Genomic DNA, 72,089 nt, shown 5'->3' with positions numbered 1-72,089 from the left:
TATCTTTATCTATCGCTAGGAATTAGATTAAGATCTAATAACATTTTAGGTTCAAAATATGTAAAATGATAAAATCCTCAGGGGGTTCACCAGGAGTTCAACCCTACACCGCATCCACGGCACAAACCACGGCTACAGTACTCGGTAACATGGGGGGTCGGCAAACCAAAAGGACAAGGAGAGCCATCTCTTATGAATTTGGTAAAAAAAACAACTCAACAATGAAAGGATCCCCATGCCATGTGAACAACGCCTCACGGAGCAATCCTTAAAGAGCCACCACACGCGGCTCCGGAGCCACAGGTTGCCGACAGCTGCTATACATCGACATCGGCCACGTAAACGGTAAAAAGAAGAAGATTGCTATGAGTTTAGAAATGTCATCTTTTTTGGGGGGGATGGGGGGGTAGGCCCAAAGAATAATCTCGACTTCAGGCCCCTCGCTCAGCACGTTTGGCTGCCGCGTTTTCGCAGGGCAGTGGACGACACACCGAGAGTGTGTGTCGAGCGAGCCCGCGATAGCTCACGCGCAGGTCATGTTGGCGCTTGTCGAGCACACAAGAAAGATACCCCGTGGTCTTCGGATGATGATGATGATATGGTCTGGAAAGTAAGACTCAAGCTTCGGGGGTTAATGTTGCTTTGAAAAATAAAATATGCTTCATCGTCGGGAGATTACGGGTGACCACGGAGAGCCATCTTTTTCCAGAAGATGATTATGCGGTAATGGCGAGGGATGTCTCCAGAAAGATTATTCTGAACAGTTAGATTAAGACACGTCTTCTGGAAGATTATGTATGTATTTATATGGAGAGCCATCTTACAGGGGGATGATTATGAACCCCACTGCGTTGTTATGGTGATAAATGTCTCCAGGAAGATTATTCTGCCCTCTGGGTGCTCGTGGAACGCTCCGATTCCAAACTGCCATTTTAAAACATGTGTTCCAAAATGTAGTCTTTAGATAACACGACCCCCACCCCCTCACACAACTTTTGCTTTAAAATATAATGTCAAAAAGTGAGCTTTACAATTTGGAGAATAGCGCAGTCACTGCCAGCTTGCAGAGAATCTGTGGCATGCTTGATTTTCTATTCAATGTGTATTTAAAGAGGGGTTTTCTTTCTCTGTAGGGTATGGTTTTGTTTGTTTATTGCGCTATCTTAGCACGGAACTGGGAGGCCATGTTTTCAGCATCCACAAACTGGATTTGAAGCTTTCGTGACTGCAAGGATTCATACTCTTAGGTTTTTTCTGTAAAGTCACGTCGGTAAAAATAAATAATAAAATAATATAAATAATAATTGAAATAAAAATAATGGAAATAAAATAATAAATCACGACGTTTCGGAGGCAACACAAGTCTCCGTCATCAGGTGGGACCATCACAGCTAAATTTACTGTATCAGTACATTTCTAGTAAATTTCTATTATTTTATTATTTTTCTTTTTATTATTATTTCTATTATTTCATTACTTATTTTTACCTACGTGACTTTACCGAAAAAACCTAAGAGTATCCACAAACTGGTTAGTGGCCTTCAAAAATGGGGTTGCATGCTTTTAGCACCACAGCAAAAGTCCACTGAAAATCTGTGCAAATCAAACGTTGAATTTTCCAAATAACCAAAATACACGTCAGGCATTCTGGGGGAATATCACTCCCACCGCACATCGAAAGCTTCAGCCCCTTGCTGAGATAAACGGGTTGGCACACTGCACACATTGGGCCCAATGGGTGGGAAAATATGGTAAGTACATGGCATGAGTATCGTATGTTTGTACTTTAAGGACAATTTCGAAATTGTTTTTGTTCGATTTTCACGTTGTTTAACTTGATGTGCTCATTTAAAATGCCCTCACGCTCATAATAGCGACATCAGCCGATGCGACGCGACCGCGTTTGGTGAGAAGAAGCACTGAAGTGATGTCATTGTTTTTCGGATAAAATCGAAACAATAAAACATTTTTTGACTGTCTGAAATGTTTGTGTCTAGGCGCACGGGTATTTCTTTTATATATTCGCATTATCCAAAATCTTGAACATTGACATTTGTGACCTACTGGGCATCTTTGAAAAAGTGCTTCGTAGCTCATCGGATTCCTCCAGCCTAATAAAGATTCTGATTCGGATATCCCGAGTAGGTACCCACCTTTTATTTTATTTTATACCTACGTGACTTTACCGAAAGAACCAAAGAGTATACTTTTGTTACGGTTGATTATTCAGGATATCTTATGTATTTATTGAGGCAATGTGTGGCCTGATACATCACCTTGTGGCGCACGTACACGCACCGTCACCATAAGCCAAACCGGTTAAGAAAAACAGGGGGATATAGAAAGATGGAGAACCGGCTCGCTGCCCCAAACCATAGTTGGGGTGGGGGGTCCCACAGAAAGGGGAACTCTTTGTTTTTAAAGCGGGAAGCGATGATAAGGGGAGAGGGAGGGATATAACTGAGACACACCTGATACAAAAAAATATATAAACATAAGAGGGGACCTAAACGAGTATTTTTTCTTTCCACCCCTCCGATTCCGGCTCGTCCCTGTCTCCCGACCCCTACATCCTGATAACTTATTTTAGGTGTTGTATGAGGTGGGGGGGAGGACCATCTGGCCTCGAATTCCCTCTCCTTTCCTTTGAGCTCATGGCTCAGGTGTTCCATTCCATGATGCGTACTCAGGCCCTTTTAAAAACGGTCACTCCCACAACCCCGCCTCACGAAGTCGGGAAACCTCTTACAAGCCACGCCGAGTGTCACGTGGCTGATAACGCCCAAATACGTCATCAAAACTCCTACGGATCGCCTCCCGTACAGTGGCACACGTGAGAACAGAGGTGACACTATTTTGTCAGTCGATTAGCCGAGTAATTGGACCGGTTAAATGGGGAGAGTCATTTATTTACTCACGTAATTTCACAGCCCAGCTGTAGTGGACAGCGGTGTAGAACGCAAGCCGAAGATACTTAGCCAACCTCACAATTGCCCTCGTAAGTACTAAATCATAATAAAGTCGTTTATTTATCAAGGAAAGTCACCCTGGGGTGAAATGAAGACTCTTCATCAAGAGGGTCCTGCATTGGGATGTTTGGCCCAATTCCACGAATGAGCTTTGACTCGTGAGAGGAGACCAGAGAACCCGGAGAATACCCCACGGGTACAGAGGAGGAGAATGCCGCCCCCACGCATGCTTCAGCCAGAAACAGTGTTGACATAAAAATACAATAGACTCTCGATTATCCGCGCTAATGACGGAGAGGACGACCAGGGATAATTAAAAGTCGCGGATAATACAAACGTATCAATTTTCTGCGAATCTTTGTGACAAAAACACATTAGCCCAAACAGAAGAGTCTGCCCACTAAGCGGAGAGCAGAGCCACGGCAATCAAAATCAAACTCCGCCCACCCTTTTCAAGATATGGCAACTACTGTACTGTAGAGGGCGATCACGTGGATTCCGGGTTAACCGTGTTCCTCTTTCCATCTCTCAATGTCATGCCAAGCATGCATCTCTCTGTGCTATTTTTGTGTGTATCTTTCAGCTTTTTGTTCAATTGCCTTTAATTCATGACAGCGTTTCTGAGCCATGGGTCACAGCAACAACAACAAACATTGACCATGAATTAAATCAACATTTGAAAGTCATACATCAATCTGTCCTCATTTATTTACCATAGCAGCTGTCATTCTGTGCACATCAGCTTTGTAAGTGGATAATAGGTACGAGCCTACAAACAAATATCCCAGAATGCATCCAGATCTCTTTAGATTATTGGAAGTGGGGCGCCTGCCGAACGGCTTCGTGGCGGCGGCATCACATAGCCCCCCGAGGTGCCAGTCCCCGTCCCGGGTTGACTGGAGCACCTTGCTTGGGCCGCGCCCACGAGGAAACGTTGTGGGGTCCGGGGGATCCGTCCGGACCTGGTGGCTGGTCTCGGGGCGGGTGGCTCCGTCCTCTGTAGCTCCTGCGGCGGCCTCCTCCTTCACTCCAGCGGCTCTCCCCGTCCTCCGGCACCTGTGGGCTGGGGCACAAACTCAGCAGCGGAAGGGTTTAGGGGCCGTCGTCCGCGCCGTCTCCGGACTGGATCGGGGCGTCTCGGGGGCTCGGCGGGGCCCATGTAGTGTGCGAGGCCCCCCAACACGAGGGGTGCGGGTACTCCGGGATTTCGGGGCCTTCGGGTGACGGGGTTCTCTCTCGCCGGGGCCGCTTTCCACGGTTTTAAGCGGCGGACGTTGACCACCGTCTCTCGACCCCTCTCCCCGCCATAAATTTGTACCGTCCAGGGGGAGATCTGCCGCACCATGGTCCAGGGTCCCCGCCAGTAGGTCGTCAGTTTCCCCACCTGCCCGGCCCCGACGCGAGGGGTGTGTAGCCACACCTTAGCGCCTGGCAGGAATAAGGGGGGTTCCATGCGGGGTCGGGTGCTCTGTTCCTGCCGCCGATGCGCGGCTTCCCCTTGCGGGTATGCTTGGCCTCGGGCTTCTTGCAGGGTCTCCAACAGGTGTTCCACGGGGCGGCTTCCCTCCTCCAGCTGGGGGGAAGGGACGCCGAATAGCAGATCTGCGGGTAAACGAGACTCACGGCCGAACATCATTAAAAACGGGGTTTGTCCCGTCGACGTGTGTACGGTGGTGGCGTAGGCGAAAAGGGCGTATGGGAGGTGTTCGTCCCAATCCCGTTGATTTGCGGCCGCCATACGTTTGAGTTTCCCCGCTAGGGTCTGATTCATGCGCTCTACCATACCGTTCGCTTGGGGGTGGTACGCTGTGGTTCGGTCCTTCTGGATTCCGAATTCTCGGCACAGTGCCTGGAACAGCTCGACCTCGAACTCGCTACCCTGGTCGGTGAGGACTCGTTCTGGGATCCCGTGCTTGAGTACGTAATGTTCCACGAATGCCCGGGCCACCACCAAGGCCGTTTTATCAGGGATGGCCACTGCCACGGGGTAGCGGGTGAAATACTCTACTGCGACTAGGATATACCGGTTGCCTCGATGGGATCGCGGGAATGGCCCCTGTAGATCGATCCCGACCAGTTGATTCGTGCGGCTGACGCGGAACGGCCTTAGGGGTACCTGGTATCGTGCCGGTTTCGGCCCGCACTGCTGACAGGCGCGGCAGCCCTGTACCCAGGCCGCCACGTCTTGTGCCAATTTGGGCCAGAGATACTGGCGACGCAGGGTCTCTCGAGTGCGTCGTTCCCCATCGTGGCCCCCGAGTGGGTGGTCATGCACCAGCCGTAGCAGCTGAGGTCGCACCTGGGCAGGAACACAGATGCACCCCGGCTGGCCGGCCTCGGTTAACTCCCGTACCACTCCGTTCTGCACACACAACCGGGCATACAAACCGCTCCAGGGTCCTGGTAGGGCGCTCTTTTCCTCCCGCAGTGCCGCCTCCACTGCCGCCAGATCGGGATCTCGCTGCTGGGTCTGTCTCAGCTGCTCGTCGTTCAGGCCTGGGAAGGCGCAGCCGACGTCCTCCTGGATCCGTCCGATCGGGTCCCGAGCCGCGGGTCCCGCGCTTGCCGGGCGGTCGACGGGATCCTCGGTGCCACCTGTGAGGGTCTCTGTGGTGCACACTGCACTCTCTCTCGCTGGGGGGGCGTCAGTGGCCGCGGCCTCTCGGGGGTCCGTTGCCTGCCGGCAGCGTCCCCCCTTGAAACACGGGCAGGCCTCCTCCGCCCTTGTCTCGGCGTACACCGTGGGCCGCCTCGACAAGGCGTCCGCGTTTGCATGCGTCCGGCCAGCCCGATACTCGATTTGCAGGTTGTACTCCTGCAACTGCGCCAACCACCGGGCCATCTGCCCCTGTGGCTCCTTGAATGTAAGAAGGAACTGCAGAGCATAATGGTCAGTGCGTACGCGACATTTCCTGCCGTACAAATACGGCCGGAACTGCTTACATGCGAAAATCACGGCGTACAACTCTTGGCGGGTCACGCAATAGTTCAGCTCGGCCCCACTCAAGGTCCGGCTGGCGTATGCGATGACTCGTTCCGTCCCATCCTGTACCTGTGACAACACCGCGCCCAGCCCGCTGCTGCAGGCGTCGGTGTCCAAAATAAAATCGGTGGTAAAATCGGGGAAAGCGAGGGTGGGGGCGTGGGTGAGGTGGTCTTTGAGAGTGGTGAAGGCCGTCTGGCAGGCCCCCGTCCACTGGTAGGGGTGCTTAGGGGAGGTGAGTTGGGTGAATCCCTTTACAAATCGACGATAATAGGTGGCGAGCCCTAAAAATGATCGGATCTCCGTCAGATTCCTTGGCCGTGGCCACTCCACTACGGCGCGTACCTTCTCCGGATCGGTGTGCACGCCTGCCTCGCTGACGCGGTGCCCGAGGTACCCCACCTCGCGTTGTGCGATGTAACACTTACGTGGCTTGAGCTTGAGATGAGCCGCTCGCAGTCGCTGGAATACCTCCCGTAACCTGGACCAATGCTCAGACAAAGATCTACTGAACACTATCACATCGTCCAAGTAAATCAGGCACTGTTCCCATTGCAAGCCCCGCATCACCAACTCCATCAGCCGCTGGAACGTCGCTGGCGCATTGGTGAGTCCGAACGGGAGTACTCGAAACTCGAATAGCCCCATCGGGGTGGTGAATGCGGTTTTCGGCCGATCCTCCTCCGCCATCTCCACCTGCCAGTACCCGGACGCGAGATCGAGGGTGGAAAAATATCGCGCTCCGACGAGGCTGTCGAAGGTGTCGTCGATGCGGGGTATGGGGAAGGCATCGCCGAGCGTGACTGCATTCAGTTTACGGTAATCGACGCAGAACCGGGTTGACCCATCCTTTTTCGTTACTAGTACCACTGGGGCTGACCAGAGGCTCGCCGAGGGCTGAATTATGTTATCGCGAAGCATGTCCCCAACTGCCTCTTTGATTTGGGCGCGTTCGGGTGCGCCCACTCGGTACGCAGGGAGTTTGATGGGTCGGGCTGCCACAGGTGCAAAGCGGGGGCGCATCGGTTCTCGTCCCAGGAACGGTATCCGCTCGCCGTTGCTCTCCATGGTGGCGCATCGCTGGCGGGGTTGCACGTTGAGTCCCTGTTCTAAGAGGTCGGTACCTGCGATACACTCGTGACACAACGCACTCGACACGTAGAACTCCTGGGTGCACACCTGGCTGCCTATGCGGACCTCTAGGGTGGCTCTCCCCAGCAGCCCCATTCCGGCTCCGCTCGCTGTGTGCAGCGCGCGGTCCGGTGCCTGCAGGTGACGCACGTCGACCCCGATCGCGCTGCAGTGCGCTGCGCTCACGAGCGAGGCCACCGCCCCCGTGTCCAGCAGGATTCGGGTATGCACTCCGTTTACCTCCCCTTCCACCAGCGACGTGGCCCCCGTGATTCCCGCCACCAGCTCCCGAATCTGTGTGGAGATCGCTCGCTCGCCATTATCATTACAGCTGGTTTGGGTCGGGTCTACGTCGATTTCATCCCCCGGTGGTCCCCTCTCTAGGGGGGCCTTAGTGTTTGACCTATGCATCTGCCTCGCACGGGCGAGCTGAGGGCAGTCCCTCCTGAGATGCCCTCGACGGTCGCACACATAACACGTCCGGGGAGGGGTGGCGGCTCCGTAGTGGGCCCCCTGCCCGCTCCCTCTCCCTGTACGCAGTTGTTCTAACTCGGACTCTAATTGGGATACCTTCCCGGCCAGCCCCCCTACTGTGGAGTGTAGTTCACCCATCTCAGACTGGATGGTCTTCACATTTTTATTCGCTTCCTCGCGTACTTGGGTTACCCTCTCACCTACGTGGGTTACCCTCTCACCTACTTGGGTTACCTTACCGTCCATTCGGTCTACCCGGCCAGCAATATCTCCCATGCCGGTCTGTAACCCGGCTACCCACCCTGGGGTCGTCTCGCGGGGTCTCTGGGGCTCTCTTGCCCGTCTCCTTATGGGGCTGGCGGGCTCCTCCTCATCCTCCTCCTCGTCAGGGATGAGGCTCGCCACGGTGCACTCCTGTCCCGACCCTCGGAGCTGCGCGTGTTCGCTGGAGAGCTCCTCACACTCCAGTGCTTGCTCGACTAGGGTATCGAAGGGGAGGCCTGCGCTACCCCTTTTGGGCTGCCACCATGCGGTGCGAGCTAGGTACCTGAGTAGCTTGTCTGCAGCTAGCGCGTCAATGACCTCCTTCGCGAACTCTGGGCGGGCGATCCGGGTTAGTGATCGCACGTCCTCGGAAGTCCTCGCCAGGTTGGCGTCGGCGCGCCTCTAAGGCCGTCTTTGCCTGTATCGCGTTGCGCGTGCCGAAACGCCGATCTAATCTACGCATTAGTTCCTCTAGTTGGGTTTGCGCGCTTTCGGGTAGTGCCTCTACAAAATCGGCTGCCCGCCCCTCCAGGTTCAACTTAAGATGTCGTAACGCCTGCGCGTCCGACCAGCCATTAAGCTCTTTAGCCCCTATGATATTGCGGGAAAACGCTTTCCATGTAGGGGTCCCCTGGCCGGTGAACACATGCCTTACCTTTGCGTGGAGTAACGCGCTACCTTCCTGTGAAGATGTGAGGGTTCGTACGACTTCTGACACCAAGTTGTTGGGGCCGCTGGTCCCCGAAGTCCCTCCCTGCTCCGTGCCTATGGCAGGGGCGCTGCTGTTCGTCGACCCCTCGCTACTCTGCGAGCATCTGCTGCCGTCGCTGGGCTCATCGCCCGACGGCTCCCCTCCCTTGTCCGTCCCTCCGCGAGCTCGTGTGTGAGGCATAGCTCGCCGCACGCTCTCGTTCACCTGCAAACGCTGCGTTTTCTCTCCATGAATCACGCGCTATTAAACGGGGGTCAGGGGTCGGAGGGCGAATGACGCTGCCCTCACACTGCGCGAGTCCCTGCGGCGATAGACAGAGCGGGGACCTGTGGACGCACCGACCCCTTCCCCCACACTACGAGCGCACACACCTGCACACACGCGACACCCACTCGTGCGCCGCTCTACGCAACGCTCCCTCGTGGTGAGCCGCCGTGTACACCGCACCACACGGCACTCGCCTCCACGTCGAATAACCACGTGACCAATGCGCACCCGTATCCGACACGTAGCGAACGTACGCGCACTCACGTACACAGCTCCCCGCGGCACTCACTCACCACTGAGCACTCACGTGGGGATCGCGCACCTGTATCATACACGTAGTGAACACACGCGCACCCACCCGCGCAGCTCCGCGCAGCGCTCACTCACGTGGCGAACCACTGTGTACACACGCGCACCAAAACGTTCACACTGCTCGACAAGATCACGCGAGGCCACGCTTCGCTATTAATGATTTATTATCTGCTACCTGGTAATTAATGTTAAATCAGTGAGTCGACGAGGCTGGCCTATTCCACTAAACCTGTACCTACTCCCTATTTATCGGTTATGACCCTACTTCACCTCCTTACTCACTGTTGGGTGCCCACGGCGGTTTGCGGCTCCCTGTGCTAACAGCGTACCTCGATGCGTCGCACGGACGTCCGGGTCGCTGGCTGGAGCCGCGTCTGGTCCTCTGGTGCTGCAGTAAGAGAGCGATTTCCCCTTTGCGCTCCCTATTTATCCTCCCTACCTCAAAGGGATGCGGCTCTGAACAATAGGCTCGTGACCCTCTGGCACGCGCACGGCGGTTCCGGGCTCTTTTGATATGCTAATTAATGCTCAACCTGCGCGGCGCAAATTCCAATTAATCCCTTTCCCTCCCTAACGATGGTGCTGCGCGCTCAAGCGTAATTATCCCAACCATCCGCGACTATGCGCAAGAGCCCCTGCGGTCCCGCTACTCATGCTGTCCCGTCCCTCCCCTGCTTGCCCCGTCGACACGTGGGTGGTGTGTGTGGGGGATGCGCTTCAACCGCGGTGGCCGAATGCCCCTCGCCGCGGCCATACCATCTTAAGGCAGGTCGCAGCGCCGCGGTGCAACGTAGCGTCGGGGGAGGCCGTCCAATTCCCGGATCGCCGGAAACCGTGAGAGTTAATCCCGATAAGGGTTTCTCGGATAAAAACCGGTCGATCAGGTGACCTTCCCTTCCAGCTCTATGGGGGGGGGGGGGAAATGCGTGCGGGTGTGTTCATGTGAGGTGAGGTGAGGGGGACGAGGGGTTGGCTCCGTCGCTTGGTGGTGGCGAGGTCGGGGATGGGGCGCCTGCCGAACGGCTTCGTGGCGGCGGCATCACAGAAGCTAAGCAGGTTTAAGTCTGGACTGCGCTTGAATGCGTGAACCACAGTGCACCAAACAAAGCACCTCAACGCATTGGTCAACAACACCGTGGCCTTAAAAATAAAACACATCATAGTAGGTGACGTTTTGGGTAATGGCCCTTCTTCAGAGCACAGAGAGAGGCCAGAGAGGTCAAGTAGCGAACACCAAAGCAGGTGTTATAGCACTGTCAGCAGGAGGCCAGTGCAGACACATCCGTTGTTGTGCTGTACTATGATCCAACGTCTACGGTCCCTGCCTTCACCCTGCACCCACCAGAATGGTAAAGTATTGTCAAAGAACTCCCCGGGAAGCCACGGGGACGTCCTCATCCGGCAGAGAATCAACAAAAAGTTGTACACGGACAAATACACAATTTGTATGTGCGTGTGTTGGTATGATTTGTCATAAATATGAATAAGGTGGAGTTTTTTCTCCATGGATTATTTTTTTATACCTTTTACCCAATAATTCCTCTAATCATCACCCATCCTGCTCCTCCACTCTGGCACCGCATGTGTAGTGACATAGAATGGTCACTACTGTGTCGGCCTGTACGAGGCCTGGGGGCCCCAAGGGGGTGCCTGGGGGGTCACGTGCTGGAGGGATCCGGACCTTCCCAGAGGTGGGGGAAGTGAGGCGTGTCCTGGGAAGGGAGGCGTGGCCTGAAGAGAGCCAGCCACGCCGGGGCGGAGCCAGCCACGCCAAACCAGATATAAGCGTGGTGTGAACGCAGAGCGAGGCTGTTGTACTGTACTCCAAAGTGAAGACATCATCAGTCGTCAAGTCCCGAGTCGTCGTCCTGGGCCAGGCAGGCCGTTGCCTACCTGGTCCAGTCTGTGTCGTGTTCCAGAGTGTTAGTGAGTTGAGGAAGGTGGTCACCACCTTATGTACAGTGTTATATTACTTACCGTTTAATAAATAGTGTTGCCTCCAAGCCGTGTGTGTGTGCACCTAATTCGGTCTTACTATATTTGGTGTCAGAAGTGGGGTCATCGAACTTTCGCTGATTAATTTGAAGAAGCTGTACCCTTCGCTGCCATGGTGTAAAAGCTGGCAGCGAAGTGCAAGACCCAACCGGAGGTGCGGATGGACGGTGTGGGTTGCACCTGGCCTCTCCCTGCGACGACCCCGGAGTCCGGGGCCCCGGTGGTGTGCCCCGGGGGATGGGCGACTGCAGCCTGCATGGGAGGAGGCTGCGGGCCCGGGCTGGTCGCCATCGACAGCAAGTTGGAGCGACGTCGCTCGTCAACTCGACCAGCTGCTGGTGGCAAGGGAGTGGCCGGGTGTTGGTGAGTGATGGCGAAATTGCAAGATGACGCAGCTGTGGCGTTCGCGCCGTTTCGGCGGTGCCGGCGTTCCTGCCATTTCACTGCGGCGTTCCCGCCAGTTTCACAGCGCCGGCGTTCCCGCCATTTGCACCATGCCGGCGGTTCCCGCCACTTCAACGTGCCGGCGTTCCCAACATTTCGACGTGTTGGCGTTCCCGCACTTCCCACAACCGCGTTCCCGCCATTTTCACCGCGGCAGTGGTTTCGCGGTGGCGGCGTTCCCGCCTTTTGCGCCTTGTGTGCTGCGCCGGCCTGGCGGCGCGCCGCTGCAGCCCTGTGATTACGGGCCTCCCTCCCCACATTAAAGTAAGAAGAGCGGGGGAGGGCATCGGTGGTGAGAGCGAGAGGGGCCCGTGATTGAAGAGAGGGTTTCGACGTTGGAGACACTGCTGGGAGGGACTTTTTCAGTTTGACTCTCTGGTTTTGTGTTCCTCGCGGACGGTTTTTCCCTCTGTTCTTTTTGCATTTTGGCTTGTGCGAGTGTTATTTGATGTTATATTGTTGTTGTGATGTTGTGGCCAGGAAGAGGTTGGCTTAGGGCTTTTGGTTTGCTATTCATAGGGATGTTAGTTGGGTGCTTGGTGTTGTGGTGTGTTGCTGTGTGGCGTTTTTGATGCTTGGCGTAGGGGTTTAGGATTGGTTTGTTGTTGCGGTTGTCTAGGATTGTTGTTGTTTATATGTGGGGACTGGATGGAGCATTGCGCCAAATGATTGACTGTACGAACTTCGTATACTGCATATACTGTATTAATCAATTCGGCGATTTTTGACGTTTGTGTCTAGTTTTTTTTGCTCTCAAAATTCGAATGCCCTGAGTCCCATGGTTAATGTTGAAGGGGATTTTGAAATGACAGGTTCGGTTTGTTTCAAACTCACTGGTTGGTTCCTGTCCGTTGTTGCACAGATGATGTCTTTTGTGCGGGAATGCTCCTTGTGTTCTACGTGGATCGGGGGTGCGTTTCCGTTAATTGCCGTCAAATTGCGTTGCTCTCTCCACTCGGTTGGTACAGCTGCATGCTGCAATGCGAGTCTCGGAGATGATGTGTACGGATACGGGATGTGAGGTGTATTGTTGTGACCATTGAATATTCGGGATCGTCACAAATTGTGCGTACCTGTTCGGCATTGGATCAGTTCTGTGGGGGATCATAATTCAAATTGTATGTGTTGTGATCGTGTTAAATTGTGATGGTGACATGCTGCCAGGGATTTGGAATTGTGCTGCTGGCTGTCACCTATCTTGGGGCGCAGGTCCTGACCAGGATGGCCCAGTGAGAGTTGCGTGTCTAACATGAACGTTGTGGTCCCGTCATGCTATGGCTGACGGCTTGACCTGACAGCCCGGAGATTGAAACACTCCGTGGTATGTCTAGCCTAGTGGGCTGTGCGCTCACAGGGCTCGGAGAGTGTGGTCCCGTCATGCAATGGCTGACGGCTTGACCTGACAGCCCGGAGATCGAGACACTCCGTGGCTTGTCTAGCCTAGTGGGCTGTGCGCTCACATGGCTCGGGGAGTGTGGTCCCGTCATGCTGTGTCTGACGGCTTGACCTGACAGCCCGGAGATCGAGACACTCTGTGGCTTGTCTAGCCTTGTGGGCTGTGCGCTCACATGGCTCGGGGAGTGTGGTCCCATCATGCTATGGCTGACAGCTTGACCTGACGGCTCGGAGGTTGAGACCCTCCGAGGCGCGTTGAAACAGTGGGCTGGAGATTCGTAAGGTTCAGGTGGAGTTGTCCTGTTACGTTGAGACTGTATCCCTCAGTTGTTAGGGTGCATGTTGTGCAGTGAGTGAACGATGGGTCGTCTCAGCTTGGTCGGTACAGCTATATGCTGCGATGCGAGTCTTGGAGAGAGACTGGGTCGTCTCAGCTCGGTCGGTACAGCTATATGCTGCGATGCGAGTCTTGGAGAGAGACTGGGTCGTCTCAGCTCGGTCGGTACAGCTATATGCTGCGATGCGAGTCTTGGAGAGAGACTGGGTTAAAATCCCACCGATATGGCCGACGCGTGCTGCTGGTTGTGACGCCGCGTCAGAAAGGCGGTGGGGTGGTAACATGGAAATTCCCCCCCCGATATGGCCGACGTGTGCTACTGGTTGTGACGCCGCGTCGGAAAGGCGGTGGGGTGGTAACATGGAAATTCCCCCCCCGATATGGCCGACGCGTGCTACTGGTTGTGACGCCACGTCGAAAAGGCGGGGGGGTGCTAACGGGTGACTGTCATTGCATGCGTGATTCTAACGGGGGGGGGGGGGGGGGGGCTGTGCTGGAGCGTAAGTGGGTTAGCCAGTTTTCATGTATATTTGTTGTTAATTCCCCGTTTTCTGTGCGGTTCCCTTTTACCCTCGTCGATTCTGTATATATTACGTGATTGTATTTCTTATCGGTCGCCGGTCATTTATTGATGTTGCTGGTTCGGAGGCACACCTTTTCGATTTTTCACAGTTGTGTTACAGCCGGGGACGGCTGTGTGTTTATACAGGGGGGGGGGGGGTGATGTAGTGACATAGAATGGTCACTACTGTGTCGGCCTGTACGAGGGCTGGGGGCCCCAAGGGGGTGCCTGGGGGGTCACGTGCTGGAGGGATCCGGACCATCCCAGAGGTGGAGGAAGTGAGGCGTGTCCTGGGAAGGGAGGCGTGGCCTGAAGAGAGCCAGCCACGCCGGGGCGGAGCCAGCCACGCCAAACCAGATATAAGCGTGGTGTGAACGCAGAGCGAGGCTGTTGTACTGTACTCCAAAGTGAAGACATCATCGGTCGTCAAGTCCCGAGTCGTCGTCCTGGGCCAGGCAGGCCGTTGCCTGCCTGGTCCAGTCTGTGTCGTGTTCCAGAGTGTTAGTGAGTTGAGGAAGGTGGTCACCACCTTATGTACAGTGTTATATTACTTACCGTTTAATAAATAGTGTTGCCTCCAAGCCGTGTGTGTGTGCACCTAATTCGGTCTTACTACACATGCAAGCCCCATTTCAACATCATCGTACAACTGTTACTCATTGAAAAAGCTCTAGATTTTCGGCAAAGAATGCCCTCTAAAAATAATCTAATGGCATTGAACCTCATCGGGTTCATCCCACAAGTTGCGCGTAGACTTTATTGGCAGTCGTAGATTTGACGAAACTTTAGAAATATCAAATTCTAGAATGACAAAAATTGTTTCCTTCCTTCGCAAAAACCCACTCACGCAGCAAGCATATGTGCACTCAAGGGTGACCGCAGACACACATAGAATAACAACTTCCTTGTTTAATTGCTCTAATTAGTGCATGGCCACTATTTTCTTGCCTTTCCTGGGTAAACAAAGATGATTAACATGTAAAAAGTAGAGCGTGAGAAATTGAGGGCGATCCATTTATAGATGCCCTGCTGATTTTTTCGAGTTGACCCCTGGGTAACTTCTAAATAGGTGATCGATTTATGAACGCAACTCTGTTAAAGATTATAATAAGTCGCATCGAGATTGGAGGCAGACGTGTAGAGGCTTTGAATTCAAATATAGTTGTCCTCTGCAAATACTCACTATTTTAGTAAGGTATCTGTACATGGATCAGCCTGAGCCATCTTAGGACATGCGATTGCCCTCCCTGTTGCTAGATTCTCAGTGAAAGTTGTTGCCACCCTCGCCGCTACCGCCTTTGGCGTCGCGGTAGCAGCGTGGCTACCGAGAGTGCAGGTGGTGCAACTGCACCGAGGCCCACGGACCTGAAGGGGCCCCAAGGACCAGGGGCTACGGAGAGGGGAGGAGATCGGACAAGGGGGCCCCCGCTTCATTCCTTGCAGCAGAGCCCATGCCAACCGTGCCAACCGTGCCAACCGTGCCAACCATGCCAACCATGCCAACCGTGCCAACCGTGCCAACCGTGCCAACCATGGCAACCGTGCCAACCGTGCCAACCGTGCCAACCGTGCCAACCGTGCCAACCATGCCAATCGTGCCAACCGTGCCAACCGTGCCAACCGTGCCAACCGTGCCAATCGTGCCAACCATGCCAACCGCGCTTCTCCACCCAAGTAACGCCCCGCTGAGTTAGGAAGTGAACACGAAACCTCACAGGCTCCCACTGGGGATCCCGGCGTAGCGTAGGGATTGCCACCTCCGAAGTACAAAATAAGCGGCACACGTCGCGGCAAGAAGAGTATCTGACAAAAGCAGAATAGGGGGAGGACTTGCATGTAGTGTAAATGCAACGCTGTGAGCGGTGCATTACTATTTTTATTACGCAACTGACAAAAAACGGGAGTTTTAATGTTCCGGGAAGACTTTCAGATATCCCGGGACAGCAGCTGTCTCAATAACAGGACGATCCTGGAAAACCCAAGAACAGGTGGCAACCCGTATATGGTGTACAGCGTCTAAGCCACGCGCAACTTGCTTCCAAGAATCGCATCTGTTCGGCTCTTGCCTGGAATCATTACTTATTCATGTCGCACGTTCTGACCTTGACACAGCTGTACAATGGTCAGCTCTCTGCACAGCACAATTGCACAATTTTCCAGCCACACCTCCCCACACGTCAACAGCGTACAGAAGAGCTGGCCGGCCGGGTGGCTACTCGGCCAGCCAGCTCTCTCATCTGTTGTTGATGTGTGGGGCAGCATGGCTGGAGAGTGGGATCTGAGCCGCGTGCTGTTTGTTTACAAGAATCCTCTCTGTTCGTATTCGCCTAGGACAGATGACTTATTCATGTTGCGCATTCTGACAATGACCCAATTTCACAATGGCCACCATCATTCTTTGAAAATACAATGGCACAAACTTCTGGCTGGCGAACCGGCTGGCTAACACCAGCTGCCCGCCATCTCGTTGTTTCTCTCCATCCAGCTGTCTCTCTGGCTGGCTGTCCTGATTGTCTCGTCTGGTTGGCTAAATTGGCTGTCCTGCGTTTAGGTTGACTGTCTTTCTGTCAGGTTTGTCTGCCAGGTTTGTCCGTGTGTTTTGCTGGCTGGCTGTCTGGCCGCGTTCGATGCTGTTGTGCCATTTGATGTTGTGCTTGTGGTAAGCGCAGAGCCTAGGGCCAGGATGAGGGATTAAACCAGTGAGGTTTGGGCCGGGCGAGTGACGCCCGACGCCGTCTCTACTCCGGGACGAGCCGCACCTATTGATGTCAGTTTCACCGCGGTGGCGACGATGCCACGCCTGTACCTGCACGCACCGAGCATATTTTGGTATTCGTTGCTGAAATTCGTTCATTCGTTCATTCATTTTCGCGACCTATGAATCATATCGCCTGGAATGTGCCCCATCTCGTCAGGTTTCAGGGGCTCAGCAAGACTCAGCTTGGCCAGTGCTCGGATGGGCGACCGACCGATCACGGACAGCTCCTCCAGCCATCGCTGGACAGCGTGGATGGCAATCCCGGACGTGCTGTCCCCTCGCGTCCCCTCCACCCCTTCTCATCAGAGGCTGCCTTGTCTACTGCGGCAGTGACAGCCAATTGTTGCTCGTGCTGACCATTAACTCCCAGGTAGGAGTCAGCATCCAAAATAACAAGAGCCATTCTTTTCGAATTCGCTAAAAAAAATCCTCTATTTCAAGAGCCACAATGCAATGTGAATACGCAACGGTGGTCCTTAATAAATGACGTCACGAAGCAGAAGTCCTTAATGAGCCGCATGCAGCCCCGAAGGCGCAGGTTGCTGGCCCCTGCTCCAAGGCAACAGCACTCCTCCCTGTTGGAGGCGCAATTCGGTCACAGCGCTCGGTCCAGTTTCTGTCTACTGCTGCAGTGACACCTAGTGCCCAAACACCGCCATGGTCCAGACCGACATCGCCGTATGAAAAGCCCCAGACGCAAATGCTCTTGTACATGTATTCTCACGCACGCTATTTTCCTGTGGAGTGGTGGCGCAGTGGTTACAGCACTGCACGGTGAACCGGGCGTCCCGAGTTCGATTCCCGGCCACAACTAACATCAGTGGCGAATGATAACTAATCGATAATTCATCGTGAGAACCTTAAAATCCCTCTTCATCCCGCGAGCGCAAAGTACAGCCAAACAAGCCCCATGACCGACACGGTATGGGGAGGTCTTCATTTATTTATCCAAGCCAAGCGAGAGCCCATTGTGATGATACATCTGTGCTGTAAGTTAGACCTGGGTAATGTTGAAAGGAATATGGACAGACCAATATAGTACTGGGTGTAGTAACGATTCATCATCATGCACTATCTGATTCACCAACGTGCACTGACCAGCATGTGGAGAAGTATGCTCAAACAACCTCGGTTGACCGCTGCAAGGGGATGACTCAAAATCGAGCAGCCATGGTCGATCCACTGCTGGATGAAGGTCTCCCGAATCCATTGCCATCTCTCATGGTCCTGTTATGCAACAATCCAGCTCCCACCTGCCCAAGAGCTTATTTCTTTATTCTCTCTGTCAGCAGAATAAAGTACGTGGTGTTATTCATTTATCCAGAAAAGCCTTACTGATATCAGCAGTCTTAAGCTAAACCAACGATGGGCATAAGAAATGTCAAACTAATACAATAAAAACGGATGAATTACAAGATGCCTATAACCAAATCGTTACCTTATCAGAAGCTAAGCACGGTTGAGCATGGACAGCGCTTGGATGGGAGACCACCATGCATAACAGATGCTATAGGATGCTGGGCTATGGTTGCTTGACAATGCCACAATATGCATGAAGTGGTGGCAATTGCATTTGGTAGATTACGCGCCAGGTCGATGTGGCTCGACCAGGTCATGGTTCGGCTCTTTAGCCCATGGGCTGGAGCAGATGTTGGTACCACCTAAGGCAGCAACATTGATAGCCATGTCAATTTTTTTTTTTTACATGGCCAATACGAGTGAATTATTGATTATATTCTATGCTATGTTGGCGTATTGCGGCAATGTGTGCCAATGTCGAGGTCTGGTGGCCACGGCGAGGGGGCTTCAGCAGGAAGTTCGTTCGTGTCGTTTTGCTAATCCGCCTCTTTCGTTGAAGGAGCCCAGACTACGGTGGCTTACTGTGTGGTCCAGAGGTTGGGTTGCATGGCGACAATTATTTGAAAATCCCACTCATGTCAAATGGTTATCACGTCATTCACTGTTAATGGCCGCAATGAAGAGATTAGAACCACTAAACCTATGCCACCCTCACGTGGCACTGACAACCGAGATGCATGGCCAGGACTCGTGGACAATTTGCGTTGCACGTTTCACACAGGTGGCATCCAGACAGGCCGGAGTCCATCGGAGGCACGTCTTACCTGCCGGCACACCTGCACGGGAGACCCATCTGGAGCGCAATAGCACGACACGCGCACGACGAGGGGGGCTGTCAGACGGCACAGCCGCGGTGAGGTATTCTCACTGTCAACACTCGAGCCAGGCCATGTCTGGAAGCTGCCATCAATCCGCACTGCCCCGTCGAGGCAGGTAGAGGCATACACGGTGGAGGCGCAGGGGGCTGGGTCGGCGTGTAAATTTGTAAATTCCGCTCTTCCAGATGGGGCCAATAATGTTAAAGCGGCTCTACAGCTGCATTTGCCCCATCTTAAATTACACGGCTTCTATTGCCTGCACCTGTAGTGGGGAATTTGAAAACCGCCCGCTCGTGAACGAGCCTGTCGCAGCACCACACGGGCCTGCGATAATGCAGCTGAGGAATTGCAGATAATTTATCCGAGGTGAGTTTGTTTGTGGAGGAGCCCTGGCGCTTTGGACTACAAACCGCGTATACCCTATTTGATTCCGAGCCACGGCTAGAGCCAGAGGTGATCGATACCTGAACCTTAACTTTTTATTTTACCAGGTAAGGTCCACTGAGCTATGTAGCTCTTTTTCAGAAGCGACCTCGCCACAAATGATAGCTCAACGAAGTGGCTTATCACGTGGAAATTTACAACAGCCAAATATTCTAAACGCACGTTGATTCTAAATGTGGGGATGGATCAGCGGAGGACCCGGAGAAAAATAAACACGACCACGGGGAGAGAGAATATACAAACTCCAAATATACAGCAGCAGGCGCAGGGTCGGGATCGAACCCACGCCCTCCTGTATACCAGGCGAGGTAGTTAACACCTTGCCGTGGTGCCCAGTCTTAGGCCTCCCCGCTTCATCAACCCGCGCTGACCAGTGTAGTGAGGTATGGCCAATCAACCCCCATTACCGCTCCATCCCCAAATATACAAGTACATACGGGGTATATTGCGCCTTTTGTTAAGTATACCTATTTGCATATTTATCCTTCATAAATATATCATCACCGCAGTGAATTCACCTCAACAAGTTTCACGTTAATTTTGTTGAACCAAGATGAGTGTCTCAGAATGATCTGAGGCAATAGTCTGCCAGTAGGGGGGCGATGATTGCCGTGTATAATCCCGGGTGAATAATTTGCAGTGTGATGTTTGAATTTGTATGTTGAACCGTGCGTAGCCAACCGTGCTCCTCTTGCGAATGATGTCAGGGGATGTTGAGCGTCCGCCGTGAGTGAAGCAGACGGCGCGTAGTGTGATTATGGTTACCGCACACCACGGTGTTGACCAGGGCAGCCGCTAGACTCGAACCGCGAACCTCTGCAACAAGCGGCAGGTCACATAACGGCCGATTATAGACATCAACACGCGTGGGTGGCCATGCATAAAGACACAGCTATACATAAACACTTTCCGACATAACATGCTTTTACACTGTAAACAAAATGCACTCGTACACACGTACTGTACATTAAAATTGTTAATCGTCTCCCAGCACATGCACGAACCCACATTCTGCATTACATACACCAATGCATACGGACATAATTACAGTGCATATAAATAATACACAATTTAAAACGTTGGCTCGTAAAATAGGGATCCACAGCAAATTTGTACTTTCGCTGCGACATTTAAAACCATTTAATTCCCAAAGCAGCCGACATTAACTCATCACAGTATGCATGAGCATAGCTCGGGGTCACGGGGTCAATAATTTTAAACGCGGGAAGAAATAAAACCAGATGTGCAGAAGTGCCTCTCTCGACGAAACCAAACTACTGAACCGTGCAATAATGTATCATTATTCCTTCTACGACAACACTTTGCTTGTTTGGCCACGAAAGCCGTACCGAGTCTCGCGACTTGTGGTCCGGGAGGGTTCCTCGGCAAGTTCGCACGGTGGGTGATGGAGGGGATGGGTGGCGATGGTCGCTGTGTAGGGTAGATTACAAGCGAGTCATTCGCAGTGGCTTTCAAATGGACCAAGTTTCACAAATTGGTCAAAGGTTGTCTGTCACGTACCCTGCAAAAGCTGGCACACACACGCTGGCCTCCTCTTGCGAACGAATGCCAGGGGATAGAGTCCACCGCGAAGCCGATGGCGCGTAGTACGATTGTTTTTATCCACTATAAATAAAAAAAAATTAAAGTAACATGTAGCTTTAATCACGAGACCGGCCAACTGCGCTTGAACCGCGAACCTCTGGAACAAAATCGCGAAGGCGCGCAACCGCAGGGGCCATGTCGCTGCCTATGTCTCGTAAATGTTACAAGTCTGGCAACAACAAAAAAAACTTGTGGATATTTTCATTGAACAAGACTAAATAAGTGTTCGGCTGCTTAAGCATGTGATTGCTCGTAATGATAATGCGATTTATAACGTGCACGATAATTCACAGACCTAGGGGTACTTGTACGAACGACTGTTGAGGCGCGGAGCCAATGTCAGTGTCTCTCTAAAGAGGTTGCGACACGACAGCTTCTTGTCTTTCCTCTTCACTTTATTTCGCGTATTTCGATCAACACTCCTCCATCCAACATCGCTCAACGTTCCTCCCGCTAACACCGATCCAATGTTCTCCTCCGCGCTCTCCGCTCGCTCGCCGCGTTCCGCCGGCCTCGCTCGCTCCCCATCACTCCTCCGTCGACTCTCCTCTCCACTCTCTCCGCCACAGTTCGACTGCTCTTTATCAGCTCCGCCGTCCCACTCCGTCGTAGCTACATCAGCTTCTCTTCCCACACTCCAGCCGCTTCCTACTCTTCGTCGTCTCACTGTTACTCTACACTTCTCCACTGCTACCCTACGCTTCTCCACTGCTACCCTACGCTTCTCCACTGCTACCCTATACTGTTATTAGCTCTGCTGTTTCGACTCTACCATCCTCTGTCTCCTCCCAGGCACGAACTCCCGTCTCCTCCAAAAAACCCTGTCTTTATCACCGAGCCAATTAATCCCCAATTAATCAGGGGCATCCCCCGCTACGCCACTCGCCCCCACCCCCACCCCCGTATGTTTTTCCAGACAATGCGGCACCACTCCGCGACAACAACACCCTCTTGGCAAATCAGCCACCTCCTACCATCTTCAGACAGCGCGGCCCCACATCCCGACAACAACAACGACCAGCCAATCAGCGCCCCGTGTCCTTATTTGCTCCCACTGTACGCCGCATGCGCGCACACCGACCTCCGCGCGTGAAGCGTACTTTCAGGCACTATACATGTGTAGTAGCTACATGTGTAGTAGTTTCATATTCTACGGGCCCCGCACTTTCAAGGGCCCCGCGCTAAATGCTTTCAATCTATCAACTCCGGTTCAGTGATTCTGCACTTGCTCTATTACTATAGTACTATACCGCCTTCAACTTTTACAGACTGGGTGTTTAAGGTTAGCGATTTGTCGTATTATCTGGCTGTATAGCAAATTTAAATACATACAATTACTTTACTGTGCAAGTTACAAATTTACGTGTTTTAATATTTGTGTTTTTTTTATTTAGGGCCGCTTTATTACATACGCTACAGGCTCCGCACTCACTTAATCCGGCACTGGGGGGAGGAGGCCCGAACTCAAGTGCCTCTGAGAAGTCGGTGCAGATCGAACGCTGCTGCTGTTGTGAATGTGCAGCAGCAGGAGCAGCAGCAGGGATTGATGATGGTGGTGGTGATGGCCGCGTTCCACACGGCTGAGGCTGCCACGCAGACGCGAGCCCCTGGCAGGGACAGCCATGCCCCGTGGGGTAGAGAGCAGCAGCAGGAGGCAGCTGTGAGTCGCACTGCTGCTGCTGCCACTGCTGCCGGGAGTTCCACAGTGAGTCGTGGTGCAGCAGGGAGACAGGAGGAGAGCCGAGAGAGACGCGGCTGGGGTTGCCATGCCCCGTGGTGTAGAGAGCAGCAGTCGCACTGCTGCTACTGCTGTGAATGTGCAGCAGCAGCAAGAACAGGGATGATGATGATGGCCGCGTTCCACACGGCAGGGGGCTGCCACGGAGACGCGAGGCCTCGGCAGTGACGGCCATGCCCCGTGGGGTAGAGCAGCGGCCCCCAACCCGTCGCTGCTCTAGAGCAAGGGGTCCCCAACTCCAGGGCCGCTACCGGCACGTGGCCTGTTAGGAACCGGGCCGCACAGCAGCAGGAGGTGACAGCGGTGAATCCGCGCGTGGAATCCGCCCCCATTGTTGTATTATTCACCACTTCCGTCCGCGCCTCTCTCCCGCACTGCGCACTTGTCTCAGTCACGGTGTTGGTGAGCCCACGAGCTCTAACCCCGAGTAGCCACAATGAGTCAAACACAAACGTCGATGGAGAGCTTCTTTGAAAAGGGGGAAAGACCCAATGATGAACACCCCCCCCCCGGTCCGTGAAAACAAATTGTCTTCCACGAAACCGGTCTCTGGTGCCAACAAGGTTGGGGACCGCTGCTGCTGCTGTAGAGGGCAGCAGCAGCAGGAGGCTGCGAGTCGCACTGCTGCTGGTGCTGTAGAGGGCAGCAGCAGCAGGAGGCTGAGTCGCACTGCTGCTGGTGCTGTAGAGGGCAGCAGCAGCAGGAGGCTGCGAGTCGCACTGCTGCTGGTGCTGTAGAGGGCAGCAGCAGCAGGCGGCTGAGTCGCACTGCTGCTGGTGCTGTAGAGAGCAGAAGCAGCAGGAGGCTGCGAGTCGCACTGCTGCTGGTGCTGTAGAGGGCAGCAGCAGCAGGAGGCTGCGAGTCGCACTGCTGCTGGTGCTGTAGAGGGCAGCAGCAGCAGGAGGCTGCGAGTCGCACTGCTGCTGGTGCTGTAGAGAGCAGCAGCAGCAGGAGGCTGCGAGTCGCACTGCTGCTGGTGCTGTAGAGGGCAGCAGCAGCAGCAGGAGGCTGCGAGTCGCACTGCTGCTGGTGCTGTAGAGGGCAGCAGCAGCAGGAGGCTGCGAGTCGCACTGCTGCTGGTGCTGTAGAGAGCAGCAGCAGCAGGAGGCTGCGAGTCGCACTGCTGCTGCTGCTGTAGAGGGCAGCAGCAGCAGGAGGCTGTGAGTCGCACTGCTGCTGGTGCTGTAGAGGGCAGCAGCAGCAGGAGGCTGCGAGTCGCACTGCTGCTGGTGCTGTAGAGAGCAGCAGCAGCAGGAGGCTGTGAGTCGTGAGTCGCACTGCTGCTGGTGCTGGTGTAGAGTTCCACCGTGGGCTGCGGTGCAGCAGTCAGGCAGGAGTGCAGAGGGGACACGGTGGACGAGTGAATGTAACAAAAACTCGGTGGCTAAATGCACCGGCAGGTGATTGCCAGTGAAATCGTATGTACCATCGATCATCGATTAATTATCCGGCTATTGCTTCCGAAGATACTCGGCGGTCCCGAACTGATCCGGCGAAACCGCTCCCGAGGGCTGCGTGGCCAGTCCGGCGATCGTGGGCCACGATACAGAGCGTTGGCTCTGCTAGATTTCAGTGTCAAATGTTACAGGCGGTACATGACACCTCGTACCGCCTGGACAGTGTCAATACTGCATGCGGATACATCGCCCCTTCACGCAGCGTCTTCGAGCATGGAGTGCCAAGTACGGTTCAGCAGATGCGTACTTTTAAAGGAGCTTTTTTTTTGTCCATTTCTATATGTTTATGCGAATTTCATGCAGTGAACTAATTTAAACCACTTAAAAAACATGTAGCAACACATACAAACATAATGGCATAAAAGGAATGTGCAAAAAATAAGCAGTTTTAAATGATAACAATGTCCTGATTGTCCGGCGCTCCCCCCCCCCTCCACCGAAGCCGCCGGATAATCGATTATCTACTGTATGTAGATCATCGAGTATCTACTGTCTATTGATAATCGATGGCCGAATATATGTCGATAACCGATTATCGACTGCATGTGGTTAATCGATTATCTGTGTGTCGATAATCGATTATCTCCTGTGTGTTGATAATCGATGATCCCCTGCGTATAGAAACATCTTTCGCACCGTCCGTAGCCAACCGCGCTAATCGGAGGTGCGACCGCGCAGCTTGAGGGAGGTTTTAGCCGAGGCTCGGCGGTGGCGGCGGTGGTCGTGGTGGTGGTGGCGGATGGTGGCGGCGGCGACGGCGGTGGTGGTCGTGGTGGCGGTGGTGGCGGCGGCGGTGGCGGCGGCGGTGGTGGCCGTGGCGGCGGTGGTGGCGGTGGCGGCGGATGGTGGCGGTGGTGGTGGTGGTGGTGGCGGCGTGGTGGTGGTGGCGGCGGTGGCGGCGGCGGTGGCGGATGTGGCGGTGGCGGCGGTGGCGGCGGATGGTGGCGGTGGTGGTGGTGGTGGCGGCGTGGTGGTGGCGGCGGCGGTGGCGGCGGCGGTGGCGGCGGCGTTGGTGGTGGCGGTGGCGGCAGTGGCGGTAGCGGTGGTGGTGGCGGTGGTGGCGGTGTTAGCGGTAGTGGTGGTCGCGGTGGTGGTGGTGGCGGTGGTGGTGGTTATTGAGGGCCGCTCCCCTGGCTCCGTCTGTGAGCGACAGTGCCCCCCTGCACGCACACTCGGGTGGGGGGGGGGGTGCCGACCGCTAGGGGTTGTGCTGCATCGTCCCAACGATGACCTTCTGCTCCTCATTTACCAAACTTAATCCCCCAACACCGCAATAGAAGTGTACGTGCGTGTTCAATGCAAAACATTTAAACAAGAGTGTTTTAGTTTTACAGTTGTTTAAAAAGGAACATTTGACACTTAATTTGGAAAACGCTGCTGCTGTTAAATCATTTCTTGACTTAAAGCTTTCGTTACTGCAGGAATTCAAATTCTTTGGGTCTTTCGGTAAAGCCATGTAGATAGAAAAATAATAACACTATCACGACGTTTCGATCGCAACACAAGCAATCGTCATCAGGTGAAAACAATTTCGCGGGAGAGCCGCTGAAGCAGGATGTTCTAACATGTTAGTGGCTTTACCCAAAGACCCAAAGAATATGTTAAATCATTTGTTTAGTTTTTTTCCTCGACCATGGGATTTATAAACAAAAATACTTTAATTGAACACGTCTTTTTCTTATTGTCACCCAAGAGAAACTTATATTTTAACATCCTAACGGGGGTGAACATTTAATTTCTGAAAAGTATATGAACTGCAGTGAATCTCAATCATTGGTGGGTTAGTGAGCAGGCAGGCAGGCGGGCGGGTGGTATTATTAGTTAAGTAGTAGATAGGTCAATAGGCAGGTAGGAGGTAAGTATGTTAACCTGCAGATAGGTAGGTACACAGGCCACTGATGTAGGAAGATAGACCGGTACACTAGGCGGAAGGCAGGTAAGCAAGCAGGCTTACAGGTCGGCACGTGTGTCGGCAGGAAGGTGGGTAGGAACACAGACCGGTAGGTTGACAGGGAGGAGGCGGGAGCCCACTGAGGTATCGATGCCTGCGTGGCTTCTGCGTGATCCCACCACCACCACCACCACCACGTGGGGTGACCATCCCTTAACTGACTTATCCCATTGCTCCTTCGTCCCAGGAGGATTGCCACCTTTGGCCAAACGAATAGTTCACAATATCGAAAGAGGGGATAACTACAAGTCAATGCATTGTCTCGAGCGGTACATCTTCATTGTGATTGTTCGTACACAACCGACAAAAATTAATGTCCCGGGAAGATTTACGGATTTCCCAGGACAGCCGCCTCGAAAATTCAGACTTCCAGGGAAAACCAGGGCAGGTGGCAACCCCCTCGTGTGCCCCGAGGCACTGTGGCGCTAAGGGGCCCTCCCTAAGCAGATGCATCCCCGGGGCAGAACCGGCTGATTAATCGCGAGCGGAACCTCCCCCTTCCACCTCCACCACCGCCACCGCCGCCGCCGCTGCGAACTCGCCGTACAGAATTACCAGCAACCGCCCCGAGACAGCCGACTGAGCCCAAGCCTCCCCGAGCGGCGCGCGCGTGTGTGTGCGTGCCGCAGGCTACCATGTGGTTCCCATTACCCTACAGCCCCACGGCAAATGAATATAGGAGGAGACCCCTGTGGGGTTTTGCGGGCCAGGGGGGTGAGGGCGAAGCGAGCGTGGGGACGGCGTGCGGAAGAGGCGCGGTGGCTACACTGGTCGTTATCGTTGTACATCTCTTCCACGTTTGGTCTCGGTCGTGCTGTGGGCGTCGTGATGTGCTCAGGAGGTGGTGTGCTCAGGAGGCCCATCAATGTTCACGACACTGTGCGCACTTTTGAACTAACTCTGTTTTCCATGACTTGGTGGAACTCCGTCACCATGACGGTGTCTTCCCAAGCCCCCTGTACCCGGGAATCAATGTCAACCTCCCCCCCCCCTAGAATATATAGACGGGCCACTTACAGTAAAATTCTATACAGGGTTCCCTCGCTTTATGCGGGTTCGAATTGCGTGATTTCCACGTATGTATGTTGCATTTATGTCGTACCATACACAGCCAACCTTGCTAATCGGAGGTGCTGGGGAAGGACAACAAACGAAGCACAAAGTAGTTGTAAAGAAATGAGTTTTCGATCTAGATTTAAAAGCGCATAGCCCCAGTGGCGTCTCTGATATCGGAAGAAAGAGCATTCCAGACGGCCGCAAAAGCGGATATACGGCTAACGTAATTCTACAAAAAATTCACTCCTACTATGCGGTTTGAATTCACTCGTATACGGCGAAGCTGTCGGACTTGGAACAATATTGTGTGTGTACTCTGTGTACTGTGTGTACTGTGTGTGTACTTGTGTACTCTGTGTGTACTGTGTGTACTGTGTGTACTGTGTGCGCTGTGTGTACTGTGTGTGTACTCTATGTACTGTGTGTACTGTGTGTGTACTGTGTGTACTGTATGTGTGTACTGTGTGTACTCTGTGTGTACTGTGTACTCTGTGTACTCTGTGTACTGTGTGCGCTGCTCGGCAGGCAGCTGTCTCCTCGTGCGTACTCCCACCTCTTCCAAGATCGTCTGGCCAGCGTGGAAGAGTAGGCCAAATACCCTCTACAGAGCATCTCTAGAGCTGCCTCGAATAGAAGTCCCTTCTGCCAGCAGTGGTATGAGGAAGCAATTGCAGCGCTGCATCTTTGCCTTCACCTTCAATAAACTCCAAATGTGTCCCTCCAGCAACGATTTGCTTTTATTCAGTGAACCTGTTGAACATTACTTTTATTTTTTGCTCATACCTTACAGACTTTTTTTATTAAGTTATTCAATCTTTTCCTGTAATTCATTACCATTAACAGGTTCGAATCCCTTGGGATCCTAAATGATGAAATGGATGTCACCACTTGAAATAATGGAATAACTACCATCGTAATTGACAGTTCACTGAAGGTTGGGGAGGGGGGGTAATAAATAAAATGGAACGACCACGAAAAGTATGAAAATGCCAAGCAAAACATAGGATACACCCAACTCTGTAAAACCATTTGGAAAAGAATGAGGGGGGGAAAATGAGAGAATTCAACAATGCACAATAATTTAATATATCACAACATGCAAGGAGAGCATGAAAGCCGTGAAAATGAAGGTGATGAATGGTAATTCACAAATAGTTGCCCTTAGGGAGCAAGATGGAACCACGGTGCATGACTAAAGCAGCGGAGGAAGTCTAAGCAGATCTTTGAAGTAGAATATTTCTATATATATATCTGTATGGCATAAGCAATGTATGTATCCTCGGAAAATTATTATTTGAAGGTGAGAAAGAACATGGGGCGATGACATGGCTTAGCGGTCGTGCGTTCGCCGTCCGTTGTAGAGGTTCGTGGTTTGGATACAGCGGCCTCCCTGGTTAATACTGCGGGTGAATTAACCGTGTAAAAAAGTACTACGTGCCGTCACAGTGGACGTTAAAGGTCCCCTGAAGTAATTCGCAAGAGCAGTCCATCGTACGCCGGCACCTTTGAAAATGTGAAAAATTACAGCGATGGCCGCCCTCCTGTGAAAACTTGGCAGGACCCTCCTGGAAAAAAGAGCCATGAGACTCATTGACTCTTTCCTGGATAAATAAGGGTAAGCTTCCAAGAACACAGGATGAGATGTTACTATCCTTTGTGCACCCGAAGAAGTTAGCACTGCCTTTCGCAGTGCAGGATTCAAGAAGGGAAATCTTCGAGACCAGATGGAACAGCTCCCACGGGAAGCGCTGACTTTGTGGCGCTGCCCTCCGCTGACAACGTGCCCACCTCCCCCCCCCCCAACAACAGCTAAGAGCCTACAGCAACTGCTTTTGTGCACGGTTATGATCGCCCGTCCGAGTACTTGCCAGGCTCAACATTACCTGCTTGGCTTCCGAGATCCGATGAGATCAGATTGGGGCACATTCCAGGTGATTTGATGACGGGCGAAAAAGAAAACAGCGTCGTGCAGCAGAAACAATACAAACCCGCATGAGCTCCGTGGGCCTGAGAATCAAGTGGCTGTTTTTTTTCTCTCTCTCAACCCTCCGCCAGCACACAGACATTTAATTTGTGTTGCCGAGCCCTGGGGCCCTATTTCTGCAGCCATTTCCCAAGACGCTGCTGCGGTGACAGATGAAGCCTGCTCGAGTCCCAGGCGCTTTGTGCCAAATCCGCAAAGCAGTTTTACGTGGTTCTGCCGGTGGTGGTTTAGGTTGGAGTTGGAGTGGTGATGTTGGTTGGGTCTAATGAGAGAGGTGGGGGGCGGGGGGGGGGTGCCCCATAGCATTGTGGGGGGTGGTTGGAGGGGGCTATGCCCCCCCCCACCCTCCCTGCTGGAGGCTCAAACCCCCCTGCTAAGATCTTACATTCAAGTCAAAAAATCTTGATACAAGATGATGGTGGTCCTGCTATAGTAATGATTGTGACGATTCTGCTGATGATGTTGATCATCGTAAATGCTAAGAGCTGCCAGGACAAAATCCAGCCGTGTGCAGCCCATATGTGTTCATAGCCCGAGGGCCAGGAATCCTGATGTCAGCCGCTATTACAGGATGGAGAGAGCAGAAGAAACGCTCCAACTCGGGTTCCGTTCCCCGACAACTATTTTGGCACAGGAACTGTGGCCGCGTCGACAATTAATGCGCTATGTGCTGCGATGGCTGCTTGTGATGGCTGGCGGTGGATTTAGTCCGGCGTAGCTCTCTGATGTGTGTTTGGCTCGTGCCGCGTTGTTGTTCGGCACGATTGTCCGACGTTTCTCTGCACGCGCTCCACAAATTCCCGAGCGCGTTGAGCGGAAGCGTGCCGGACGGCACGTGTTGCACAGCTATTCGGCGCGACTGCGAAAACCCACGCAGTGTTTTTAATACAGCGTCTTGCAGATCGGGTTGCTCGGTCCGTGAACTACTTGCCGTACTGTCTCATTCATCCGGCACCGTGTTGCCTTTCCAGTGGACGTCTCACACATTGCGCGATGGCTTCGTCTCGACGCGATTCACCAACCGGACAGCCGTGCGCCGCTAAATACAAGACTTCATACAATGTGCGCAATTATAGATGGGACATCCGAATTGCCCACTGGCACTAAAAGTATATATATATAAAACCCCCTCTTGGATGATTTGAGTCAGGTCTCTTTTTATGCCTTGCATACAATTACTTTTGCCTGAAAATAAATCATCACCATGCAGGAACTTCCTGCCTTCAAAATGGGAAAAAAGAGAATCGACTTGATATGCGTGCACAGTCTCGTCCAATGAATAGAATTCAGCCCTCACACACAGGCAGTCTATTATGCGCGGTTGTACGGCTCCCCATCACGCTTACATGATTGGGAGCTTCCGAAGGAACAGGGACTTTTGTCCAATCGTATCATCCCGGCTCATCGCATTCCCGTCGCGAGAGTTGCTTTCATCGCCCGCGTCAAATTTCCCTCTCCGCGGCCCTTCTGCTCATCCGTGTGAACCCGAGATGAAGGTGACAGGACATCTTGGGCCTTTCCCTTCATCATCATCATAGTCGTCGTCGTTATCATCAGCCGTGGTTAATCTACCGCTGGATGAAAGCGACCTCGCGTCGCTGCCATCTCTCGCAATTCTGCGATGTACCTGCCGCTCCAGCTGATTCCCATCGCTCCATCTCCCTGGTTGGTGCCATCTCGGCTGCGTTAAAAATAACATCCCTGGCTGCCACTCCCGTCATTATACTTTGACCATCGTCCGTCATCCCTTGTAGCGATATTCTGCCCAATCCCACTTCTTACCCTTCTCGAGTGCACGTGCTCCACCTTTCTGTCTCTCAATTTAATTTAAAGCAAGAATCAATTGTGCATCTTTTACGATTTTTTTTAGAAATCCTGCGAGAAATCCTGTGTGTTGTGGGGTTGGGGGGGGTGTCCTATTTCATGTGGTTAGTTGCACCAGGGCATATGCCACACCACGCTGCGCCAGTGGTGTGCACAGACACGTACGTGATTGATAACTGCCATGCTGGCTTTTCAATGACAGCTAAGCGTGAAGGCCAAGCCAGATTCTGAAGAAGCCCCCAGCGCGGATAGCGAAACGTCGGACATCATGCCGAGCAACACGCGGTACTCGCTCGACAACGCATCAGAGAGTTACACGGCACAACCGCGACAACAAACCCACACGGTACGGAGGCTTTAGATGGATAGAAAATTATGAGATACTGTGCACGGAACTCTATTTGTGAAGCGAGATAACGTTTGCAGGAGACGGCTGCTACCCGTGGCCCTTCTGTGACCCCCCTCTCTCTGTTGAATCTCGGGGTCATTACTCAATTGAATGGCCTCAACCGTGTTCATTGCGATCCCTCCCACACAGGTCTCGTGTTTGGTTTCCAGGTGTGATATTTGTCTGTGGAAGGTGTGGCCGTGCTTATTTGTGGTAAATCACGGGCAAGATAAACGCAAAGCAAGCCCCGCAGTGTGCTGTAGAGCATGCTGCCGGCAATTAAGGCCCTCTGACAACTTGGATTACATTCTGACAAATAATTTGGACTAAATTCTGGGGAAAAAAGACAGAACCACAGTATTACGGTAATTACTTTCACACAAATTACTATAAAGTTAATGTTCATAGGCCAAATGTTTTCGAACGGTTATGAGCATTGTGTGAATAAATTGTCGAAAACGTTAATCATACAGCATTTATCCATTTACGATATCCTCATTTTACAAAGCCTTACATTAAGCCATATGTCATCATACTGTGCTCATATATTAATCATACAGCATGTGTACAATCACATGTAACAAAATAATGTTTTTTTTGTTGTCAGGAAAGCTTTGTGGAGTCTCAATACTCTTTCAGCAGAGGTTTGAAATTTGGATGATTTAGCTAATTCCGTGAATGAGTGCGGCATGCGGGAAAGAAAGCAGAGTACTCGTAAAAAACACGTGCACACAAGGGGATAACCTTACAGTTAGATTCCATAATCCACTGCTCTCGTGCCCTCTCTGGATCACCTTGCTACCTCTGCATACAACACCTGATATTTCCAGATGGTCTCCCATTCCAAATGCTAACCAGCTCAACTCGGCTTAACTTTTGAGATCCGATGCTAAGCAGGCTTTTTGGGCCTGGTTTGTGCTTGGATGAGCGACCACCATGCATAAAGCAGGCGCTGCTGCGGAACTCCGTTGTCAGTAGAGGGCACTGCAGCAACATCAAGTGTTGTACTGTGCTCCCTGACATCAACCCGCACTGACCGGCGTGGTGAAGTTATGGTCACGTAATCCCATATGACCCTCAAGAGGCGTGGGGAGGCCCTCATCCAGCAGTGGATTAACGAAAGTGCCGTGCATGTACGGTGCATATTATCACGGACAAATGAAGAGTAGGCTGTAGATTTTAGGACATGCCATTTATCACAGCAGGAAGCAGGGAGGGTGATTGCCTGAAACGTTAGCCCGCTGTATATGTGCCCGCTATAAGGCAGTGGTAGTGATGGCTCACCATTGCCAAGACAGTGCCATAGTTGAAGAAATAAATTTGCGCCAAAGATAATAAATGCACCAGTCTGTTATCTGATCTTGATTGGGCTGAAAAAAAACTCAACACGTTCGTCCATAACACTGTGGGATTAAAAGCTAAGATATATGATAGGTGACGTTTCAGGCGATGGCCAATCTTCATAGCACGTAAATAAGATAGACTGGAGAAATCGAGTGAATAATACGATTGCAGACTGCAAATATATCTTTGTTTCCTTTTAAGGCCGCAGTCTTGTTATTTAAAAATGTGTTATTACCGTTTTTTTCTCATTGTGCTTGTGCACCACTGACAACGCAGCAGCGGCATCAGGCTCACCAAATAACGCGTCTCGCTCTGTGTATTTAGTGCGCCATCTAACGGTTAAAGTAAATATAAGCAACGTCCAAAACGCCAGTCCTCGCGACCCACAAGTCCGTCTTTACGCGCGTTCCAACTTACCGCCCATTCAAATACAAATTAACGCGTTCCACGCTGCACGCGCCTGATGATTGTTAAGCACCTCCCACGGGACGCGCTCAGCAATGAACGCTGTCTGCGTCAATAAAGCCGACGACTCAAATCAAGATTGAGATGTGGGTGTGCGTGCACACGTGTCGGTGCACGCGGTGCACGCGTTCATCTCTATCACGTGACACGGGCGGCGTTGATTGGTTAGCGCGTCACGTGGGACGTGTTTAACAATGATTGGGCGCGTGCAGCGTGAAGAGCGTTCATTTGAATCTGAATGGGCGGTAAGTCGGTAAGTGGTGGGTAACGAGGACTGGAGATTGGCACGATGTCCGACGTTTCAGTGGTAAATCTACAGAAGCATTTAGACTTTGTTGGCTGTACTGTGCAGTCATACGGTGATATCCCGTTTTACGTCGGGGGTGTGATTCACGACGTAACTCAAAGCAATTTACGGGGTAGGTGGAGGCGACGGCTGAGGCGACGGATACGAGAAATGACGGATGATGCAGTCAGCGACGTAAGTGTGGGGTTGAGGCGACGCAAATCAAGGTCGTGGTAGTGATAAAATGTCGACGTATTTGCGAAACGACGTAAAAGGGGGGGGGGGATACGTTAAACGGTGAATTATTATACTATACTTAATTCTCAATTCAAAAACACACCAAAGTTCGTGCAAAGTTACAATCACGCTTGTGACACCTCCTGTAAGTGGGCATATCTCTAAGGCAGGACATTTCCACTCGGTTGACCTGCCTTATTTTTTGTACCTATCCAAATGGGCGAGGGAAACACATTCACCACAAAAAAAGTTGGGCTCAAGATAAATGCGAACATAACAAAAGTCACGTATGAAAAGTTCACTGAACAAATGCGTACTGTATATGATTAGGATATTGGATTCTCATATTAATTTAAATCTCTTGGCGAATGTGCTTGCCAGTAATTGTTCATTTCCTTTCCTGCAAAAGCCCAATTCATTTTAAAATCATTATTGGTTATTTTTTTTACATTGCAGCCGGTATACAGGTGTGGTCTGCGTCTCAAGCCCCAATTCTTATTTCAGACCTTTATAATTTGATAGATTTCTATAGTTATTTCCATATACTGCCTACATTTTTCATATTTGTGCAGTTTTCCACATGTTTAAATTATAATATTAAATAAACAAACAATTATGTGTCCAGGAAATCCTCTGAGTCTCATAAATTTCAAGGAAGGATTTGTTTTTGGGAGAAAACTGGACTCCAGTCATTATCCTCATCAGCTGCCATCTATGCACTGCTCGATGAAGGCCTCCCCAGCCTGTTAATAATACTTTACATTTGTAAGGTGCATTTCATCAGTCGATCCCATTGTGCGTGTACGGAAAGCAGGAAAAAAACAGATCCAGGGTAAATGTGTGTATGTTGAACTTTTTGTGTTTAGTGTGTTGCCCTTCCCAATTAGCACGGGTGGCTATGTATGGTACGGAAAGTTCAGCCTACATGAAGGCAAATTTAAAGAGGCGAGTTTTCAAGACAGACTTAAATAGCTCTAACGCCTCTGATTGTCTTATTACAGAAGGCACAGTATTCCATAGTCTGGGAGCTGCACAGTCCTGACCTCGGAGTTCTTCGAAGAAGGTGATCCAAAGACCTCAAAGACATCATTAAAGAATAAAATTGGATCAGTTCCTGCAAATATCGTGGGGCTAACCCATTCAGAGACTCGTAGGTGAGCAGCAGAATCTTATAATCCACTCGATACTTGACAAGAGAGGGCAAGCTGCACGGTAGACGCCCTTTCGGGTGCGTTTGTCGCCTTGGGCTGCCACTCCGTAGTTAGTCTCGACCACTGGCCATCGTCCCTTCTAGCCGTGACGCGTCCTGGCCATGCCCACTGACCTTTCTTCACAGTCAGAGTGAGTCCCGCACTTGGAGAAACCCACACAGACAAGGCTTTGACATCCAAAGCGCCGCACAGATGGTTTCACAAACCCACTCCATGTACTGGCACCTCCAGGCCATTTCATGGCCCAGTGGATTTTGAAATCTAACAAATTTGTGTGAATCACTAACCCTGACATCCAAAGTGCTGCGGTACAGGGGTTGAGTCACTAAATGATGTTTCCTTGTTGTTAGTAGTGTTTATATCCCTAAATTTATGGGCGCAAGTTTGTGAAATTGGCTTTATTGATAAAATGCGTGTCACATTTTGGGTTTCATCGTGAGGTGGCCAGGAGGTTCAGGCTTCTAATACCGTGTCAGAGACACTCATCTGGTGTCGCTGAGATCCTGGGTTTGAATAGAGCTTGCAGCCACTTGTAATTAAACTCGATCTTTCAAGGTTGGCTAGTTTATGGTTTCAGCCAGGCCACCGATCTGGTGTGGGTAATTATCACCAAATCCTAGTTATTGGGATGTTGCCGCGGTGTAATCGTTATCACACTGGACTTGCAAGTAAGCGGTCGCCGGGTTCGACCTCCCGGAGCGGCAGTTGAGACCGTGAGCAAGTTGTTGGCACCACGGTACACACAGTATCCTCACCAAAGCGCACGATGCCTGCCCACACACTCACCTGTGGTCCGGCACACTCACGTTTTAATGCTTACGCAAGGATTTTCAGTTCCCAATACATTGCGGTTGTGAATGTTGACCCGCCCACTTACATGAAATATCTCTTGTTCTGTGGAGATTACGTAATCACTTCAGATAAACATCTTTTTTTGTTACATTCCGCAATTCTGATCTTATTGGGACGTATGTACCCACTTCACGAAGTGCCTGTACCCACGATGAGCGATAAGGGTATATTTAGAGACGCTTCCTGGGGTTGCTGGTATAGAATTTTCGCAATATGATTCTAGCCAGTCGCGGCATTAGGCATAAGGACATGAAGCAAAAGCGTAGAACCCCAATAAGCTCAAAGGGGTCTCAGGTTGAAGAGATAATTTAGAGTGGAACCAAAAATGAGTGCAAATTCAGAGCAAAGTGAACATATAAAGCTAATAATTTAAATAACACCATTGCACATTATTTAATCGCATTAATTATGTCATACACGCATGCGGCATAATTCAGTGATGTAGCTTGTCCAGTAGTCACGTGGGCTTCAACAATTCGACCCCACAGTTCAAATTGCTGTCTAAATATAATCCTTTAATGGTGGATTATACCTTTACAGACACCCTGTACAGTACGGTACAGTGTTGTCACATTGGTCACGAAGAGTTCCGAATCTACTTGTTCTCATCATCATCCGTGACCAATCCACTGCTGGATAAAGGCCTCAGCAAGCCCACCCACAATGACACCTCGAGTACAATGTTGTGTAAAGTTGAAAAAAAAGTGACTTTCGCAACCCCTACCTCTCTACCTGCCGGCTATGCAAATATTGTTTGAACGCTATGCAAATTAGTGGAAAAGGAAACAGCATTGCAGTTGCACTTCATGGCGGCCAGGTAGAGTGTTGGGTTTTCCAGATTTGAATAATGATATTTTACATATCTTCATCAATACACTGCTGCATGAAGGCCTCTCACCGGTCCTGTTTGTTTTGTTTGATCATTTTTTTGCCACGCTAGTCATTGCGGGTTGCTAAAGTGGGTGCCAAGGCCCTGTTCACATATCACCCACCACATGTTAGCCTGGTCAGGTCACGGAGTTCATAGTGCATTGCACTCATGCTCCATCACCACCACACCTCCCCATCTGTTATTACCATCAGCCATTGTCTATCCACTGCTGTATGAAGACCTCCCTCACTGTCCAATGCTGCTATATCGATCAGTCTCACTCCTGCACATTAACTGATCTCATCACTCCATCTCATGCGGTGGTTGCCCTCTTTGACATGTTTCCTCCTTTGTCTGGCATTCCTTTGCAAGTCTCCTGATTTGGTCTCCTGCCCAAAGCACCATTTTCTACAGCCAAGTAAAAGGTTTGCCATTAATTTATCCAAGAGAATATACACGTTGCAGTAGCTATGACCAAATCACTCGCAATGCGCCCCCTTTCGCCAGATCTCAGAAGCTAGGCTGCTTTATGAGGTTTTATTTTAGGATTATTTTGGCACAGGTAAAATCAATTGGAAAATACATATGTTATTTTTCGATGCGGAATTGGATACACAATATACACCTGGCCACTGCCACGACTTTCACAATGCACGAACAATACAAAAACAGCTGCACTGCACATGGTCAACTTGTGAATGGCAAGGTGGTGCATCAACATCATGGTATTATAGACATGGCTTTCCATGTATATAATACCACGATGTTGATTGTACGGTATGGTGAACTTCTTTTGCACATACGTAGCCAACCGCACTAAACGGAGATAACCGTGCTAAACGGAGGTTCCCGTGGAATGCAAGGCTGGGTGGGTGATCACCACGGCTGGGTGATCTAACCCAACAAAACCTCTACTATGGACAGCGCATATTGTCAGTCCACTGCTGGATGGTGTAAGTTGGGGGTACAGCCGTGCAGAACACCATCAATGGATTGTGCTGCATTGCTCTCTGCTGTCCACAGCGATCATCTGGCCTGGGTAATCACCCAGCCTGATCACCCAGACCGGGTGATCACCCATATGCAACACAGAGGTAGCCGCTGTGGGCAGTAGAGAGCAATGATGGTGTTCTGCACGGCTGAACCCCCAACTTACACCATCCAGAAGTGGACTGACAATATGTGCTGTCCATAGTAGAGGCTTTTTTAGGGTTAAATCGCATAAATATAAATGTGTCGTTAAACCCGCCACAGCCAATTAGTAAGATTTGTCACATAAAGAAAACATGGCAATTTGTTACGAGTTCAGCACATGGGTGTTGGAGAGTAAACCCACATTTCTAATCTGAGTACTGTAGGACGTTTCTCTAGTAATTACAACAAACAGAATCATCAGGCGACAGTTCCTCCTTCTGTTTCGGTCTTAAATAGACGGGGGATAAATGTGATGTCGTCACTTGTGAGCCAATCAGGTGGGAAGACCAGAGGGGGGCAGCGGAGGGGGGTTCATATAAATTACCATGCGAACGATAACGGATTACAGGACAAACCCGGACAGGTGGCATATACTGTCAGAACATGTTTTTTGTTTGTATTTACCCACCACAAGTATCTGTGGTTAATGCAGACATAATTCCTTGCAAAACGTTTCAGTTTGGTGTTTTAACATCTTAACACCTGTTTTGTTGCCAAAAAAACGGGAAAACCTATTCTTATATTGTGTCTTTTCGTTCACATAAAGTCAGAAAATAAAAAACATTGATCAAAATTTACATGTATTTATACTAAGGTAATACAAAGATTTAGAAGTGAGTAGTTTTTCTAGATTTATGATTATACTGTAAATCACTTTCACGAATCAGCCCCCAAATGTAGTCACCCATCCTTTTCTCGTTATACTGTCCTTCGTAGCGCCGTTCAAAGTCCAGTATATCCTGGTGGAAGCGCTTGCTTTGCTCCTCCGAGTACACTCCCATGTTCTTCCAGAATTTATCAAGATGAGCATCAAGGATATGGACTTTGAGGGACAACCTACAGCCCATTGTGCCATAGGTCTTCACCAGAGTCTCAACCAGCTCCACATAGTTTTCGACCTTGTGATTGCCCAGGAAGCCACGGACCACTGCGACAAAGCTGCGTCACTGCGGCCTTACAAAATGCACACGAATTGATGCAATGAATATCATGTCGCGGTCTGCTTTTCGCTTGCAAATTTCAGATTTACTGAAACCGTCCTTGGACGGGCAAAAGGCTAATTGTTTCATAAAGCCCAATTTGATGTGCAGTGGTGGCATCAGCACCTTTCGGGGGTCCACCAGTAGCTCCCACTTGACGTTTTTCCTCCCCACAGAGAATTTGGTCTGCTGTGGCCAGTCCCGCCTGTGATAGTGCGCCTTGGTGTCCCTGCTGTCCCAAAGGCAAAGATAGCAGGGAAACTTGGTAAAACCGCCTTGGAGACCCATCAGGAATGCCACGATTTTGAAGTCTCTGATGACCTTCCAGCCGTACTCAGCATACTTCAAGGCATCCAGCAAGGCCTTGATGCTGTTGTAATCCTCTTTGAGGTGCACCGAGTGAGCCAGGGCAAGAGACGGGTACTTGTTACCAATATGGAGAAGCACGGCTTTGAGGCTCCTGGATGAACTGTCAATGAAGAGGCGCCACTCATTCTGGTTACAGGCGATTCTGATTGCCTCGAACAGACTGGTCACATTATGGCAGAAGCAGAGCCCATCTTGACGGGTGAAGAAGCTGCAAAAAGGTTTGTGACGCTTCCTCTGATCTGCGACTTGCACACTTTCATCCAACAAGTTCCACTGCTTGAGCCTAGACGTGAAAAGCTTGGCATTGGTGAGACCAAGATGTCTGATCAAGTCGTTGAGGTCTTTTTGGTTGGGGTAGTATGGGTTTCTCTCCTCAGCTCCACCTCAGAAATTGTCATCTGGGTCTACAACGTCTTCCTCGCTCTCTGACTTGCTGCTCTCTTCTAAAGACGGGTGCTCTCTCTCCGTAGGAGTGGGTACGGGGAGCTCATGGCAGTGTGGCACCGGGGCCAGAGGCGTAGCTAGGGGGGGGCAGGGGGGTACATATGTCCCCGGGCGCCAAGGTAAAGGGGCGCCAAAATGAGGCTTACAACGTTACATTATAACTTATTGCGGCGGGCACGGCAGCCTGAAACTACTGCACAAATCTACACCTCAACCTAAAAGTTTATATATCCCACCACACACAGCCTACATGTCATGTAATTACATTTTGGTACGCGCGCCTATTAAGAACTTACATGGATGAACGTCCCAAACAACAGACAGGCGCAGTCTTTCAGCCTTAGTCACTGGCCTGTTTTTTGGTGGCGGAAACTACGACGGCCTATTTTGAGTTCTTATTAGTGACACCACGCTCCAGGCGGCTGCAGCAGCCGGAGCAGCCCACGCACGTCAAAATAGCGTGGCCTTCATTTAGCAGCATTTACTACAAGGCTCACTTATACGTGTACGTCGCTCGTACCTTATATTTGAATACTCACCTGTATTAAGTTTCTGGTTTCACAAAATTTGGCACTACGTGGCCATGAGGAAAATTTGAATGCGGATGAGGATAAAAATGTTGGAAACTTTCTCGCGCTGATCAAACTCGTTGCTCAGTATGACCCATTGTTAGCAAAACACGTATAGCACGCAGGAGAAAATCCGGGATCAGTTTCTTATTTGTCACCGGAAATCCAGAATGAATTTATCCACATACTTGCGTCGACTGTAAAGAACCAATTGTTGAGTGATATCAGGAAAAACAAGTACTACGGTATCTTACTTGACTCAACTCCTGATCTAGGACATCGGGAACAGCTTTCTCAGGTCATAAGATTTGTGGATGTGGATTTTCAAACTAAAAAAGTAACTATCAAAGAATCATGTTTAGGTTATATCGAGATACATGCAAAAGATGCAGCAAGCCTAGAAAGAGTCATTGTCGAGAGACTGAAATCTGACAACATACTTCTAGCCGACTGTCGGGCACAATGCTATGACAATGCTGCTGTGATGACTGGGCATATATCCGGCCTTCAACAACGAATATGTGACAACAATCACAGAGCATTGTTTGTCAACTATGACAACCACAGCTTAAACTTAGCAGGAGTACACTCAGCTAAACAGGATCCACTTATCGTCACATTTTTTGGAACAGTTGAAAGTATATATTTGTTTTTCTCTCGTTCAACAATTCTTTGGGAAGAGTTAAAAAAGCTGTGCCCATCACAGTAAAGCAGGAGTCTGAAACACGCTGGAGTATCACGATCAGAAGCTGTTAAAGCTATCTATGAAGGACTGGATGAACTAGTAGGGCTGCTAGACAAATTATCGAAGGACGTAACTATGACGCCTGAAACCAGAAGTGATGCAGAACAGTTACAGGCATGCGTATTAAATTTTAACTTCATAGTTTTATTACATTTCTGGAATGTCATTCTTGGAAAAAATTATCGTGTTCAGAAGCGCTTACAGGATCCTACTATGAATTTCAAGGAAGCAGCAACTGATCTTGAATATTTGGAGCATGAATTTGTCAAGCTTCGTGATGATTTGAGCCAAGTTGCTGTAGAAAACGCCAAAACAAGATGCACAGCCTGGGGGATCGATGTGGACAGAAGAATTAGGCGACGTCGGAAGATGCCAGGAGAACTGGCAAGAGATGCAGGACTTTCAGCAGAAGAAGAAATTGTGCGCGTTATGAAGAGCGTATTTTATCGACTTCAACAGGAGATGTCAACACGGTTTTTACGACTAAAAGACCTGAACACAAATTTTGGATTTCTGCTGGAAATTGCACAGATTTTGGAAATTTTTATGACACCGACATCAATGGCCACGAACTTTTCACAGGAATTGGAGATTGCAAAATGCTGCTCAGTAACCGGAATGAAGTTCTACCAGAAACTCCTTTGGATCTTCTTGGTTTTATTGTGTTTTATGGAGACGACATATTTCCGAATTTGCGAAATTCACTGCAAATTTTATTAACAATAGCAGTTTCAATTGCAAGCTGTGAGCGGTCGTTCAGCAAATTGAAACTTATTTTGTCGTATTTGCGTGCTTCAAAGGGACAAGATCGTCTCAGCGATTTTGCTCTTCTTAGCGTTGGAAGAGAAACATTGGAAAAAACAGATTTTGATTACGTGATTGACCAGTTTGCGACAGTGAAATCAAGAAAAAATAATCTTTTGTAGACTATGTCAACCAGTCTACGACAGTGACTGAGTGAGCCATGTAATATAATTTCTATAAATTTGCTTCTTTAAATACAATGTTTCATTAAAATTTAAAATGTTATTCCTTATTCGATGTAATAGGAAAATGTGATTAAACGGGGGGGGGGGGGGGGGGGCGCCAATTTTATAGTTCGTCCCCGGGCGCAAAATATCCTAGCTACGCCTCTGACCGGGGCGATGGATGAAGGAAGGTCCAGATACGTGATAGCAGCTGCATTCTTGCCAGTTCGACGTTTGGAAGGGTCCACCATGCAGAAGTACCAGTTGCTTGAGTGGTCAGTGGGTTCCCGCCAAATTCTTGGGATAGCAAAATTCATGGCTTTCTTTTCCCCTCTTTACCATCCTACAAAAATCCATTTATTTCACCCATGACTAATATGTAAGAGATTCCCGCAACATTTTTCATATATATGTTTTCAATAACATTGAAAATTGTAAAACATTTTAAAATTATATATTTTTTTACGATTTTAAAAAATTCACTAAGTTAATAACGTAAAATTCCAAGCAAAAATTGTCCATCTTACCTTCCAGAGTTTTTTTTGCATTGCTCACAGGTGAAATTAGTTGCCCAGTTTTTGTCTTGATCCCCGACAGGCATGCCGAAATATGCCTTGTAGGCCTCACACATCTTAGCAGATGCTTCCACAGAGTACTTTTTCACATTTGTCTTGATAAATTGACTGCAGACATAGCAAAATGCGTCTGCCGGATGCTTGCAGCCTCTTGATGCCATCTCAGAAAAATGCAGATATGTATCCACTTTGGCAGCTGGAACTAAACTGATCTGGTGGGCTTAAGGCCCCTGTATTTATACTCCCATTTATATTACTGGAAAGTTCTAGAATGTTCTAGAAGTTACTCAAGTTTACTCAGCACTGAATCTATCTGGAATGTTCTGGAAAAAAGGTAAATAGAAAAATATCACTGTCCTGGTTACAAAAGCAAAGTTTGTGGGGAATAATAGCCATTGTTTGTACTTTTGAGGCATAAGAAATTAGAAAATAACACTTATTACCCAGTAACAAAAAATTATTGTCACAGTGTAATTTATGGCATTCTCTTCGAAACTGATTGGTCTCACCATTGTCAGACCAGAGAATGCCCAAAGGTGACCAGTAACAAAGACAATGCACTATCATGGCATTTGTAGCTCGGAGTGAGCAGCTACATGGGACCTGGTGTTTTAACATCTTAACACCTAGATCTGCAGTTTTCGTGACTGCAGGGATCCATACTCTTTGGTTCTTTCGGTAAAGTCACGTAGGTAGAAAATAAAATAAATAAAATAACGACGTTTCGGGCGCAACACAAGCGTCCGTCATCAGGTGGGACAACCACAGCAAGAAACAATTGCAATTGCAGCAATTTTTTTCTTGCTGTGGCTGTCCCACCTCATGTTGCGCCCGAAATGTCGTGATTTAATTTATGTTATACCTACGTGACTTTACCGAAAGAACCAAAGAGTATCTTAACACCTGTTTTATTGCCAGAAAGGGTAAAACATATTCTCAGATGTTTTTTATAACAAGCATGCGTTCACATTAAACAACAACCACAACAACAATTCCGCGAAAAATTCTGCATTCTTGAGGGTTCTTCCAGAAGAGGTGGATTATTCCGGAAGATCTCGTGGCATTTCAGATCGCCACGAGCCAAAGCGGTCGCGAGCGAAAGAAGCCCAAAAAAACGCGGAGGCTCTTCCTGCGCGCGGTGCTTTGCCCGCCTCCCTCTACACAAGGGCCGGGGGGGGAGGGCTGCGCTAGAGACCCAAAAAATCGCGGAGGCTCTTCCTGGGCGCGGTGCTTTGCCCGCCTCCCCTCTATAAAAGGGCCGGGGGCACGTTGAGGCTGCAGCAGCAAAGCAATCGAGGCAATGGCGGCACAACGACTCCCGAGCGGCGAGAAGCTGCAGGCGCTGAGGGACACCGCCAATCGCCTGCGAATCCACTCCATCCGAGCGACCTGCGCCTCCAACTCGGGGTCGGTGGCATCGCGAGACTGTGGCGAGCGCGCCGCGGTCGATATCGCGCGGTGAAAGCGTCGTCGCCGTCCGTGGCTGATTCAAAATAAAGAGTCGAGGGTTTTTAAGTGAAATGAGGGCTGGCCGCGTGAAATGCCTTAAATTCCCAGCAGTGGCCCAGACGGTGATGATGGAGGCCAAACATCCTAAGCCTCGCTCGCTGTGTGCACCTGCCGTCTGTATGTCGCTCGTGGGCAATTGAATTAGCGCCAGTGGGCTTAGTGTAAGAATTTGGGTTATGTGGCTTTTAAAAATGTCGTAGTTAAACGCCTGCGCCCGCCGATTTTTGAACACGAGTGGCTGCAATCGCCGTGCTGTACAGTAATGCGACGTTAGAGTCGTGTTCGTGTAAACTGCGTTTGTGTGAAAATAATGCAACTTCTCGTTTCCTGGCAAGCCTGTTAAGGCAATTGTCCAGATTATAGTACCGTGGTTACACTTTTTTGTGTAATAGTTTGACCCTTTGCTGACTTTTTTATTGATATCGGCCACGTGCCGTAGCTAATAAGCACTGTTACGCGAATGTGCATTTTTTTAGTGCTAATTATCACCAATGTCACGGTCTCAATTTTGTTTTACGAATGATTGTAATTGCATTTTGGAGACGGAGGGGAAACGCAATGGATTTCAGAAAGCACGCGGGTTTGCTTCCATCGTGACACAAGAATTACTGTAGCTGGGGCAGAGATGTTCAAAGAAGAGGCGACGGTAAAGATTCGTGTCGGGTGGAGCTCGTCCTAGGACCCTCCACCAGGAGATGGAGCGATGTGAAAGCGATTAAATCGGCCTGCGCCCATGCATTTGCGTGGATGGTTGGCATCTGCAGGATCGTGAGATGGCTCAGGTGGGAGGCCCATCGTCCAGCAGTGGATTAGAGCATGGCTTGTGGCTTCTAGATTGTACCTTCGTGCGAATTCGCATCTCGATTTCGCGTCTGTGTGGAGTGACGAGTCATTTTGGGTTTCCTTGTGGAAGTTGGGGATGTAGTAGCACAGGGGTTTTGTAAGGTTAACGCAAACATAATTTGAGTACATCTGACTTTTAACCCGTTCTGTCGAAATATTTGGTGGGCTTGTCTGAGCATGATAACATTTCAACGTACAGTTTTGATGAACCAGCTTTAAAGTACAGTATATAAACACGTCCGGCATGATCCGGTAATGAGTTTACAGAGGGCGGTGCGCGTGCAAAGGTCTTGTTTTTACCGTATTAAAGCGTTTGTAAAGCGGGTTTTTTCCCTCCGCCTATATCCCTTCCGAACCAGTGTTTTTGCAGTAGTTTTCGCCTAACCAGCCCAAATTCTTGGCTGCTTTAAATGTTCTTATATCGTCAAAAGAACGTTGCGAGTTGAACTAAATCTGCCGCATTGCTTTACCGCAGCCAGGAAGGAGCCTTCCGCTAACACTGGGCCCGTTCAATGCAGTACAGAACCATTAAAGTTTAATTCGTATCATACTATTGAGTCTTTCGGTAAAGTAATGTAGATTGAAAAATAATTTTTTTAAAAAAATCACGACGTTTTGATCGCAACAAAAGCAATCGTCTTTAGGTGAAAAAATACAGCAGGCGGGACTGCTGAGGCAGGAAGAAATGTCAAGATTTAATTTGTATAATTTTAAAGAAATCCTCATCTAAAATCCCTATGACAGTTGTTGCTATCATTGATATGAGTATCCATTTGGTTCCCTCGTTGCATTGCAATAATATACGAGAGGTAATGTTTTTGTTGCATGACTGTTAAAGCATGTTTTTAATTCCCAGTGCTGGAAATGCAACCTTTTTGAGAACACGGTTTCATGGCAGGCGACTGCCTTGATTTGAACCCCCAGGAATTTCGGCAGTGCCAGCTTGGGTGCTCTTGACCCCTCTCCTGAGCTGCCCTGGCCATCCATCTCCTGCACACTGCCTGCAACCCCCTTGTTGACCGATGTTGAAAACTCATTTAAGTATTGCTTGTGTTTTGTTGTTGTTGCCCTGTTCCTGTTCTGCACAGCCACCCAACATCATGCTGCAGTGCTGCAGAGATAATGTCCACGCTCTTCTTCTACGGCATGAAGTATAAGGCGGATGACCCCGGCAATGTCAATAACGACCGCTTTGTACTATCCAAGGTGCTGTCACGAACAGGCGTTTTTGCTTCGAAGTATTGGTGTCACGGTGTAAATGCTGTTTGATAGTTTGCTTTAAAGGCAGTGTGTGAAATATTACAATGCAATTGGTTCTCTTATGTTGCATGTAAATACGACTCGAGATACATGCAAAGTTTGCATTTTGGCTAATTTGGCAGACAAAGCACATAAACTTTATAAACCAGATGGTTAAAATAGGACAAAGAATCAATTCTTATATCGTTACCCAATTATTAAATCGCCAGCGGTGTAAAGTGACGCATGCCAAAAATACAAACTTAATTTGTTCAAAATACTTTGTGGTGCAGTTGTCGTGTTTTACTCGCTCTGAATCCTGGAGTGCAAATCTCCCTGGGAGTCAACTTCCTACCATATTTAACACGTAGGCTTCTGTGACCAATGTCATCCATACTAGAGGTTTTTTGGGTTGGATCGCGTAAATATATGAATGTGTCATTAAAACCTGCCACCACCCGACATAGCCAACTAGTAAGGCTTGGCTCTCCAACACACTGGTGTGCAGTACTAGTGACGAATTGGCCACGTTCTGTTTATGTGACAACCCTTGCTAGTTGGCCGTGTCGGGTGGTGGCGGGTTTTAACGACACGTATTCCTACCATATCTCACCAAGGTTGCTAAAATAGTACCACTCTTATGCAGGCTAGGGCTTGTCATGGGAATTGATTTTCCACCACTGGTTCAAAAACCGTAAGTGCCTCTCAAAAATGCTCGTTTGCACCGATATATTTTAGATACGAGCACTTAAAGATCATTGGAATATATGTTTGCATGGAATAAGAACGTATGTAGTGTTATATATTTTTTATTAGTTATGGGAGCTGATGGTTTGTCATTGTACTATTATGCAATGCACAATGACTTGCTGGTTTCGGGCACTTATTGGCTTGTTAAATGACTTGGCAAACCGTGCTCAGGGTGTGGCAGCCAATTGAACTGCATAGGTATGTCGTGCTGTTTGGACACTCCTCCAGACCCACAGTTTTTCATCATTAGGCTTTAAAATAGACCATAGCCGTTTATTCATCAATTTGTAGACGGAGCTAAACAATACTGGGAAGAATATAAATTCAAATCTATTTTAAAATTTCAAATGAGCCTTTAAACATTGCCATTCCACTGCAGCACAAAGAATATTTATGGAAAAGTAATGGACATGCATCTATTTGCTCCCTGGCGATTCAACAACTTGTCAAGATTCGAGTGTGCGATGGATTTTCTCAATTTTTACACATTTATATTCTGTCTCGCTCAATTTCACTCTCATGTGCCTGCATATAACCTAAGCATGTCATTATCAATTGTAAACGATTATTGCATGTGGTATATGTATATTGAACGTCTTTCACACAGTAATGTAGCCAACTGCGCTAATCGTAGTGTTGTGGTGATGATAATTATTTGAATCGTATTAAAGATCATATTTCCTGGCAAGGTGTTGAGATTTGGATTTGGCATTAGAAAATGTGGAACCCTGGAATGCCTGCTCTTTTCGTTGATGCTGAAAATGTGCACTTTGAACCTTCATTGCAACACTGGAGGGGCTTGACCCATTACCACGGCAGTTTTTGAAAGGTTACAGTTTTCAAATGTAGGATGGATTAATGCCACGATCCTCTCGATGTTTACAGTGGAACTACTGTTGCTTTAATAAAAACTGCTGGCCACAATTCTAATTGAGATTTATTTCCCCCCCATTTAAAAAAAAAATCGGCGTTGCACCACCACTTATGAAACCTCATGGATAAAAAGAGCTTGTGTTGCAATGTATTGTATGAGCTGTTGAGGCCTGAATGTTTACTGATCGAAAGATGATCTCGATGTGCCAACCGAGTTATAGAGTACGATTATTTGTATCCATTTATCGAATGGTATGTTTTTGGCATGCTGCTTTGGTTTATCATGAGGGAAATAATGTAACTATTAAAAACAACAGTCTAGGCTATAGAAAGTTACATTTTAATAGAATGTCCTAGTGTTTTGTTCCCACAGAACAACATTGTATTTTTCTTGTTGCCATGTACTTATTGAATCTGAATGGCAGTGATTTTGTCTATCTTAACACTTCCAATAAGCAATGCGATTAAATTAACCCCTTGGGTACTGTTAATTCGGATGTATGTATAATATTTCATTCATAGGTAGAAAATTAAAATAAGTTTGAGTTCATAGAGTATTTGCACTTCCCCATTGTGAGACTTCAGTTTGGACTTTATAGATTGTACTGTTATATTGTGCAACACAATTAACCGGAAGCTCTGGTGATTTTTGCTTAAACATTTTTTATTAACTACCTTAAAATCAGTGTTTGGAGACTTTCCGTGATTGTCACCAGACATGGTTGAGTTATGCGTGCATTATCAAGGTGGTGGATTATGTACTGTCAATTGGTTTTCCTCTGTCGGTTGCAACTCCCCTATGAGTTGTGTACGTTGATTCTTTTTGTGCAGTAAAGCAATGAGAACCTTGATTGGTGGCCGTTTATGTCCTGAGTTTTAGAGGTCATTAACCTGCAGTTAACTTTAGGCTTTGCTCCTGAAGCTGTTTACCAGCTTGCCAACCTCTGAACATAGAAACATTTAAACACTCCCGGCCCATACGAACGAAGTGTCCCATAAATGGTTGTGCCATGCAAAACGAGTTGTCTAGTAGTGTACACGCTTGCCTTTGTAAAGTATTGGGATAAAATAAGTTTTGCCCCACCCTAGGCATGTAACTGAAGATTTAAAAAAATGTATATATTTATAATCTCGTTTCATTTTTTCTGTCAATTGTAGGGTGGTTATTTGCTTAATGTTATACCATGTTGCGATTGCTTAAATTAATCCTATATAATTGGCCACTGCATCTGTTGCCACCCGCAAGACAGCTGCCGTAGGGTTTCATTGGGGGTGAAAAAATCTGGTGACAGCAATGCATGACCCTGCATATATGACATCCTTGAGCTTTTCACCAGAGCCACCTGTTCCCCGAGACCAGACCCATGGGAATTAATGTTGATCCTGCTCCCTGTAGCTTTTTCTTTCAACACGCAAAGTTTTGCTGCAAGACACTTGGCACAGCTGCTGTTTTTTTATTTAAATTGAATTGTCAGCTGAGAAAAGAATGTCACCCGCTTGTTCAGAATTATTGTAAATTGTTTAACGATTTGTGACTTGCAAGGGAATGATACCAGTGGTTTCTTCGTAGTTTACTTTAAGTATGAAGTGTTAACATTGCTGAAAGCTTAGAGTCTTGGGTTTTCTAACAAATTGAAGTGACAACATTGCAGGAGCCTGGCGAGATGACCAGTGTAGTGATTCTTATCATTTGCTTTACGTTTGTGCTGATTTTTTTTGTAGGGACATGCTGCGCCCGTGCTGTATGCCGCCTGGGCTGAGGCTGGATATATCGCAGAGTCTGACCTCTTGAATCTCCGCAAGATTGATTCTGATCTGGAGGGACATCCTACACCTGTAAGTTCCTTGACACCTCCCCCTGGGAGGGACTGTCTATACTGACGTTTTCACACAGAATGGCCTAAAACACATCTGACATTCATTGCATGTCTGGAGTTCGTGTTGAAATTTGGGACTTAATTTTACTTGTGTAAGCATTAATCTGCTGATATAGCCATACCACCCCATTTGAAAGTTAATTTTGGTGCAGAAAAATTGCAACTGGGCACCTTGCCCCATTCAATCAATCACAGATGCTGATCACCAGTTCTTCTGGGAACAGTTGGGATGGTTTGGCAACACATGATATGGCGTGGCTGGTGTTGCATTTCACAAAGTTCATGTTTCGGTTTAGACCTTGGGGTGTCTGGTCAACGGGTGTGCAGTGGTTCATGTGTAGTGAGTTCAACTGAGTCGCAGATGCACTTCTTGGAGGCAACTTGTATTATTAATACAACACACGGGGTAACTGCCCCTTAAGATAACAACCTGTGGTGGTGACCACCAGGCTAACTGCACTAATTACACTAACTAGCTACAATGGACCGGACCACAGCTTGGGTCCAGGTCCACGTGTTGGAGACTCTGTAGGATGTAGAACGTAGATTTTTCAGGATAAACAACAGCAGCCGGTCCCTCTCGGGGTACCCGGCTTGTATCCTCTGTGGCGTGGCTGGGTCCGCCCTTAGCCACGACCACCTTCGAGAATCCTCGAGCAGGATCTCGACCCTGACACATGACCACCCCTAGCCCCTACTTGGGGGCCCTGTGTCGACTTAACCGGTCACGTGTCCTCTGGGGTCAAGCAAGTGCCACGGCCTATAGTAACCCCATTCACGTGGCCGGCACTCTCACCCTATCCTGTAGGGGCTGGCACTGCACGCAGAGCGTGGTGCCATCCAGCGCTGTCAGTCAGCGCTCACCGAGCCCCTCTAGGGCTGGTACTGAACTCGCATATAAGTGGTGTCCGCGATGTCTATACATCGCACTCCGTGCCTCTAGGGCCGGCATTACACGGTGACATCCGCGATGTCACTACACATGCACTGCTGTAATCTTGATGACCTGTTTGATTCCCAGCCTGAACCAACACCTCCCGGCAAGTGCTAACTGGACTTGTCCTAAGGGCTGCCTCCCAGATCAGCTCTGATTTTTTTATTATTAAATAAACAAAAAAAAAATCACTTTTTGTGAGCATCTTATTTTTTGTCAATAAATGTAGCTGAGCATGGAACCGCTCTTATGTGCTGTGCTAACCTTGATGGGTCACTTGCTAACAGAATGTGCCAAAACAGTTTTTAACAACTGAATTATTTGTGCCATGCCATCTTGTACTGCTAGAAACTTTCGTTCGTGGATGTGGCGACGGGCTCCCTGGGTCAAGGGCTTGGCGCTGCCTGTGGGATGGCTTACACTGGGAAGAACTTCGACAAAGCAAGGTCTGCTAATGTCCTGGCATCCTTGAACCTCTGGCAGTGTCAATTTTAAATTATAAGCAGTTTTACACTCAAGGTTGAATGTGTAGCCAGACTTGAGGATCCATTGCGTTTGGGTCTTTTGTAATGCAGCAAAGTAAACCAATTTGCTTCAAGCATTCTCAATTAAAATATGCAAGCATGCTTTAATTTTGTTTACTGCCTCCGTGTTTCTAATTTTAGTGAGCTTTGTCATGTTTGTCACTGCAAGAGTCCTCTCTTGCAGTGACGGTGACCTGTGATCTGTGTTGTGCCCACCCTCCCCAAGGGTAAATTGAAACTCCTCGTCTCTTGATGAAGAAAATGTTCCCCATCTGACGTGTAGCACCTTGGCCCTTCTGTCTTGTCATTCCGCCCACAGCTACCGCGTCTACTGCCTCCTTGGCGATGGGGAATCGTCGGAGGGCTCCGTGTGGGAGGCCATGGCCTTTGGTTCCCACTACAACCTGGATAACCTGGTGGCCATCTTCGACGTGAACCGCCTGGGACAGAGCGAGGCTGCCCCCCTGCAGCACAACTTTGACGTCTACAAAAGCCGCTGCGAGGGTTTCGGGTTAGTACTCGGATGTTTGCGTGAAATCTCGCGTGGCATGTTGTTTAAAGGAAGATGTCAACTAAATTTGTCTTTTTTAAACAATTAACTTGGGCTTTATTTTTTTTATTTCTACAGCCAATTGGCATGTAGTCTGCTTTTCTGCCTTTGTGTAGTTTGCTCAAATGAGCTCCTTTAATATTGTGACTATTTAGAGCTCTGACATAAATTTATTAAGTTAATTATCAAGAGTATTAAAAATATTACCCGTTGACTTAATCCGATTAATCGTTATATTTTCTAAACTCCCCGTGTCACCTATTTTGGTTTTATACGTTGCTCAAAATGGTAAGTTATTTTACGATGCCTAATTACATTAAATATAGCGCTTTAAGACTAATTTTGCCCGTTTTGTTTAAATGCCGCCTCGATGGTGGATGCAGATGGAATACGCTGGTGGTGGATGGCCACAGTGTGGAGGAACTCTGCCAGGCCCTGCTGACTGCCAGCCAGACCAAGGGGAAGCCCACGGCCATCATTGCAAAGACCTTCAAAGGAAAGGGCATTCCTGGTGAGTGGTGGGAGCAGTGCAATGTGTTGTTTAAAAAAAAAATATGGAAATGAAATGAAAAATGTAAAAGATGTAATTTTATGAGATTATGCACTTTTATGAATTATGCAAATGTAGTTATGCTAATTGGGAACATTTATAAAATAAATGTGTGTTTTTCATGTTAATTGGGTGTAAATATAATATGATCAATCGTAGGTGTGATTAAATGTGTATAAATATTACGTGGAAATGTATATATATGATCTATGTGCATGTGTGTAGGAGTTTTTGATGCGTGTTAGCTTGTATTATGATCAATAGGTGTGTGTGTAGTTACTTGTATTATTATTATTATTGGCTCGGCTTCATTGTCTAGGGGTGTATTACCAATTGTGATAATACAATGATTCTCGCTTTGACTTTTACTGATTATGTTTTAGTGTAATTATGTCTGGTCTTCGGGTTCAGATCTCGCCGCAGCATACAGTTCTTATAATTAAGATTATTATGCATGAACTTCGGAAGGAACCACTCGCTCTTCTGTGTTAAGCAACTTTAATATCTAAAAACAGTTTAAGATGTCGACTTTTGCTAACCAATATCCAAAATAGTTTTTTTTGGGTTACATCGGAATTGCCACCATAGTACTCCTGTAGATGTCCTACTCATCGGTCCGTACAATTAACCCTCAATGGTTGCGTTGTTAAACTGAGCCATATAACAATAGATGAACTCCTCATAGTAGTGCGACGATAGGAAATTCCTTAAAAAAATAACAATATTCATACGGAACCACGCTAAAGAAACATGTGCCTAATGGCAAAAGTGGACATCAATGAATTCTCGGGCAAGATTCTGTGATTAAAAGAAATATCTGAAAACAATAGTATTCATGTGAATGTGTAGATCTGTAACATAGGTGCTTATACATGTTTAGTGTGTCCATCAATGAGTTCATTGGTTAGATTATGCAATTAATGAAATGTCCCTAACAATAGTGTACGTGCGAGTGTGTAGGTTTGGCTACACGCTTATCAACTGGCTAATGGGACCTCATTGAATTCACGGGCAATATTGTGATTAAATGTAATATCTCACAACAATAGTATCCATGCGAGTGTGTAGACTCGTAACATAAATGCTTATAAATGTTTAGTGTGTCATCAATGAGTTCACTGGTAATATTACGATTTAAACCGGGTTCTCATGTGATGGTTTCAGCTCGTTTGCGTAACGGCTGCTCAAATCATAGTTAAATTTACTTTCACACTTAGTTCAGTGTATTCTAGCTCTTTAGGACTTACATATTCTATTTGGTTTCATTGCAACTAATACATCCTATACTTAGGCAAGTGGGGGTCCAGAATGCCTAAATTGAGCAAGGATAACTGAAGTTATCTACGAAGTAGTCCTGTAATACCATCTTCCGTCACCCGTTGTCAAACATGGGGCGATGCACTGCTCTGCAATAATTCCAAATATAATTGTTTATAGCTCGTGGGTTAGTAGACAACCCTTCTGTCAATGTTGTTGTTGGTTGAGGGCCTTCTCCATCACTATGCTGATCAGTACCTGGAGTGGAGGTGGGCAGTGTAGATATCGGATCATAGAAATACATTTGCAACAATAGGTTTTGCTTTTTTGACCTTTGCATATCTCGTAGCCCCACAGACGGCACACATGGACTGTAATTGTTAACAAATCCAATTGTTTGTTTAAAATGTGACAGGTGTTGAGGATCAGGACAACTGGCATGGCAAACCCATTCCCAAGGACAAGGTGGAGGAGGTTGTGCAGGTCATTCAGAAGAAGATTTCCAACGCAACGAAGCTGTGTCCAGAACTTCCCACCGAAGATGCACCTGTGGTGGACGTGAGCAACGTCAAACTGTCTTCACCTCCTTCCTACAAACTGGGAGATAAGGCGAGTAGTTGGAGGGGTTTTGCTTGCTGTTAAAAGACTTATTTTTTTGTAAAAAAACATCACCTAAGTATTGGATTTTAGTGACATTTTGCAGGTGCAATTTTATATTCCTACGTGACATTGCTGAACGGGTAGTAGATATTTTCGGCTTGTTCCAGAGGTTTACACAATTAGTCCAGCAGCTGCCCTGGTTAATACTTTGGGTCTATAAACCATGCATTATTTGCTTCAGTGGAAATTAATTATCCCCTGTTAATCAAAAAGAGCAGGTCGAATCTGAAAGTATGTGTAAACTACTTTGTTTGGTAAAACAACATAGCAATATCACCTAATTTAGCAAACTATTGCTGTCTGTGAAATGATATATTTGCGACAGCATTGCGCTCTACGAATGACGCGAATACCCAACGTACTCTCGTAAAATTAACACGAACGAATTTGTCTTTTGCGCACTGCAGATCTCAACGCGCAAGGCGTATGGGGTGGCCCTCAACAAACTTGGCCACGGGAACAGCCACGTCATTGCCCTCGATGGAGACACCAAGAACTCCACCTTCTCCGACATGTTTCGCAAGGACTTCCCTGATCGCTTTATCGAGTGCTTCATTGCCGAGCAGAACATGGTAAAACACGAGGGCTGACATTACATGGGCAGACACTGTGTTTGAAGAGTTTAAAAGTAAAGTCCGTTTTATATTTTTTGATTAACTTGTTGTGCTTTTCTGGCACATCTGCCACAAAAAGGTGTCATTACCTCTTTAAACGTGAAAATAAACAGTTCTGTGCAGTTTTTAAAAGAAGCACGTAGTGTCTGTGCGAAGGGTGTTGGGCACCGATATTTCCCTTCCCACATTACTACTTTCTGCATCGTGAAACTAATGTATTTGGATTCATCACAGCCTCTTCGTATTAGACAATGGCCCACAGAAGTGGCTTTTGCATAGCTACTGCTAATGAGCTCCTTTTAAGTGACCTGTGGTCCACAGAAGGGTGAATGGTGCTGTTTTTATCACTGCAGCGTTCTGTTTTGTTTTCTGGATTTAACATCGATTAGTTTAATTAGACGAATTACTGTGTATTTAACTTTGAAACGAAGTGAGCAAACAAAGATAATATTGATCGTGAGTTTAATTCCCCTGCATTACATTTTTTTGTATTTTGAGTGATTTTAATTGAAGATGGCGATGGCCCCAACAGAAGCAGACATTCTCTGACATGAAAGGTTGCCTTGCTGAGATCTGAATAGATGCTTGCTGAGATCTAAACAGATACTTCCATCTCATGAGACGGTGTTGGTTGAGTTGGGATAACAAGATAGAATAAACCTTAGAGCTTACTCAACCTTGTGCCTTTCCAAATTATCCTTTCGGTCAAGAGAAATGATCATTGTCTCCTGATTCCCGTGTGTTTAGGTGAGCGTGGCTATTGGCTGCGCGGCACGTGGTCGCACTGTGCCCTTTGCCAGCACGTTCGCCGCCTTCCTGTCCCGCGCGTACGACCAGATCCGCATGGGTGCAATTTCCCAGACCAACGTCAACTTCTGTGGCTCTCACTGCGGAGTCTCCATCGGTGAGCTGTACTCCCCGTCCCCACCAGTGGCTGTGACATACACTGGTGTCTTCATTCTCACAAAAATAGTGGCCTCAACACTAAACTGTTGTCTGGGCACATAGATGTTCACACCCTCCTTTGTCATAGCAAGGTTGGGCTATGTGGAGAGTTTATATCTCTTAAGCTTGTGCCACAATACTGCAGGTATCGGTATCAAAGTTGAATTTCATATGGTCCTACATACTCATGGTTTCATATCTGAAAGTATTGAGTTTGCCATCTGATCAGGAAAGTGCTAAGTAATTGGATTTTTAACATGTCTACATTTTTCGGGTGCTGTTTTTTTTACTTTCATTGCATTCTAGTGTGTGAACAATTCATAATATTTGTGGGTAGTGGTTAGGGCGGCTATGTTTGATATCAGTAATTTTAATGTATCACCATCTAAAATAGGTCTTTTGTCTTGTTATTTATGCAGTTGGCGTTAGTTTGTTTGTGGAAGTGGTAGTGTAACGGCGCACTGCGCTATGAGCCCAGCAACCCAAGTTTGATTCCAGCTCACCGCCATCACCAGTGACGATTATTTGAACCAGTGCGGGGGTCTCCCTTGGGTCGACACGGCCTCAAATGAGTAACTGCTGCGGTGTGTAAACATCGGCAATTGGGAAACAATGGCGGCCGAGCGTGGTGCTGGCCACCCACCCCCTCGTGCGCCGTGTCGGCCTTCATAGGTGCTCACTAGCAGCACTTTCTGCTACAGTCTAAGGCTATACGAGGGATCTTTGTGTGTGCATACAGGTGAGGATGGGCCCTCTCAGATGGCTTTGGAGGACCTGGCCATGTTCCGCGCCATCCCCACCGCTACCGTGTTCTACCCCTCGGATGGCGTTTCGACCGAACGTGCTGTCGAGCTTTCTGCCAACACCAAGGTTACCCCCCCTCCCCTGCAACTGCAGCCTAGAGCCTGAAGATTAGGGTTAATACCGTAAGAAACAGCATCCCACAATCCCATTGGGGAAGCATACTTAACTGTCTTGGTATTAATTGTAAGAGTTTGCTTTTCGAGCAAGCTGTTACCTGAAATTAATTAGAAGTTTTATTTAATATTATGTTCAACCCAGAATTTTAAAACTAGACTTGAAATGTAAGATTAGGAGAACCAAATTGGTTTCCTTTTTCCATGCCTTTATACGTCACCACGCTGGTAACAGTTTTGATTAAAGGGTGGAACATGACTAGTTCACTTTTCACTTGCCCGGAATGGAACTCTGGTGGCCGAGTTCGTAGTGTAGTGCATTCATAGCTCTACCACTGCTGCACCCAACAATTCGTTACAGCCGACTATTTTGTTATTGTTAATGAGTATTCTTTATAAGGTTTTTGTACACAGCCATTTGGTTGCATAATGTCCACGTATGATCTATCTGGAAAGATAAAAGGAAAAAAATCGAATCTGCCTCCAAGTCCATTTCCATAAGCCTGGCTCTACTCCACAAGTCGTGCGCCACTAACTTGTGTTCCACACCACCGTGCCTCTCGCATGCCAGGGCATCTGCTTCATCCGTAGCAGCCGCCCCGACACGGACATCCTCTACGCCAACGATGAGAAGTTTGAGATCGGCAAGGCCAAGGTGAGAACGGTGCCCGGGAGATTAAAACGTCTCGTTATTGGATGTTGAATGTGAATGAAGTAAATGTTTCCTGTCGTAGAGTGGCCTGGAATTCTCAAGTCACTCCAGTAGGCCTCTATAGTCTCACTAGGGGGGAGGGGGTGGGGGCATCGTTTTTATATTATCTGCAGGGTGTTCACTGCATGTTCAAACTGAAATATAAAAATCGAACTGGAATAAGATGCATTAATGGCCAAAGATACTTTTATGAATGGTTTGTGCTGTCAATGATGTCCTGGCTGAATCCCTGAAATTCTTCTGCTTGCAAACCCAGTTTTATTATGGGCTGCCAAAATCCAATTTTCTATCCTATGGTCACAGCAATGCCAATCCGGAGCCACCCAGCTGCCTTAATTAAGTTGTGATTGTTTAAAAGTTTTCAGATTGCTTTGTCATCTTCCCAAGACACTATAGTGTCTTTGTACTTGCTGAAGTGTGGTCCCGTTGATAACCTGTTTTGTGTTGTCTGGCAGGTGGTGCTGAAGAGTGACAGTGACAAGGTGACGGTTATCGGGGCGGGAGTGACGCTGCACGAGGCTTTGGCGGCCGCTAAGACGCTCGCATCCGAGGGTGAGGCTGTCTAATCTCCTTGCCCATCAACACCGAAATGAATCTATCTTCTTGCTATAATCGGATACAAATGCAGTGCTTTTGAAATGTAATATGTATATCAAATGTACGCATTTAATTAGACTTGCTGCTTTTATGGTGTCTTTATATTCCTTATACATCAATTGGATGTCTTTTTTTATTGGACTACACAAACTAGTCGCTGTGTGCAGTGTGTGCTGTTCACCTTGCTGCTCCGTTCACCCTGTCTGTCCCTCCCCCCGCCGCCCCCCCTAGGTCTGAACGTGCGCGTGATCGACCCGTTCACGATCAAGCCCCTAGACAAGAAGACGATTGTCGAGAACGTAAAGGCCACTGGAGGCCGCGTGGTGGTGGTTGAGGACCACTACCCCGAGGGTGAGCCGTCGCCGCCACTGCAGTGCAGCGGCCTCCCGTGTGTCCACTTGCGCCGGGTCGCTCGCCTCGAGTTTCTGTTGAAACCGTTTCCATGATAACTGCTTTCGTGTTTACACAATTTGTATAAAGGCTGATGCTTTTGTTTTTAAAAGGCCCGTGACAAAATCAACCATAATGCACATATAGGGTTGTTAAGCCAGGAGGTGACCACCATTCATGACAGGTTGTAGTCTATTGGGATATATTTGGACTTTGTAGCAATATGCATTGTACATTATTCACCCAAGCCGTTTACATAACTAACACCCAAGTGGTATACTTGTTTAATTTCATAAACTGTTTCCAAACCTTGCCCTGCTTCAAACTCGTTATTTTAATTGTATATCCCTGCTACTCTCCTGCCACCATTCTTTAAATATGAATTTGTAGCCACAATCGCATTTTTCTCTGACCTATAAATATGGATGAGTAATCCACATGCCTCCCGCAGAGATGAATGTTACTGATGTACCAACTAGTGATGTAATTTACCACGCTGAAGTCTCAAGTCTCATTTGGGATTTTCCCCTGGTATTGTCTGATTTGTACAATAAAATACTCTCAATTGACCAATCTGATCCAAATAAAAAAAATTCCAATGGTGGATTGTTGCTAGCCTTGTATCTTGGATGTGTTCTAAGCAAAGCGCATTGAAAAAGTCAAAAGAGGAAGCGGAGAGAAGGGCGGTAATGGTGAGATAGTGCACCCAAGTCACCAAAACAGGCTTCTTGGGTAGAAAAAAACCCACCCCTATGACATCGAACGATTTAAAAAATGCAGTCTTTATAACAGATCAGATTAAACGGTGGCAACAACCTGTGCTAGGAACTGAGCCCAATGTCTGCCGCTAACACCGCGTTGTGTGTGACCCCTTTTGCGTGTTTGTGCTGTCAGGGGGCCTGGGCGAGGCGGTGTGCGCTGCCGTGAGCTCCCAGCCCGGCATTGTGGTGCGCCACCTGGCCGTGCCACGCGTGCCCCAGAGCGGGAAACCCACAGAGCTGCTCGAACTCTTTGGCATCAGCGCCTCGCACATCGTCGCCACCGTCAAGGCCTTCGTCTTGGGAAACTGAAGTAGCGGCGGGCGCTGGTCATCGCGCTGCCCACCCCACACCCTGGCTTTGACACAATTCCATTTTTTTTTGTCACAAGATGAGCCACTCTTTGTAATACAAAGAGGTTGAATGTACGCAGACCATAGCGCTTCTAGTAAACTAAGTTGTCCACATTCCTTGTGCGTTCAGTTTCTACAATCAGGCGAGTCTTGGCGAAATGCAGCTGTTGGTCATTTACCAGTTGGTCTTAATTTGTGTTACGTTTGTGTAGTTGTGCGAGCGCTTGATACTTTTTCAGAAAATGTTTGACCCAAAGGGTGAAATTCCGATACGTTTTTCTGAACTAGACAGATTTGCATCGGACTTGAAATGACCAAGTAGTAAGATTCCACCATTAAACTGTTGTGCCCTGTTAGTCTTCTAGCCCTGCTTGGGGGTGTTTGTGCACTTGCTGTTATTTGGCCTTCAAATGAATAATTTTTGCCCACTGATCAGTGACCAATAAAGTGATTAAGTAATTTTGTTTGTACGTTTTGTGACATTACCTCATGCTTGCAGTCTTACACATTTAAGAGGGGGGGGGGGGGCTGCATAGGATGCACAGCTTGTTCTATCAATGCTTGTTTGACTTGTGGGAGGAAACTGGAGGTGGTCTGTACACAACTTTGTCCAGTCTGTACGTTGATCTCTTCAGCAGCCTGCAAGCCCCTCTGCGGGGTTGCAAGTTTCACAAATCTGCACGATTCCTCAACCCCTTGACCTCCAGCGCCAGTTTCCTGTGCCCTTGTGCGCCTGGTTTGTGTGGTGCATGTTGATGTGCGAGGTTGCGAGTCCATTTACCTTTCTCAAAAAAAATTCTGTATTGCATTATAGATTTGCGTTTGTAAATCTAGTTTGAGAATAAAATAGTTCAAGAATTGTAGGTCGGTAATCTAATACACCAATTAAATCTCTGAGCAACTTACCAAAGTTGTGTCACAATTGATTAACACCTAATCTTTCTAATAACCTTTCGGTTGGCTAATTTGCTAGCATATTTCCAGTGCACCCAAGTGTTTTACATCTTAACGAAGCCCTATATGCGGCAGGGAAAGGGAAGCCCATCATCCCAGAAGTGGATTGACAAGTCCTTGTGAAGATTGCTGTAATTGACCACGATCTCTATCCACTGCTGTATGAATGTCTCCCACATAGCCATCTATTCCAGCCCTAACTAAACGGCACTCATTGCTCTTCCGCATGAGCTGGTCGTCTTCCATCCATTGGCGTGTTCCATCCATTGGTTTCCAAGCCACCCGTTTTGTCCATCGACAGTCAGTGGCACCTGATTGACTTCTCCTGCCCAAACTCAAACTTCTCAAGTCCCATGTTTGTTATGTGCTGCCAAGTATTTGCCTCGGCGGTGTAATTCTCAGCATTCATTTGGGTCGATTTACTCAAAGAAAACTCTATTATCAAAGGGGGCAAAAGCTGAAATGTATAAATGCAGACCCGTCCCACAGCATGTACAGGTAAATGTTTTGCAGGCCATTGGGACTGGCGTAATCTAAAATGTAGGGGCCGATCACCCACATGAGTCGAGTAGGTTGAAAGGCTTTCTCTTGCAGCAACCACCCATTTTGGAAAATACAGGAATATCAAGTACTGGGTTAGGTTAAGAGATTGACGAGACCTTTTAAATTGTCGGGTTTTATTCTCAACAAAACTTGCAGCAACAATTTATTCACTAAAATACAACCTCTGACTTTGACCCAAGTTATCTTAAGTCTGTTTATACACAATAAATACTCTAATTCATTACCCAAAATACGTAAGGGAACTGGCCATTGTCAAACATCGCATTTCCGTCTACGAGCAGCCAGCCCTTTGTCAATCCACTGCTGGATGAGGGATTCCCAGCACTGCAAATTCTCAGTACAAGTGAAAATGACATTCTTCTGGAGGGAAATACGACGCGGCTGAAATATCCATAATGAAAAGTATCACATGCGTGGCAAGAGGCCGGGTTTGCTAATTTGACGTCAAATAATTGCCAACCATTTAAGCCCGTTTTTGTAAATAATCATTACACTATCACTGTTTGTAAATGGTTCTCAGTCGCCCTGCTGTAGAGATATCGCGTGTCCTCAGAATAAAGCAAGAAGCCAAATTTGACCAGATGGCGCTTTTGTGTGCAGTCATTGGTGAAGGACCAACTCGCTACACTTGAGAAAACCGGTTTAATCATGGACGTCTGAAACACTCAAATCCAGGATCCCTGTGGTCAATTCAATGGGATCAAAATCTTTGACCGTGGAGCCACCTGGGCACCTCTTGATGGGCCATACTTTCTACACCTGGTTTGGAGAATATCGCTGGCGAGCTCGCCACCCGCTTGCCGATGGGCGAGGCCGCTCCGTCTCACCACTGCCGCCATGCGTCGTAGTCCCCACACCCCAGTGCCGGATTATCCCAGGAGCAAAAGTAGCTACATATGTAGTAGCTACTATGTACACATGTAGTAGCTACTACGGGTCCATATGAAGTAGCTACGGGCCCTGCACTTTTAAGGGCCCTGCGCTAAATGCTTTCAAGCTATCAATTCCGATTCAGTGATTCTGCACTTTCTTTATTACTAAAGTACTATACCGCCTTCAACGTTTATGAACGACTGGGTGTTTAATGTTAACGCTTTGTCTTATTATCTGGCTGTATAGAAAATGAAAAAATACAATTCCTTTACTGTGCAATTTAAACATTTGTTTGAAAATTTGTGGGTTGTTAATTCCGGGCCCCTTTATAACATATGCTACAGGCCCGCGCTCGCTTCATCCGGCCCCGTCCGACTGCGTGGAGTTGTGGCGTCACGGTGGGTCGACTGCTCGTCGTGGTGCGGCGTGTCTCGCGGGGCTGACGTGGGGTGGCGATGCCTGCTCCGAGCAGCCCCTCAGTTCAGCAATCTGTACAGCAGCAAGGGGTGGCGGGGGCGAGATATGCACGGGAAGGGGAGCGAAGAGGGTTTTGTAATTGAAGGATAACTTGCAAATCTTTTTTAACGAATCACTTAAATACGGGTACAGTATTTCATTAGTAGCAAATAAAATGTGTAGTAGTGGCAATACACGTACAACAATGTTTACATTGAGACTATTGTATGTTCATGATTTATGCATCAGAATTATAGATGTAATTTTCCACTGAATTGCTGCAAACAAGTACGGTATTTACACTATTCTTAAACGGTACTAATACTGCACATACTCTACTGCATTGCGACCAAACAACACAAACTAATGAAATTACTTCATTCGAGACTTTCGGAAATGACGGTACTTTAATGGTGATGGCATTGACAGTGCTCGAGTCTTGGATTTGACAGAATGTTGCCGAGGTTCTAATCATCCACCATCGAGATTCGGGCATGCCCTGTGTGCTGCCGCATGCTCACTGGGCACTGCTGACACTTTTACATCTCCGTCACAGCACAACAGAGAACCTGCACAGTGCATGAAACTCCGGTAACTTAACACAATGCCCACCCATTAACTCTTACATGAGCTGTGTATGAAATTCTCCGGTGCTGGTTACTGTATAGGCTTAGTAAATCAATACATAAACGTGCAGTATGTTACCCTTGTGAACATGAAATGTACACACCGCATGTGCGTGCATATCCAACATGAGTGTGACGGTAACAAAGATGAATATGGACTCATCAGGGTCACGGGACATGCATGGAATCACACGCGCAAGATTCGAGGTTATTCAGTATCGTGGAATTGAGCAGGAAACTTTGCGGGAAGTGATGATAGCCGGTGGTCGAGACCAAGGGTGGAGTGGCAGCCAAATGAGGGAATGCGCCCGAGAGGACGTCCGCCGTAGAGATGGAGCGATGGGAAGCAGCTCGTGTGCAGCTGCTGTAGGTGTATCGCAGGACTTGCGCGAGATGGCAACAGCTTTGAGAGGCCCTTTATCCAGCGGTGGGTTGAGCACGGCTGATTGTTGCGTATAAAACGGATTCGCGTGACTGATGCAGCCACGAGGTGGACGCGACTTTCACCGCAGTGTTAAAAAGGAAATCGATTCTTGAATCAAATCGTGACCCTGATTTGAGATATTTCATCAAATCACCGAGGGGGTGAATTGTTACACCACAATACGATACGAAGGCGAACCATTTATAGATACCCCACTGACCCTCTGACTTAGATGTCAATGATCTCAGCTTACACATCACCGAATGTTGCAAACAATTCACACTGGCTATATTGAACGTAGTGGGGTGACTATAAATGGATCACCATGTGTAATATGAACCATATTTGAACATGCAGTACAGGATCATTTATATTGAAGGATTCCACAGTCTTGGTTAAAATTCATTTTTAAACTTTAGGGGGTACGACCCGCGTGCGTGACCTCATCATCAGTAGTTGATTTAAGACGCCGCTCTGCCATTTGTGGTCAGCAGAGTCTGCGTTGGGAAGGAGGAGGATTTTAAAACAACTGCTGATGAAATCGTACGAGCAGAGCGTCGTGCACAAACTTTAAAGGAACAGTTTTTTTTGTTTTACCGCGCACTCGTAGTTTCAAAAGAAGACTCGTCGAGTCAGAGTAACATTGCGGTTGGCGTTGACACAGTGCAGTGGTTGCATATGCGCAGGGGTCACACGTGGTTTAAGATTTACAGAAACGTGCTCACGTGCCAACAGAAAGCAACCATTTGCCAAGCCTCTGAGAAATTCACCAAAATACTTATTCCATATGGGTACGCTTGTTTTTAATTGCTCAATAAATGCTAAATGAAAAGTAATACAGCCGTATATTTTCAAGTTAAGATATCACAAGCAAATTCATAACTTACAACCCTCTGCCTGTCCAAAAACGTGTTGAAGGCCTCCCCATGCCGTGTTCAGGCATCGTGGTGGTTTTACCATACTTCACCACGCTGGTCAGTGCGGGTTGGTGACGGAGGGGGCACTCCGGATTGGCTCACACATCACTCGCCACTGATGTCAGCCATGGCTAGAAAGTTAACTCGGGTCAACTGGGTTAATAGCACAATGCGCTAACCGCTGCACCACCGCTCCTTCCAATAAAACGTCAATTGTTAAAGATTGTAAATATGCATATTTAACTTTATATATTTGTTTACAATGATTAAACTGTGATATGTGTATCTCATTGAAACATCCAGTGTATTGAGTAGCTCAGAATTATCAAAGAAAACAAAACCAATCTGCACAGATTACCAATACATTTCCAATATTTTACGTGTAAAATTAAAGTCATGTAACAAACATGGAATAAGCATTTTCAATTTCTTACTTTAATACCCACATCCGCATTAAAAAGCAGTGCTTTTCACACGGTCAGCCTTTAAAAGTCCGGGCTTAATAGCAATCGCACCGTCTTAAGTCACATCTCAAAGCATGAGCATTGCCTGCGTGAATACACAATTGGACACGCAGATAAGTGCTGCGATTGTGTACTCCAGGCAATAACTCTTCCATGCTAGCGACATATATTGGAACAGGTGGGAGTATCCACACTTTACCCCACCACACGTGACTTCACTGTGGTGAGCCCAATTACACTGCTGCGTGGACACAGGCACGAGGGAGGGGGGCCATGCGGGGGGGTGAGTTTAGAAATCTTGATCATTGTTTCAACTGCTGGCGACCTCTGTGCGTGTGCGCGCAAATATATAGAATTAATTTGGTAACATTTACATGCGGTCCTTTATATGGCATTCTTTCTGTTTTCTGCAACCACAGACCTTTTTTAATAAGTCAGGGTGACAAAAAACTTAGTTTACCGAGATAGACAAAGGATTCGTCTGAGTTTCGATAAACCAACTTTGGGGTCATCCTGTACGTTTAATAAAATACTACTTAAAACAAATTATCCTTGCGAGGGGCAACGCTCTAATCCCATACAGAGGGGACAGATGATATTAGTCCGCACTTTGCTGTACCACATTGTCCTGGCAAGCCAAGGTACGGCCCACGGCAATGGAGTTTGGCAACATTAGCGTGATCCACCAACCCTCGCTGCCTCCACAGCGCTGCTTTACAGGCCACGTGTGGAGCCACCATCGCCCAGCTATGTTCTCTTGGGGAGGTTCCTTCCGAAACTATTAGTCCAATTCCTCATTGTCAGCGCGGAACAACACATCTTTTGCACGTGGGAGGAAACCAGAGCACCCGAAGAAAATCCACACCCACAAGAATTAAACAGGCGAACATCTACCCAGATAGGTCGACAACCTACTTTCTGTACTGGTATCCACCAGCTCTCGCGCAGCCCAGGTTAAGTGCAAGCCAGCCAACCAATCTTGGCACCTCTTTATTTTGCAAGCCGAAGCAGGCAGGGGGGTCTAGCCCGACGGGCACACAGGCGGTCGAGCGAGGGGGGCTGGCGAGCGGGCGGGCATGCAGGCGGCGGGCTAGTCGCACTCCCGGAGACCCGTTACCTGCCTTAACTCATACTGGCACGGCGGCGCCCCGCCCGGGTTACGCCTGTAGGCCTGGCAGTACGGGCACGAAGACGGGACGTGGTGTCCCCCGTACAGCGGGTAGTGGGGCAGGCGGCGCGGCATGAACCCGCCGTGGGGGGGCAGCCGGTGCGGGCAGCCGGCGCCGGCCGAGGCGCAGACGGCGCACGCCGTGGGCGGCGCGCAGCCTCGCCCGCAGCAGCACGGCCACGCCGCGGGCGGCCCCGCGTGCGTGGGGCCCTCCTCGTCGGCGTCGGCGGCGTCGGCCGGGACCGCCGCCAGGACCTTGCGGCCGGAGAGGCCGCCGGCCGGCGCGGGACACGCGGAGCCGTCGGCCGCCCCCGTACCTTGGTGGACGAGGACCGTGCCCGCCGGCTTGGCGCCCGCGTCCTCCCCGGAGCAGCTGACGGGCGGGCAGCGCATCGCCATGGGCTGCTCGCGCACGCGATGGGACCGGGTCACGGCGCTGGCTGCTGCTGGGGTCAGCGCCGGGGCGGGGCGTGGTGGGGGCCGTGGGGGGCCCGCTGCGATGAAATTTACCCACGAGCCCTGAATGGGCTTCCCACAAGCGCTGTACGCAAACCCGTTACGCGTTGTTGTGGAAATGTATTTAACGTTTTGAACAAATGCCGCTGGATAATATTGGTCTGAAAAGCGGAGAGGCCGATAGACTCATCTTTTAAAAAATGTATTTGCAGAGATATGGATGGAGGTCCGTTTAATACAGTTTCACGGGTTTGTAGTGAACAGTGGCGGAGCTATCGAGTGTGTAGGCGGTGCCATTGCACGGGGGTCTACGTGGCCATAGGAGGACCCAAGTGCTGGGCTGCGAGAGAGATTGGACCCGGGTTCATTCCTGTACCAGGGCCCTTGGATGCTGTGAGGTCAATGAGTTGGAATCAGCATGAACTCGATTTCTCGAAGTAGACAAAAATGACACACGGGTGTATTGTTTACAATGATCTGAGTGGCTGGAATTGTCTTGAAGGTAGTTTCAGTAGGAGGGCGAGTCGCTGATTGGGTGGGTGGGTAGGCTTTATGTAGATAGGTAAGCAGGTCGTAAATGGAAGGCTGAGTGAGGGTCGGCAGGCAGGATAGTGGGTGTGTGGGTGCGTCTTTGGTAGGTTTGTAGGTAGTTTGGTGCTAATGCAGATTTGTAGCTGGGCTTGAAAGCAAATACACCAAATTATATTACATTAGACCAAATAATGTCGACTTTAATAACAACTCTGCAGAATATTAACGATTATAACGAATATAATAATTAACTGCTGAATTATTAGATTTTGTAGTTCAACCAGTTATCGAGTCATAAAATAAACCAATATTACAATATTTCCTGTGGTTTCTTCCAATTATATATGTTTTAAACATCTTAATTGCCCATACCCCCCACGATGAGAATGGTACCGACCTGCTGTTCCTCTCCGCCATCCTTGTTGTATGGGCGGACTGTACCAAGTGAGCACTCCTCCACGTGAATGGCCTTCTGGCAAACCGACTGATGCTTCTTCTTCTTCTTGCACTTGCAGATGAGCAGGGCCGCCACCAGCGCTGGAGGGATACACGGCCAACACTCATTGGTCAGCGCCGGCCACAGTCCAGCCCCGCGACTGGTCAGTCGGATTGGGTCCATCATTCATCTCCAAGCACACGGGTGTGTCGGAGAGTGGTCGCACATTTACTCGAGTTGTAAATGTTGTGGGTTTACTCTCCAACACGCCGGCGTGCTGAACTAGTAGCGAATTGTCACGTTTTGTTGACGTGACAAACATTACTAATTGGTGGTGGCGGGTTTAACGGCACATTTGTATTGACGCGATCTAACCCAAAAAAATCCCTCTTATGGATAATTGCAGCAGCCTGTTCATTTTTTTTGAAACTCCATCCGAAAAGCAGATGGAGAGGAAGAATGATCGCCAATCTCACGGTCCGTTCCACCAGGGGTGGCCTCACCGAGCGGCACGAGCAGCAGCGAGCAAATGATGGCAGCGAGAGCGCCGGCGCTGAGTCCGTACTCCGTGTACGGGTGGCACATGCGCTCGCTGCCACAGTCGCACACGGTCACGTGCAGGTGGTGCGTCTCGCCCAGGCCCTTGTGGTCCGACACGTGCACCGACACCTTGTACACGTCCGTGGGCGCGTGGCCGTGCAGCAGCGTCAGCGCCGCCGTGTGGTCTAGCGGACGGGTGGCAGGAGAGCGCGCGAGGAGGAGATGTGAGCGGCGGAGAGTCGGGAGGGGGGGGGTATAGAGGGGAGGATGAGGGGAGACGGGGGGGGGGGAGATGGAGGGAGACATGTAGAGATGGGGAGAGAAGGGGGAGACGGGAGATGGTGGAGTAGCTGCACATGCGGAACTGGCCACAGCACCGGTGGAACACGAGGAAGCACGGGGAGCGAAGAGCAATGCGGAGCATGGTGGGAGACGGAAGAGATGGAGAGAGGCGGGAGAGATGGGGCAGATGGTGAGGCTCGTGGAGGGAGCACACACAGTTCAAGAGTGAGAGCAGGAAGCATGGGGAGCGATGGTGTTTACTTATATTCCAGCATCGACTAATTAGCCTACATTTCCATGTATGTTGCATAAATTGCAAATAATTGATTATTACACCCCATGCACGTATTGTGAGCATAGGAATCAATTGAAACACACAAGGGGGTGACGTAGTGAAGGGCAACAGTCGCTGGCAATCGCCCACAGTCGTTGCAACACCATTTCCTCCTGTAAAAGAAGAAGTCGTTTCCCCGAACGTAGACAAATGCCGATAAACTTGCTCCCTTAGTGGACAAAGCAGAGGTTGCCAACTTCCAATCCCCACATCTACGGCGTGGCCCCCGCCAGTGCCGGATTATCCTCGTAGCAAAAGTAGCTACATATGTAGTAGCTACTATAAGTGTAGCTACGAGATATGTAGTAGCTACTACATGTGTAGCTACTAGATATGTAGTAGCTACGTATGTAGTAGCTACGGGACCCGCACTTTCAAGGGCCCCGCGCTAAATGCTTTCAAGCTATCAATTCTGGTTCAGCGATTCTGCACTTGCTCTATGACTATAGTACTATACTGCCTTAAACATTTATGAACGACTGGGTATTTAAGGTTAGCGATTTGTCGTATTATCTGGCTGTATAGCAAATGAAAAAATATAATTACTTTACTATACAAGTAAACAATTATTGTTTTAATATTTAATTGTTTTTTATTTTATTTAGGGCCCCTTTATAACATCTGCAACAGGCCTCGCACTAGCTCCATCCAGCAATGGCCCCCGCGTCCACCGCACGCTCGCGTTGGGCCACTCATCGCACCGTCCTTCTGCTTGAGCTGCCACATGGCGTGGGCGTCGCCGTGGGCGCCGGCGTGCGGCAGCAGCTTGAAGGTGAAGGGCCCGGCGTGCGGGTCCAGGTCGGCGTCGTGGGCCTTCACGAGCACCGAGTTCCACGCCGACTTCTTGCACACGACGTCGTCGAGCTGGCGCAGCGTGGGCGCGTTGTCGTTCACGTCGGCCACGTGCAGCAGCACCGTCGCCGTGGCCGTGCACGGGTGGGCGGCTGAGGGGGACAGGGGGGAGGCGGCGGAAACAACGACGAGGGGACGGTCGCACCGTCGTCGTTACAAGAACGCGTCGACGACGGAGGCCCCGGAGAGCCGACCGGCACGTCCACGCTTCACCGCGTCGCGAAAGGCCTCCTGCGAGGCTAGGCCGGCGTCAGGGCGGATGTGACGGCCACAATGTTCGTTAGTTTGTGTTTGTCTGTATGTATGTTCACCCGACTTTGTCCCGATTGTGCAAGCGGCGTCGCAACGGTTCGTGCTGGGTAATGGACCGTGGAACTGGATGCTGGAGAGCTACCTCTGAGTGACCTCTGGGTCAACTTTCATGTTGAGAATTGTTTCATGAGACGTGTATGTGTGTGTGTTTGGTTTTCTTCAATGATTGGTAAATTCTAAATTTTATTTGCAAAAAAACTGTGAAAGCGAGTTGGCAGTGGTGCACAAGCACAATCAATAAAATAAAATCTAACAGTCGTCAATACCATTTACCTGAAGTGGAAAAAAATAAACAGTAGACAATGTTTCTATCAATATCGCTCTTCTACTTATTCAATATATTTTATTATTTTTCTCTGCAATAACAAAGGGCCATTACCTGAGATGTCCCCTCTTTCTATTGAGCTTTGGATTAACCCCACCACCCTCCCCCCCCCCCATAATAATAATGTTAAAGATAATACCAGGTTCATAGCGCAGCCCAATAACCAACCAAAGTGCAACCATCACTACCGTCATCGCTACCATCGTTGCCACCGTCGCTTCTGTCATTACCGTCATCAATGGCGAGGAAGATGGCCGTGTAGACGTCGTTCTTGATGTAGGGCGACTCGCGGTCGAGCTCACGCAGGAGGGTGATGTCGCCCGTGGCGTCAATCGTCAGCAGTTTCGCCGGGTCGTACATCTTCTCGTGCCTGCGGAGGAGTCGGTCGATGGACAATTAATTCAGTTGCACACGGATCTCAGTGGTAACTCTGTGATATCACCTTCTGTGATGGATTAGTCGTCACGTGACACTGACAGCAAGTGAACAGACAAGGCGACAATTATAATGACGTCACACGGTGCCTGGCTTGTGATGTCATCGTGTTGGCCAAACTAGCTTTTCTATTCGGCCACATTGATTGAATGACCTGTTTTGGGGAAAATGATGTAATCAGTTTGGCCAGTTTTCAGCAGGGTTAGTTCCTAATAGCAAAACAAATTTATATTAAAATGGACCGTCTACATCATGGGACCTCCTTTGCCAGTACCAAAATATAAGAATAGGTGTTCCCCTTTTTTTCTGGCAACAAAACAGTTGTGTTAAGTTGTTAAAACACCGAGCTGAAACCTTTTACAAGGAATCATGTCTGCATTAAGCACAATACTTGTGGTCAGAATGCAAAAAAATACATACTCTGATAATATATGCATTGTCCTTGAAACTGATTGGTCCACACCAGAGACAGCCTAGTCTCAAACGGTGTTAGTCTAATAGTCTAACACCGTTTGAGACTAGGCTGGATAGAAAGCCGTCAATTGTTGCAAAGCGCCCTTGGGACGAGTCACCGGCTGTATACATCTGTACGAGATTAGGAGAGGGTCGCAGGACGAGCGCCCCCCCTGCCCCCCACTCCACACCCCCACACCCCCCCCCCACGGAGGTCGCGGCTCACTTGACCACGTGATGGCCGCACAGGTGCTTGGGCTGGAAGGAGGCGATGAGGCTGCCCGCCTTGAGCCCCTCGGCCTTGTAGACCACCAGCTTGGCGTCGGCCGCCTTGGAGTCTCGGTACAGCGGGATGGCGATGGTGTTGGACACCACGGCGACGCCGTACGCCGCCAGCCCCCCGCCGTCACCGTGGGCGACGTGCCCCCCCGGGTACGCGTGGAGGGCCCCGCCGAGAGGAGAGCCGTGCAGACCCGTCGTGACGACGCCGCGCGACGGCGGCGAGCGGTGGTCGTGGTGGTCGTGGTGGAGGTGGTGGAGGTGGTGACAGCCGTCGTGCGAGGAGGAGCACGGGGCGAGGTGGCCGCCGTGCTGCTGATGCAGCTGGTGGTGGGCGAAGCTCGTCCCGTCGCGGACCGCGACGAGAGCGTCGTCTTTAGGCAGGTGCGCGGCCGCCAGGTGTCCGAGCGCGGAGCGGTGCTGGTGGTGGTGCAGGTACGGGTGCTGCTGCTGGTGCTGGTCGTGCAGGCGGTGGTACGGGTAGAACGAGCCGCCGTCGAGGTGCCCGCCGTCGTGCAGGGGGTAGAAGACGACGAGCGGAGCGATGTTCTTCACCGCGAGCTTCAGCGCCGCCACCTTCTTCACGTCGTGCTCGATCGGCTGCGTCGGTTTCGAAGGGGGCGAACGTTTCAGGTGGGCACACAAAAACAATGAGAATTGAGATTTTTTTTGTTTCACCGCACGCCAAATTTCGTTTTGTGGCAGACAAAGTGAATGTTACGGGCGAAATAGCAGCGGCCATACGGAGACGCCACGGGCGCAGGGCGGGAGGAGGAGAGGGGCGGCCATGGGTGAGGATACGGTGGAGCGAGATTCGAGGAGGAGAGGGGATGCAAGAAAAGGAGCAGAAGAGAAGCTCATGGAGAAGGATGACCCGAGCAGCCGGCCCCACGCAATCATCGGGGGTGGCCGGGGGGCATAGAAGTGCAGTGCAACGGCGAGTTGTGTTTCCCCTGCACTGCCTCCCGCTGCCCAACCCTACGGCAACGCAGTTTGCGCGCACGGTGGTCGCACGGCGACTCACCTTGCGCAGGTAAATGTGGGCCTTGTTGGTCTTGGGGTCGGTGAGGACCCCGAAGTGGCCGTCCTCGTTGCCGCTCACGAGCGAGCACTTGACCCTCCAGTTGTCGGAGAACTGCTCGTCCGCATCCTCGATAGCGACGATGGCCACCGTCTCGTTCTCCTTGTTCTCCCTGATGGGGCCCAGCACCTTCGCGGG

The 72,089-nt window shown here is 49.1% G+C and overlaps 1 protein-coding gene across 1 annotated transcript; it reads left to right on the top strand.

Moving 5' to 3' along the window:
* The first annotated feature begins 43,582 nt into the window (after positions 1–43,582).
* On the top strand, positions 43,583–59,653 carry LOC144947364 (transketolase-like). The gene is made up of 14 exons (XM_078876643.1): positions 43,583–43,744; positions 45,778–45,895; positions 49,274–49,387; positions 50,711–50,808; positions 51,206–51,397; positions 51,820–51,947; positions 53,659–53,852; positions 54,311–54,475; positions 55,265–55,421; positions 56,202–56,332; positions 56,951–57,034; positions 57,547–57,643; positions 57,920–58,039; positions 58,973–59,653. The coding sequence occupies exons 1-14, from the start codon at positions 43,638–43,640 to the stop codon at positions 59,146–59,148; spliced, it is 1,881 nt and encodes a 626-aa protein (XP_078732769.1). The 5' UTR covers positions 43,583–43,637; the 3' UTR covers positions 59,149–59,653.
* Positions 59,654–72,089: the final 12,436 nt, after the last annotated feature.

This window comes from Lampetra fluviatilis, chromosome 44, assembly GCF_964198595.1.
Source record: "Lampetra fluviatilis chromosome 44, kcLamFluv1.1, whole genome shotgun sequence".
NCBI lineage: Eukaryota > Metazoa > Chordata > Hyperoartia > Petromyzontiformes > Petromyzontidae > Lampetra > Lampetra fluviatilis.
Note: the sequence above shows the minus strand (reverse complement) of the source record. Positions and strands in the feature narration are given on the sequence as shown.

Coding starts and splice junctions, on each gene's coding strand:
- LOC144947364 (XM_078876643.1), top strand. CDS start 43,638: ATGGCGGCACAACGACTCCCGAGCGGCGAGAAGCTGCAGGCGCTGAGG. Junction 50,809..51,205: donor AAGAACTTCGACAAAGCAAG/GTCTGCTAATGT, acceptor TTCCGCCCACAG/CTACCGCGTCTACTGCCTCC. Junction 54,476..55,264: donor TCATTGCCGAGCAGAACATG/GTAAAACACGAG, acceptor CCGTGTGTTTAG/GTGAGCGTGGCTATTGGCTG.